The following is a 72,089-nucleotide window of genomic DNA, read 5'->3' on the forward strand; positions in this document are numbered from 1 at the left end:
GCCCAGGCACCCACCCTGATAGCATCAGACTCCCTGAACCAAAAAGTTACCATTCCCAGCAGCACTGACTCAGTTTTTAATCTTTCTGCAGCAGGAATTACTTTAAGGCTGTGTACTGTAGGTGCTGGCATCCTTTGGAGTGAAACATTAAAATGGGGAATCATGTCTGTTCCATCTGGGCATTTAAGAGCTGGTGGTGTTTTGGTTACAAGCTGGATTTCACCACAGTTTTCCTGCCTGGCTTCTCCCAGAGATATTGCTTCTCCCAGAGATATTACTTAAAATTCTGACAATATTTTCTAAGCGATATCGTTGCAGTTAAAGTTTTGCACATTTTTCTAAGATTCATGCACAGACAGAAGCACAGTGGTGCATGCACCACTGTAGAAAAGATAAGAATTTTACTAGAATAAGAATTAGAGAACATCAAATGAAGAAAAGGCTACACTGGTAAGGGGTATCCTGACAGCATGCTCAGCAGATATCTATCCCAGATAAACCTAGTCAATACTAGGATGAGTTAAGAGAATACTTAGAGAAAGCAATAGGTGTTTTCAAAATGGATGGGCCATTAGGAGCAGATAATTGAATCCCTGTGATTAAGAAGTGCCACTGAATTCAATTGGAGCTGCACATACATCTGAAGCCAACACATGCTTTTGAGGGACACTGGATAAGGTGATGGGGGAGCAGCACAATTCTGAGCAACAAAAAAACTTTAGTTTAAAATAAAAATTGAAAATACAAATTGAGGCTCAGATATTTTTACCATGGCCAAACTTTTCCCAAAGTAATGAAAAGCTTGGGTGGAAGCATGTGATTCACTTCCTCTGGTGCTGTTTTATAAATATATAAAGTCTCTGTTCTCTCAGGTCTGGTCTGGGGAAAAATGAAGCGCTGGGCTGTTTCACTAGAGGTCTGACCTGGAGGAGTGGTAGTTATATGGGTCTGCAATAAATTTTCCATTGCTGTCTACCACTGATGTTGAGGAATATACATACACATACTTGTAAAGAGTTTGGGTTCAAATTCAGTGTCCTTTGGGTCACTTAACTTCGCTCTCATACAAGGAGCAAGAAAACTGCTCCTACATCAAGATATTCGTGCTTGTTCAAGAGTTTTGACATCCTCCAGACTAATAAGTGAGGTGTGTCAAGGGTTTTATTCAGCTTAATAACCTCCCATAGGGAAATGAGAGAATTCACATCACAACCTAACTAAAGTGGCAGTTGGAAGACACACACCTCAGGCACACACTGGCAGATAGATGGAGAATATTACATTCCAGCTGTATTCGAATCCAGCCAGTGTTATAGGTCTTTTTTTATGCCTTGAGAGCATCTTATTGCATGTAAGCAACCTCCAGATAATGTCTTGATGGTATCTAAAGACAGTAATTATCCATCTAGCTGTAATGAACCAGTACAGTGATGTGTCACAGTCAGCATAGAGCTTATACCAGCTTCTCATGGATTTATAGGAAAACATTCAATCCGGTGGGTGCATGTTTGTGCCTGTAAGATCATAGCAGTAGATAAAGTCAAAAACAAGACTTCATGGTCTTCCTTCGTGTTGTGAGCCTTGACTTCCCTAACACAGAAGTCCCAGAGCTGACCTAAACTCTTTGACTACTTCTCTTCAACCTTACCCCATCTGGTACCTCTGTGTTACATTGTTAAATGCACGTTTGCATCTTTTTATCCTAGTTTTTTTTATTTTGGCTTCAGCTGCCATATATTTGATTATCTCCCTACTTAACTAAAAACGGCACTCCAAATATTTCTGTTGCCTCTGCTTTCATTTTGGAATTAATTATGCCCTGTTTTCATCTTTAATTTGGATTATGGCTGTACATTTGCAAAAATGCTTTGCTGGGAATGCATGCAGCATATATTGCCAGCAACTGTTCTCAAAATATGCCTACTGAAGAAGCCCTTCTGCCAGAAAAATATTGCAAAGTTCAAAAGAGCTTCACAGAGCTTACAAGACTTTCTCCTAATTAAAAGTTTATTATTTGTATTAAGCATTTGAAATATGAGGTGAATTTATGCAGCCTCAGAATGTTATTTTCCTGTAAATTTTGTCAGTCTGCAAAGGTATTTCTTTGCTATTTCCCAATATTTCTCCAGTATTTCTACATATCTTTTTAGGCCTCTGTTGATTATAGTTGTAAAATACAAACTGGCTCACAATTTTTTTTTAAGACAGTGTTAGGACTAAATCTATAATGCTCTTCCCCATACACTTGAAAAAGACAGAAGTGAGGATTTCAGAGACATCATTCATACCAATGTCTGTGCTATGCGATACTTCACAGACATTTTTGACATTTTTCCTAAAATAAAAATGATTAATCTAGTCAAACCTTGGATTTTGAATCTGTAATCACTGATAGGCGGATGTTCCTCGATATAAAATGACATTGTTCCACTGACATTGATGTAGAAAAAACAAAAGGCTTTCTATCTCTTATCTTTGGTTATGCTTGAACAATTTTCTTTTAAATAACTGCTTTCAAGAGCTAAAATAATCATAGGTTGAAGCTGATTTTCAGTACATTTTTTGGATGAATCAGAAACCTGACATTTTTTGCCAATTCTACTGGTTAAGCATATGGGCCAGAAGAAGGGGAGTCTCCATTTTACAAACCATCCCAGTAATCTTACAACTAAATATTTTGAGGTAATGCCACAATGATGTGTTGGTCTCCTAAAGGTGACTTACGGCCATACTTTTGTTTACAGATCATTCCTCTATAATCTCTAGATATTGTTTTATTACTGGTATTGTTGTCTAAAATTGAAGATGTTATATTTTATCACTTGAGAGATGTTGAATATAAAATTGCAACCTGCATAATTCTGCTCTGTGAGCAGTCTACCAGCACCAAACACTCTCTTTACCCTGATAAATATCTGTGGAAGGCTCCATTTGTATCAGGATTTAAATAGACAACGAGGAACGTGACCACTTGAAAATAATTTGTGTCTCCCCCCCAGCTTCCACTTAGTCCTAGTCTTTCTTTAAGAAATACTTAGCTATTGTGAAAAATGCTCGCAGAAATTCTGCACATTTTAAAAGAAAAATCACAGATTTTTATCCTTGCAGCTGACAAAGAAGAAATTACTGGGAGCCATTATGTTTTGGAGAATTGGGAATACCTTGTGCAAGGGTAATGGTGCCAGTGATGCTGCTGATCCTTTTGGGAGCGGTGACCTTTACGAAGAGCAGCAGCCTACAGCACCTTCCTTCCCTGCCCAAAAGAGCTAATCTGCAAAGACAGGGGAGAGGTGCACAGCGTCCATAAGCACCTGGGACTAGTTGCTAAGAAGATAGCCCATGAATATGAAAATCCAGCGCACAGAGCGCCGGGCAGCTCTCTGGCAGGCAATGTCGCCAAGAGCTATGCCCTTCCAGTATAGAGCATATATATATATTTATTTTTTTTCAGTCCATCAGAATTTGTGCTTGTGCTCTGGGAATTCATCAGCCAGCTATAAAGGCATAACAATAGCTGGTCAAGGACAGAGCATACAATGCCTTTTCACAAGGGGCAAAGGCAATCAAGAGATTTCACACATATTTGTGCTGCCTGAGAAACATCCTTAATGTGTGGGGACACAGACAAGGGTAAGAGCAAGAAAGATAAATTATCTTGCTCCTAGCTACAGTCAGCCTGTGGAGAGAAGCAGATTGACACAGTTGAGTACAAGCACCATGAGCCAGAGACTGTAAATACCTGTTAGAGTGCAAGCTGGGCTGAGCAGGGAAAAATGCCTCTCTCCCTCTTCCTAACCCTTCTGCTCATCTTTATCTGTCTCTCCTGGTAATTTTATCATCCTTCTCAGAGAGCAGAGAGGGGATGGAAAGGGTAAGTGGCATTTCTAACCCTGACCCTGGATATTAAGGGTGAGGTATTTAAATCTGTAAGATAGATTTAAGAGTCATCAACCACCGGAGACGAGCTCTTAGATTAGCAGCTCTAAAAACTCTTCGGGGATTACAGCTAAAGCAACTCATGCAAAGCCTCCCAGTAATCCCATTTTTGCACATTTGCAAAAATGGATTGAGGAGGCTGGGAAATATTCAGTCCATCTGAAACCTAGTACCTTAAGTGGCTAATGCTGCAGACCTGCTAATTACACTAGCGGGTGTAGATCCTACAGAAAGATTTAGACCTGAGAAGAAATATATAAGAAAACGTTGGAAATTTCTTTGAAATATTCCCACCTGTCTTCTTCCTAAATCCTTCTGTATTCTGCATATATTGTAAAACTGCTTCTGCTTTGTGATGGCTGAGACTTTTATAGAGAATACTGGGACAACATCTCATTTGCTGGATTCAGATCTAGCACTGCACCCATCATTCCTGAGAAGATTAAGATACCAAAAACTGGCCAGATACAGCCAAGAAGATGAAGGCCAACCTTTAGGTTTTGTTGTATCCTGAGCATGCTAGTGTAGCATAAGCCTGTATTTTGGATCTGACCTAGGATGTAGCCCACCATGCTGCTTTCAGAGGATGGTCCCCGCAGATGTCACCCCTTTATAGAGCACAGATAGCTTTAGCATTGCCTTGTGGGAACCCAGAACTAACAAAAGGTCACTACCAATCTGATAGTGCCCCTTGTGCCCTGGCATACCTGAGGCTCTGGCTTTCCTTATCATTTAAGCTACGGAGCGGGACGCCCTTTTACTCCCTTCCAAACTGTGTGTGCAGGTTTCCCTTCATGGAAACTAGGTCAGGGGAAGGGAAGTTGCTAAGTTTCTGAACCTTCTCATACCATTTTCAGGACACAACTAGGGCATGGAAACCTGGAAGAATTTCCAATAATTTATGTGTAACTAGAAGTAGGTACATCTATAGCTATACCTAAACTAATTAGGGACTGTGCCTGGGAACATCCCAGAGAATCGCTCAGGAGACAGCTTCAGCTCCACAAAAAGACGTGGTCCAGAGCTTACTATACATGTGTGTAATGGACGGGAAAAGTGAGAGTCTTGCTGTAAAAGCTGCCAGTCACTTTGTATTCTTACATTCCTGCACTGGAAAAGACATGGGAAAGCTCTTTGTACTGGGAAACTGGTATCCTGAAATCCTGTGTCCAAGAACAGGACAGTGATCATCTGGACACATGACCATATGGCAGGTCATATGTGGCAGGTGAAGGTCTCCGGAGAGGAGTTCCCATCTTCAGATTATTACTGCTAATCACTTTCCTCCAGATTGCGACAGGCAGAATGCACAGGACCCCATCAGACCCCGTAGACCTCATACAGAGGTCTATAAAAGAACTAACAAGTTCTGCACATAGCAAATTGAAATAGGACTAAAAATAGAGTATGTTGGAATAACATTATCAATGTATTTTGAAATATAGCAGTAATACTATTTGATGGTCTCTAATTGAATATTCTTGTTTTGTTCCACTTCAACTTTTGCATTTTTTTTTTTTCCACTGTGATTTGGAAGTTATTTCACGTACAAAGAATTTACCACAAAACAGAAAAAAAAATGTTGCTCATCAGTCAAAAGCAAACTCTCTGCATTTAACATGGAAACACAACTCCTTAGAACAGCATGAATCCCTGATCAAAAGAGAAACTTCATTGTTTTTCAAAGCCAAATACTAGTGAGTACTGTAAGGATCACTGTAAATACCATATACACAAGTGCTGGAGGAGCCCATTGAACTCAGGATCTATTCACAAAAGTAGCTATGCTAATAACTGTAAATTAGGCTAGAGTTTACTGAATGTTAAGATTGCTGAATGTTAAACAAGAAACTTATAAATTCCAACACAGCTGATCATCCTCTAGATGAGCCAGTGAATAAAATCATCCCTGAAGTGTTCAAATTCATGTACTGTTGAATCACATTTTTCATCTCTGATTGGAAAGCAGAATGACTCCGTGTTATCTTAGTTTTATCTCCATGGAGAGCTAAAGACAGCCACTGGCATCTTGTAGGCCAGGTCTGTTGCACTGGGGACATCTTGTATTGGGAACCTAAGAGTATGGCAATTATGAAGTACAGTCGTCTCAAAAGCAAGATACAAGCTCTGAAACGTTCTTACCAAAAGAGGAAATAAGAAAATCATTCCTTAAGATGCAAGTCAGATGGAAAGACACACTTCTTTGCCGTTTCACTTCCAGAGAGAAGAAAAGCGAAAATCATAATCAAATGCAACAGTTCATGACTAAAAACACAATTAAACTAAAACATCACAAATAATGTCTGTTTGCTGCATTTAAAACTTATAGCCCAGAACTGACTGCCTTCTAGGCAGTTCTCATTGTCTGCTGGAATCCATATGCTTGCTTAGATACCGTGTTGATAACTACTTAAGAAATGCTGATAGTTGTATACAGTTGAAATATTATTGGCCAACTGTAAAATAGCAACAAAAACATTTTACTTATGAAAACAGATAAGTTAATGACAATCCTTTTTTAAAATAAATATATATGTATACAGTTTTCATTATTACAATGAAGTGTGACCTGGAGTCAAGGCCCATAAATGAGATAAAAGAGAAATTGTGTGGTGTCTGAAAATGGACCACACCACTCTCCCTCTTCTATTGTTCTTTTCTGTAAAGAGAAGAGCCCCATCAATCACATTAAGGCTTTGAGTGAACATTCGCATCAACTTGGGTGTAATTCCCCAATAACCGGATCTTTCAGGAGTTTCCCTGGCCTCCAGGGACAGAGTTCAGTGCAGCTGGAGAAGGTCTGTAAGGTGGCTTTTGTTTGCGTGATGCCCCAAAATACCTGCGCACTACCGAGCTAGCAGCCTAGCACAGAGCAGGCTGGGGGGGACTGACTGAGCCTGTGAGCAGAAGATTTGACCAGCGAGGTCTTCATTTTTATGCTGGAGAAATTATGACAAAACAATGCCTTTGCTATTAAAAATTAATTGTCCTAAGCAGTATATGACATTAAAATGTAAATTTAAAGCTCAACCTTTTGAGGTGCTGAACTGTATGGCTTTAATCCACAGAGGCATTAGTGCATGTACTTAAACTTTGTACGTGTGTAGTCTTATTGATGTAAGCACTTCGCTAAAAGGGGCCAGATTACAAAGCCTCTTTGAGGATCTAGCCCTCAACAGTGAAAAGAAGTAGTGTAGGCCAAAGACATCAGAGTGGGCTAGAGCCCCCATGTGTTATTTGCATTTTGAATGAAAGCATTTTAATAATTTAATCACTTTTGAAAACCATTGTACAGAGACGATCCCTAGTCATTTTGAGGAACTAAGTCCTCTTAAATTCTAATTCTTACCCTTGCGCTTATTCAAAAAAATAGCTTTAAGAAATATCTTGCCATGTCTGAGCTTTTCCATCTCTACAATACTTACCTCAAAGGGCTATTGTGCCTGCCATTAAATAATGCTGGTAAAGCACTCTGAAGATCTGCACTGGTATATATATATTCTAAGAGAAATCCTTATTGTAGCGTTAGTACCATATGAAGTTTGATACAAATCCATGAACTATCCCATTGGTTACAATTCTTTAAACACAATCTCCAGCATAAAGACATTAAGTGTAAGAAATAGTTGACTACTTTAGAACATAGTTCTGTAAAACCTTTATTCTCATAGCTATATTATATTCAAATGTCAGAATAGATCCAAACCCCTATTTTTATTTTAAGCTTGGCTGATTTATTGATGGCTGTGCTTAATTTTTAAAACATTTTCTCCTTTAGAAATTAGTCTTCTGTCAACCTACCTAATGTACACAGTCTGGAGTCACAGCGTTCATCTTAAGCAGCTTAGCATTAATGTTTAATTCTGCAGTCTTTACCCTGGCTGTGCAGAACAGTTTGATAGTTTATGTGCTTTTGCAATCGGTAGCTAACATATATTCCCCTATTCTCAACAGCACTGATAGTAAGTTGCCATTCTCTCCCACTCTATTTTTCCTGGGTTTTTTCCCCTGTAATTTCTACCTGGTTTAATACCCATATAATTTTTCAATTATAGGGAATTTTGAAAGCCAGCAATGGAAATGCTGAAGGACACAGGCTCTCTGGCCCCTCTTTGGATGCTGGAGTTCACAAGATGCTTTTGAATCAGATTGTCCAAGCACCTGTGGCCATGGTCTGCTTATTTCTTTCTGCGGGTTGTCCCTTTGCCACCAAGGGCTTTAGACACAACAGTTCTTAGTGTTACGAGTAGGTCCTTTCCCACAGAGCAGACCTTCACACAAGTATTATTCTTGCTGTAACAAGCAGAAACAATATCTTAACCCTCTCTCACACTTCATATAGGACAAAATAAAACATGGGGTGCCTTATGCACTGACACATGCTCCACAGGGGAGTTTAAGTTAGCTTAAATGCACTGCTTTTCTTCATTTTTCATACCCTCTATCCACATTTATACATTATACACATGCATTTCTTATACACCCCAGGTTTTCCTATCTACTAAGGTCCACACAACAGCAGAACCTCTTTTACTCTAGAAGAGTTTCAAGCCTGCTACTCTGAAGTATATGGAGATTGAGTAGGTCCTGATTCAACAAAGTATATGCTTAACATTAGCCCGTGCTTATCTTCTATTAAAGCTAATAGGACTAGGCACTTGTTTAATGTTAATTATACACTTACGTGTTTTATGGATTGGAGCCTGGATTACTTATTTGATTACAATTAGGCCCGTGATTGCATGTTCACTGAGCTGAGACTACTCAGCAATGAGCCTGACTGCTTGCCTACTCCCCACCTACCCTCATTTTGAGTAACAGAAGTTGTTACATCTGCAGTGCTGAGGGGTTTCTGTTAGTCCTGCGGTAATGATGGATTCTGTTCTCTTCACACATTCAACGACAAAAATAAAACCACCGTTACTCCTTTTCTCAGTGCCTTGTGACCATGTACAGAGACAAAGCTTTCTCAGTGAGAGAATTAGCAAACTATCCCCAAAACACAAACCTTTTACATGTTCAGTACATGAATGTATACATACATCACTTTTATCCAGAGATGCTGTAAACAAGATGAACTCTTCTAACCTCACTCAAAACTGCCAAACTAAAACCAAGAGAACAAATGCTCTAGGGAAAAAGAAGAGGTAGAGCAACCTTTAGCAGAGCAACAAGAAGATCTTACCATTTCCACTGTAAAAGCAGAAACTTCAGGGGAGAAACTCCTGCCCTGTGAAACACTAACAGGCTTAGAGCTTAGTGTGACTGCAGCAATTTAACAGTTGACCTTGCGGAGTCAAAAACGACTGTCAGCTGGAAACAATATTAATTATAGTGGTACAAGAATGATGCATTTAAAAATCATTTTCTAGAGGGTAATGATTATAAAGTTTTTTAAATAGTTCATTTCTTTACACAAAGTGCCTTCTCTAGACAAACACATTAAGAAAAGCTGATATCCTCCTCAGAATGGTCTTGCGGCTAAGGTAACAGATTGGGAGTCATTTCCGAGGTCTATGTCCTTTTTGTGTCTTATCTTTGAGAGACAGATTGTGAACCAGTTATTCTCATTGGTGAGCACTATTCGCACCGGTTGTCCCGTAGAAAATAATGTTACACCTCATGCAGGCAGTCATCCGTCACTGTAAAAAAGACATTCTCAATGTAACCTTTAGATTGCATGAGATGTTCAGGGAAGTTACTATCTCCTCCTGCATTTAGCACAAAGGTCTCCCTGCAGCTGCTGTGTGAAAGTATCTGCAACATTCGTAAAGACAGCATCAACTGCAGCCAAACAATATCTTTTGAGAATATTTCAGTAAAGGTTATTACAAGCAAAATATTAAATTCTCAATGTTTTCCACTGTAAAATCATTGCAGTCCACATCCCTACATCTATGAGGCCTCAAGAACAAATTTGAGACTGAAGCTATAAAAGAAAAGGAATAGTTAAATACTGATCATATATAAAAGCTTGGTTTGTTTTTTTCATAAATGACAATCGTTCAAACTATCAATCATCTGGAGAGAAAGAATCAGCAGGCAATCTAATTCAAGGAATTAGATTGTAATGCCTGATGTAGATCTACCAGTTAATTTAAATAATGAGTCACCTGGTAGGCAATCAAATCTAGGGCAGGACATTTAGCAGGCTGAAAATAATGAGTCTAACAGCAACAGAGCTAACAAAACAATCCGGAAAATAATGACAGCACAGAATGACAGTCCTAACGTAATCAGACAGCGTGCACAAACTGTAAATAGACAGAGTAAAGAGAATGAACTTGCGTAGGGAGACAAAACATACTCTCCAATGAAACTATTATAGAAGAATTATGTTTGGTTAAAAGGAAGCATAGTGACAATCACAGTGAGGACATACAATATTTATGTGCTCTTACTGCATCTACAATATATGTGAAAGCATTCTTTTCCAACTTTTTTTATTTATTTTGTAGGTAAAGCAAATATAGCAAAATTTGATTGTTGTTGCTTTTAGGAAGTGAGACGGAAAAGCAAAACTTTTCCTAGTGTCTTTTCCTGACTTTTGCTTGCATTGATTGATGATCTTGATTTTAGAAATTGCTTCTTGGTTCAAGAAAATAAGACTAGTGGGGGAAAAGAAAATACATGCCCAAATGCAGCTCCCCCTGCAGTCCTCTTTGCCTCGGTGTGCAAATGGACAGGTATATTAGAAACACAGCTAATTTGGACAGGCACCAGAGGTGGGGAATTTCAAGCCTGCATCCTCTGCAACCCCCTCACTAAATTGATGTCATGGAGCCTCGCACCCTGTGCTCTCTGAGCAACCCAGGGGCTGTAACCCAGCACAGACACTTCTGCTCCTTAAGAGGACAAGCAGATGATTTCCTTAAGTAGAAAACACTAGATGTCAGCAGTTCTCCTCGCTCTCCAAGTGTCCTCCCCACTCAAGAACACAGCACTCAGGTTTAACCTCATCCAGCTGTTCCTGGCCAGGAGCACAGTTACCATTTTATGGTGGTTTTTTTTATCTCCACATGTCCTACCTGTGTTCAGCTGCCACAAGGTGTTTTCTTCTAGTGTTTGATTTCAGTCTTGTTCATTTACACAAGCAGAGCGCAACTCCTTCGCTTGGTGTATCGGGATGCTGGGGTCTGAAAATGCTCTTACATATACTCCACTGGGTAAAGCACCTCACCTATACTGAAGGGAGGCCAGCAATACCTTCCTTCCTTCCTTCCCCAGTGGTCTGGTCCAGCATTTTTAAATGCTTTTTTTTTTTTGTATTAAGAACAGCTTTGTCTTACCAACAGCATTACTAAGTTATTCGGATAAAATGTGGAATGGCAACAGATTTACCTATTGAGATGCATTTTATAATCCATTACCCATATGATGCTCCAGGCAACTGGCGCTCTGTTGGCTTGTTACTAATGCTGGTCTGTTGAGTTTATTCAGCTTAAACTAATAGGGAAGCATATAGGAGATGACTACCAAATAAATATTCTTCAACTTTGGCATCTCATTATGTCTTAGAATGACTGATGGTACTTCTTTTCGTAACTCCAGGTAGCTAGCTGATGTTGAAAGCCCATTTTTTTCCTCTGTGAGCTGTTTTTTTAGTTTGTAATTACAATTTCAGTTTTAAAAGCATTGTTGAGTTACAGATTTAAGAAAGGATAGGGCTTTGTAGCTCAGCTTCGTGTTTCCAAATGTGTCACCGACTTCTTTGCTCCTTCAAGGGAATCTGTGGGAGCTCCGGTGATTCCTTACATCATGCTTTTTTTCTTTGAAAAGTCAAAAGGCAATGATCAGACTTTATTCTTATTTACATCAGTGTGACTTATATTTGCCTATGGCCTGGATCTACTGTGATGATAAAGCAATACCTGGTACTTCATCAGGTTTCAGTAATGCAAAATGGGTGACACAGAGCCTAAACTGGATTTTCTAGATGTAAAAATTTCATCTTCTAAGACAATCTTAATCATTGGCTTAAGAGATAGCCATAATATTTCAGTTTTGTTTGCCTTTTCACTTCATTTTCACACACAAAAAAACAGTGAAAGCTGTTTCTAAAGCATTCAGTATCAAAAGAGCAATAGCTCTGCATTCCTGCAGCAGCACGAGTTGAATCACGTCTGGATCATAATATCCATGACCAAGGGGGCCTGACACAGTGGTCAGGGCAAAGGATGCTGAATGAAAAGATCGCAGCTATTCCTTCAGTTCTGCTAATGATTTCTATCTTTCCTTGCTGAAATCATTTTATATTTTTGTGCTAATTCCTCTGTCACCCTCTGCTTATATTGCAGATTTCTTTTAGGACTTCTGAGCTCTACTGCAATACAAGCGCTAACAGGAACAAGAGGTTGCAGAGACATATTACTCCATCTTCCCCACTCTGCACTAAAGACGGCTATTCACAACGTTACAAACTCAGATGTCGTTGTTGCTGTTGTTATTTAATTCTACTTTATGTTAATCAGTTTTATGTGTTCTCAAAGTTAACAAGAACTTCCTAATAGATCAGAGAAGTAGAATTCATTGTGCAAAGTGGGTTGTGGAGTGTTTTGAGGTCCACTTAAATGAAGGGAGCCTTGTAAATGGGAAATGGCAACGAAAGAGCAGGCTGAACATTTAAGAATACACAAGAAAGCACCAGCCTATAGGGGTAAGATGGAAATCACAGCCTTATACCTGGTCCCTGTATTTTATTTTTATGATTCTTGTTTCACAAATATTGGAGCCTGTCACAGCTAGAATGTTTTTCACAACTTGGGAGTAGCACATTGAAGTTGTAAGTAGTAAAACCATTTGGCTAGCTGGCCTGCTAAAATGATAATCCTTGAAATAGTAATTTTCCTCTTTTTACTTGTATTTTACAGTTTATAGATGCCTGAAATAGTCATGCCATATGTAATTCTCTTTCTAGCCAAGCTTACTTAAGATGCTCGTTCAAAAGTAATAAGCACAATATTTTTTCTAATCAGGTCCCTTTGGAATGAAATAATGGAAAAAATGTTCCTGCCAGTTCATGCTGATTACCTGTGTGTCTCATTATTCTAAACCCTATCTGACAGCCGCACAGTCATAACTGCCTTTCAACAAGAACTACCACCGAGTCTTTTAAAAATAATTTTATTTCAATTTCTAGCTAGTTCTAGCTTAAACAGCACATATAATTGCCTAATAAGCAGTTCATGAGAAGAACATAATTTCAAAGTAAAATGTTGGACCTATCCAGTCTTTGACAGTAACTGAAATTAGAGATGCCTTTTAAGTTCTCCAGTGGAAGTTGTTCTGCAACAGAGGAATCAGCAACCTGGAAACTCATTAGAATACAAATTAAACTTTCAAAGTAGGCACAGAATTTAAAAAAAATAAAAAAATTATTGTTAATATTAAGCAACTACTGAACTTAAAATCTATTAACTGTTTCAGAAGTAGTAGTAGGGTTTATAATAATAAAAATACCAACAGGTTTGGTATGTGGACAGGGAAACCTTTCCACACCACTGGAAATTGCTGTTATTTTGTTACCACATACAGTATCTGTACAAATGTATAATGTACCATATGCAGGGTCTAATTTTGTCTGATATCCTGTGTAACAAAGGCCACAGCACTTAACCCAGGTATTTTGCCTTGTAGCTCAATTATGTGTGCCTGATGAACTCACAGTTTCAAAAAGCCACATTATCTTGAGGAGTTCCGGGAGATGATGGACTGGACGAAGTCACGTTAGGTCCTTGAGGTTCTTTGGGAAATTTCCTTAGGACTTACTGCAGGTTGACTTCAGTCACCAGTGTCAGAATATCTCATCTCCATTGCTTGGTCCACATGTGTCTGAGTGTGTGCGTATGTAATGGATCCCCCCGGTCACCTGTGAGCCCAGGTCTGGCCGAGGAATGCCAGGCTGGAAGGGAAAACAGGCAGGGAGGAGGACAGGAGACCCAGAGCCCTTCAACGTGGAGCTGGGATGTAGCTGTAAAATATTTTGGAGTTAACCATATCCAAACAAGGCACAGTCACAGTTCTAAAAGCCTAATTCACCATGTTACGGATGACAGAATAAGTCCCTCACCCACCTTCCCGACTTCTGTCATGTCTTGATTCCTCAAATAATTAAATGTTAAAGTCCAAAGCCTGAAACAGAGAAATGGCTAAGGAAGCTACGCCCTACTTTTCCTTTTTGAATGGCAGAGGTGCTGAGTAGTCTAGATAATGTGCTTCTTGCCAGTGTGAATCACTCTAGGATGAGTAAAACTTTTTGACAAGTACCAAGAGAATCAAAAGTGGCTGGCAGATCAGGTAAACTACCGACCTGGGCATTTATTTTACATCCAGGAGCATTTTCTCTATCTGGAAGACAGTAAAGCCAGTTAATACAGGAGATATGCCATAGGAAGGCAGTAGCATCAGTAGAGATTTTTAATGGAATGCTTTTCTGTTGAAAAAATACTCAGTTCTGGAAATTGATACATTTTGTAAGAAAGAAAAGAATTAAAACCCAATGATTTTCATAAGGTCAAATGTACTGGAATGTCTCCATCCATTATTTTAAATTACTTTTTCTTTTTTTAGGATACCATTACAAATTGAATGACCATGTTGTAAAAAATTCTAGGATTTCTACATTCTGCTTTTACCTGAATCAAATGGGAGACTCTTGGCCTCATTTTAAAAGAAAATATTGTGTTATTAAAATGATGCAAATGTTTCATGAGATTACTTTTAGTAAAAAAAAAATCAAGAAACTGTAGCTGTATAGAACAAATATCATTCAAAGTGAAATAAACTGCATAATCAAAAAATATAAGATATTGGTTAATACAGGAAATACTTCTGAAGAAATTTCCTTCTCCCATCAGCTCAAGATAAAATTTCCTGTGTTTTTACTCCCAGAAAAAGAGAAAATAGTTTTGTCTATGAGCATGAAGATGTAATAAAACCTAATAAATTAAAATTGTAAACTATAAAGTCATGAAACAAATGTAAGAAAAAATTTCAGAAGTGATCAAATAATATCCATTTTCTGCTTTAGATCCATCTGTAGCTATGCCTGTGAAATACCCCTTTAACCTGCTTTTTCCCATGATTTTGGGGAAGTGTGGTATATTCAGATCCTCAACAAAAAAATCTTATTAGTTAAAACATTAATCATTGGTTAATTGTAATTACTTAGCCTGCGGAAAATTTGGGAATGGAATTAGACTGTGACTACAAGTCAAATAAAGTTTGCTTTTACTATTGATTTAAATGTTTTTGAGACAGATGTTCAATATGGTTTGCTTAGCATTTTTTTTTTTTTTTTTGGGTAATGCTTGGTCAATGTGCTGAATAATTGAGCTCAGTCTTTACACAGATTTTTATATCACATATAAGTTACCTTGTAATCATCAATGTTCTTAATAATAGAGGACAAAAAATATATTGCTTTTCCAATATACATGCACAAAATTACAAACCAAGATATTTTTGAGCTTCTATATATTTTGTTGTTCAATTGCATGTAACTGACAACATTAAAAATGATTTAAAGCCTGCAGTATACACTTTGATGCCTTCTTTAAACACTTTAAACTTTTTCAGTGTCACAGTCCAATGCCCTTTTCTTAGTCTCACAAAATTTGCTCAGAAGGCTCTATCCTCAACAGGCTTTCAGTGTTGCAAAGCACCAACTGAGGATGGGGATCTGTCTACATCTGACATTGGATTTTCTTCAGTCATTCAGGCCAAGACTCTGAAAGTTAAAATCAAGGGCTTAATTCTTCCACTATTGAAGACAGTGTCTTTTTTTTTCTTCTTCTTTTTTTCCTCATCAACTTTAGTATTGATGACTTCAGCTACATGAAAAAAATATTCAATTTTTCACTGAATTTGTTGGAAACTGGATGAGGTTACTTTCAAAACAAGTCAAACCCCTTACCCTCTATCCTTCCATCTATGCCACAGAGTCCTTCTACAACTTGAGGCTCCCAAAGCTTCCTCTACCTCCGGTAGATCATCTGTAATGCAAGAAGTTCATGAGCACCCAATTTTTGCTTTTGTTCTTTCTTTTTTCTCTTTTTTTCTTTTTTTAAAATAGATGTATAAAAGTGAAGGGAGAGAAATAAAACTGGGGAAATGAGACATTGAAAAAGGAGAATTAAATCACTGTTAAAAAGACTTTGGCCATAACAGTAAAATATTGCCAAGAAAATAATTTTTTTGCAGAACTTTAAAGTGTTGGCAAAGAAAACCTTTCCTGTAATATCATAATGTAATGACATAACAATATTTATTTTTACAGCAAATAAGTATTTAAAGTTACTACGGAAATTTTTCATGGGTTTCTGAACCAACCACACATTACCACTTCTAGTGGTAGATTATTTCACTTTCCTAAATACTATTTTTCTAAACTTAAGTCTGAATAACAACAGTGTTGCTTTCTCTTTTCCATTCAGATTTCAAATATAAAGTTAATGACATTTTATTATGACATATTAGTTATTCATGCAGTTTGAATCTCTTGTAAAATACTTTCTTTTAAAAGAATATCTGAAAATATTCCCAAATGATGGGAAAAACATATTTATTTAGAAAAATTGGAGTTGTTTTATTTTAAATTCAATACTGAATTGATGCTGCTTCTTCAGTTCCCATCATGGCTGACCGTAACATGACTCATCTAAGATAGCTATGTCTATTATTATGTGGCAAAAAGGTAGGAGGTATTATTGTTCTCAAACACTTTTAGCTAACTCTTTCCTCATTTCCAGTGAAGGCTAAGGTAGTAATTTATTGCTTAGCAGACAATTACACCACTTCCACAGTGACTCATCTATGTTGGTTGGGCTGTATGTGAAAGGAGACATATAGCTCATCTTTTTCCCACTCTTTTTAATTTGTTTTATTCTTAGGTGTAAGATTTGGATAACATATTTTTGAATAACAAGATGGGTAACAAAATGAAAAGATTCTGACACCTTAAAATTTTTAACCTCTTCAGCTCTAAGTTGCTACAGCAAGAGCAGGCAGACAAACCAGGCTGACTTCCTGGCTTCACCCTCGACCCCAGCTTCTCCAGAAACCTGTGCTGGCCATCAAGCTCAAGTGATATTTGTATTCCTTACACCAAAGAACCAGCATTTACAGCAACACCACAAGACTGCATGCTTTTCATTCTCTTTCATCTTTTTTAACTGAGGCAATACAATAAAACCCATTAACGAGGATGCAAAGTCCTTCTGATACCCACAGAATTCCCCATATTACCCCAATCCAGAAGAACGGGCTTGGATGCAAGTTGTCGGCCAAATTTCATCAAGCCATGTGGGTCCTTATAAGGGAAGAAGCACTTTTGTCATGAATAAAACATCAATAAATAAAAAATGTATTGCCTTTCTCAGAACTCTTTCCTATAAAGGAGCACAGTAATGATGAGTCTGTTCTTACTCACAGACATTTTTACACACACAAAGACAGCGATTTAAAGTAAAAACTTGAAGAGAGAATGAATACAGAGCAGCAGAAGTCAAGAGTTACAGTATAAGCATAAAGGACAATATCAGCAAAACATTTCATTGGCTTCTCTGCATTTGGTCATGATATAATTAATCCAGTCCAAATCCTTTTGTAAAAGAAATAACTAGTAAGATAATTTTAATGAGTTTCAAATTGCATGTTATACTTCACTTTCTCTCTAAATTTAAATATTGGCAATAATTCCTCAACCGAAATATTTTCTTCTATTATAATTTCAATAACTACAGTGTATGTAAGCCAAGATACGCCTTAGTGGAAGAAAAGAAACTTTGGATAATATATCATTAACCTCAGGCCATATTTTAATCTTCATTTCTAAAGGTTTCCCTTTCCATACAGTTTATTCGTTACACATTGCCCGCTTACAACAAGCAAATTCAGCAAACATTATTTATCAGAGTTCCTTTGTAGGCTAACGGCTGCCTGGGTTGTCTGTTGTGTTGTGGAGGACAAACCAAGGAGGCAGATTCAACCAAAAATAAATGGTCAATGCCCAGGTTTGCACTCTATTTCTTTAAACATAGTGGAAATGTCCTTAAAAACTGCAAGGACACATAGTAAAGTGTCCCAAGAGGAGACTAATTCATGCTCTGACCTTTTATACCAGTTTGGTTATAGCACGTATTCAATTACCCAATTGAAAAAAAAGGAGAGAGATGAAGAAAACAAGTATAATCCATAGCAATATCATCTTGATGCCTCTGATTCTTGAACTGAGTCATACCTTACCTATAGGCTACAAATGAGGTCCTCAAAAACTAATAATTCAAGGACAATAATATTTTTTTAGAAAATATTCTAAACTGAACTCAACTTTTTTGATAAAGAGCTCTTTTTATGGAACTGTCAAATTTTTCTGTTATGTAATATCTGAATTTTCTGCCCACTCCTTACTTTCCTGGCTTCATAAACCTGGAAATAAAAAATACATCCTCATTTGAAAGAAGGAGGCAATTCTTTACATCAAAGGGTAAACAGTGCATTTCTATCTCGGTAAATGAGGTCATTTTGTTATTACTCCACTCTGCCTTTTTCTTTCTTTCCCTGGATACTGAAGTCTGAAACTAAATTATCTACACTTCCTTTTCTGAGGAATTGAAAAAGCAACTTTTGTGTACATCATAATGTTTTTAATAACCACAAGGGTTTAAATTTTGTAGTTTGTAGATAAACGTAGTACTTTCTTTTATTTAAAAGAATATATTGGTTTTTTTCTCGTATTTCACTGTGTTATTTAATTGCAATGTACATTCCATTTCTTAGCTGTGTGAAAGTTGCAAAGCCACATAAATCATAACAAAATTTAATGAGTTTTTCATATGATACCCAAGAGAATATTTTCATAAACTTTGGCTACATACTAAGAACAATCTTTTCAAAAATATGTACTTATTTTGGTTTATCTGGTCATTACGTGATTACTATAGATGCTGGATCTGTGGAGGACATCCACTGGTCTTATTGAAAATTGTAGCTGTTCATCAGTTTTCAGAACCAAACTCCTATAACAGGCTTTTTTCTTGGTGTCGCTGATGTCAACCTGAGTTCTATTGATGAATCAACAGTACCACGCTCAAGTCTGTAAATTCATGTGACATTGGGAAAGTTTCATCAATACCATCAATCATCAATACCATATAATAACAGAAAGAGTCTTCAAGGAGTTCTTCTCCAACAAGATTTTGTTGCAAAAGAAATACAAAATCATCTCCATTGCATCCAAGACTGATGCTAATCCACATTCAATGAGATACCTTACTTGAGTAAGAATTACTCATACGGCTAAAAAATTTTGAAGGAGAGGCAGTAATGTTTGTTACAATTGTACAATTACTTTCATAAGTGAGAAATCATTGATCTGTTTTATTTTTAAAAGATATTATCATATTTTTTCCAAAATTCCATTGGTAATCTTTTTAAAGAATGGCTGAAGACTGAATAGAATCACAATATTCTTCTGTCAGGAACAGAAAGATTAGATTACACTTCATATTTTATGTGATGAAAATTGTGGCTATTTTGGCCATAAATATAGCCTGTAAGGAAAAAAAAAATACTGAATTTGGATTGCCAGTGCAATGCTTTTATGCCAGAGTAATATAATATCCACAAGGATATGATAGGTGCTTTCAAAAAAATACAGATATGTAACACACTGTAGATGAAATGTTCTCTCTTAATACATATCCTGCAAAACAGTTTCAGTATAATAAACGGTGGGTGGATTTCTTATTATTGATTTTACCGTCTCAGACTGTTGGAGGTCAGCATACATTTATACAGGACAAACTACAAATCCCAGTAGTCATAAGTACACTGCCTCGGCTTTTTTTTTTTTTATATAGTTGGTACAACAGTAAATGTAGAGAATAATAATCCTTAGTGCTTAGCAATTTCTTTTATTGTCCTTTATATTATATACAACCGTTCGGTGTGAAAGCCCTTAAGAGAAACAAAATCAATAGGACACTATGAAACTGTAATAGGAGTCTACAGAAACCACGCTAAGAACCATCAGATATAATAGAAAGTGATAATATCTCCATAGGGCTTTTCTTTCTAGGCCAAAAAATCTAATAATTATAAAGAAGGTAAAAAGCTTATTTGCTTTTTCGAGTAGATTGCCTTATATTCTACAAGGGCTGACAGAGAAGAGGTGTCACTGTAGCTCTGAACATATCCTTGAAGTGTAAATGGAGAGGAAAAGCTCAGCCCTCAGTGGAGGAGTTCCTTCCTGAAGGACTGTCCTGGTTTTGGCTGGGATGGAGTTAATTTTCTTTGTAGTAGCTAGTACGGGGCTATGTTTTAGATTTGTGCTGGAAACAGTGCTCACAGAATCACTAAGATTGGAAAAGACCTGCAAGATCATCAAGTCCAACCACCAACCCAACCCCACCATGCCCACTAAACCATGTCCCACAATGCCTCATCAACACGTTCCTTGAACACCTCCAGGGATGGTGATTCCACCACTTCCCTGGGCAGCTTATTCCAGTGTCTCACCACTCTCTCAGTAAAGACATTTTTCCTAATATCCAGTCTAAACCTCCCCTGGCGCAACTTGAGGCCGTTTCCTCTTGTCCTGTCACTAGTCACTTGGGAGAAGAGACCAACACCCATCTCCCCACAACCCCCTTTCAGGTAATTGTAGAGAGCGATAAGGTCTCCCCTCAGCCTCCTCTTCTCCAGACTGAACACCCCCAGCTCCCTCAGCCGCTCCTCATCAGACTTGTGCTCCAGACCCCTCACCAGCTTATTCACCTGTTGATAAGACAGGGATGTTTTATGAGCAGTGCTTACACAAAGTCGAGGCCTTTTCTGCCTCTCACCCCACCCCACCAGCGAGCAGGCTGGGGGGCACAAGAAGTTGGGAGGGGACATGGTTGGGAGAGCTGACCCCAACTGACCAAAGGGATGTCCCGTACCACATGATGTCATGCTCAGCAATATAAAGCTGGGGGAAGAAGAAGGAAGGGGGGGACGTCCACAATGATGGCGTTTGTCTTCCCAAGTAACGGTTACGCGTGACGGAGCCCTGCTTTCCTGGAGATGGCCAAACACCCTCCTGCCAATGGGAAGAGGTGAATGCATTCCTTGTTTTGCTTAGCTTGCGTGCGTGGTTTTTGCTTTACCCATTAATCTGTCTTTATCTCAACCCACGAGTTTTCTCACTTTTACTCTGCTGATTTTCTCCCCCATCCCACCGGGGGTGGAGTGAGCAAGCGGCTGTGTGGGGCTTAGCTGCCATCTGGGGTTAACCCACAACAAGGACTCACAGAAGACGACTGCCTCAGAGCATCCACCAAGGTTGAAAAGGGTAAATGATGTAAAAAAGATGGGAAAGACTGGAATGTTGGGGGGTTTATTTCTCCAGGTAGTTTGAGATCACTGAGTACTAAACTTCCAAAGCAATTTCCGAGATACGATGCTGCATCAAGCCCTTTTAGAGAATAAACAGATGACACAGCTCCTTCATAGAGCCACCAGTGCTTCTCTATTTATCCCTTGGAAAGAAATCCCAAAGGAAAACAGCTTCGTTTTTGGCACCACTTTTTTTGTGGGTTTTTGATATCAGACTGCCCAATTCTATCACAATTTGAGAGCTTCAGCTGTGGAAGGTTCCTTCCCATAATGACACATCCTGATGAGCTGATGACTCACAAAATATGTAATACGAACAACACTAAGAGCACCACAAAGTTATTCTTATTTAATTTCTGTGTTTAGTGACACTCTCAAAACCTTTCAAGAAGTTTGAGTGATGACAGCAATATAGGCCTTGATCCAAACTTACCTACAGTCAGTAAGAACCTACACTTTGATTTATTTAATCCTGATTTAGCTAGATAATAAAGCCAGCACTGAATTTTAAGTATACAAATAGTTCTATTAAATCTGACGAGCTTAAAATTATGTATACAAATCCGTTTCCAGATTGCGGTGTATGTTAATATATAAAACACGGCTATAACTTCTCCAATAAGCTTCCTTTTCACAACTAATAAATTCACAATGGGAAGACTCAGAATGACTACTTCAAAATTCTATTCAAAGATAAGTAAAAGCTTCAATCATCTGCTGGGTTAGAGACTGGAATATTCCCTGTCAAGTATCATACTTCTGAAACCTGTAACCACGGGCTCTTCATATGCTTTAACTTCTGGTATCTCATAGGCTCATCTTCATGCAGTTTAACTTCTGGTATGTCATGGAGGTATTTTGAATCACTGTCTGCAGATACCTGTCTTTCCTATATAGCCTACTCAGGCTCCTAGCTTTGGACAGCCAAAATATCTAAGTTAAATGCCTAGAATATCTGAAATATCTGGTGAACACATCCTCAGTCAACGACAAAAGATCATGTCAAACCCTACGCTCTTCCAAGTTCACATAAATTCATTGAACTGAGTGGAGTTAAGAACCATTTGCAGTATGCATGTACTTGGTTCTGTATTAATCCTCAAATCATTTGTGTAGCTATACAGTAACAGTGGAATTTTTTTTTTTTTTGCTAAATACCTAAAACAATGCAGACTAAGGGCTGAACTGATTCATAGCAATGGTAATACTGAGCACATTAATGTTCTATTTTCCCTCAATATCCCGGCCCCAGAAACACCGCTCAGCCCATACATTCATCACAGTGTTTTAGTGTACATTTTAAATTTTCATCACTCTTTTTGCTCCGTTAATAGAACTATTTGCATGAAAGAACGAACAAATTGTCTTCTAACTGGGCTATTACAAGGTACATTAATGAATATAGGGGAACTTTATTAGTACTTTTATGGTGTACCTGTTCACTTCAGATTGTCATTGGTATTATTGTTATAACAGGTTGCTTCACAGATGTCTTAAAGTGCTGCTAGGTACAAAAAACAATTTATTAAAAAACAACTTTTATACTTGCACTGTTCTTTTTCCTTGTAAAATAAGCATTTTCTGAGCAACATTTACCACCAGTCATTTGACAGCATCTTAAACGTATTTGCCAAGCTAGGCGCTTCGAGTTCCATATGACTTCGTCCCTGCAAAGTGACTTTTTTTTAAAAAAAACCAAACAATTGTAAAATAAATTTTGAAGAGCAGAGTATTAAGTTAATGTTTTATCACATTAACTAAACAATGTCCTGTAAAAAAACTTTACTATAAAATACTGCATTAAACTTAACGCAAGATTAAATATTACACATAGGCATATTCACTGCAACTTAGATCCTCACTAGGAGTAAGCTTCCATGGACACCTTTGAGAACTTGGCTTCATTAAACATGGGAAAATTAAACCTTACATCAAGGAGGAAAATTACCTTCCAGCACATGGGTCCTACATAACATTTTTTCATTTTTTTTAAGGCTGGATGTCACCATTGAATACTGAAAATAAAAAGGCAAATTAAAACACCTTCTTACTTGTTACCGCTGTTATCCACAGAGCAGCAAAGGCTATGGGTCACCATGGGATGGGCTGGATGTAAATATCATATACATGATATAAAATGTGTTAATTCCATAGCAATTCCTCACACTGTCCCAAAGCATCATCATCATGGTTTGTTTTGTTAGAAATATTTTTAGACATTCCCTGTTAGGGAGAGTAAACTATTTATGCTTCAGAAATTAAATAGGAAAATACTATAAAAACACAATATTTACTTTGCAAATATAAAGAGAAAACTATTGTTGCTCATGTGACTGTTCTGTATATTTCAATGCTATAAATAACATATATATATAAAAATAATACATATATGCATATGCTACATACTGGATAAGATTGCAGTCCTTTCATAAACAGTTCATAATAATGAGAACTGAAGTCAAAACCTTAAAATAAACAGATACTAAAGAGGAATAGTTTAAGGAGACTTCTATACAGATATATATAAAACAATGTATTATTCACATTTCACATATGTGAAATTCCTATCATTGAAAATGGCACAGTATCATTTTTCAATGACTTGAGTTACATTTTTCTTTGCCAAAGCAAGCTGAATATTTTTTTCCCATAAATCACCATCTAAAACTCTAAATACTTTGTCCTTTTCTTCATTTCTGGAAGAAATACAGAAAAACTCCCCTATTGAAAAGTAAGGTAAAAAGCCTTTTGCAAGATTACGTCTTGCTCTTTATCTGGCTTAAGACAAAGGATTGCAAGGGGAGGCAGGAAGATCTGGAGTCACCCTGTTCAGTGGGACCTAACAGTGACAGTGATGGGATTGTGATAAATATTTACAAATGTGCATGGTACAGATAGCTTTGACATGACCTAATTTCACTCCATATTCATAATCTGTTCATTCATAATCATTTATCAACTGGGGTTTTTTTATGAAGTTCTGTTTGTCAAAATGGTTTGAAGAAAACTTAATCTGGTAAAAGGTTTTAAACATCTCAGAAATACAATGAGGTTGAAGTTAACATTAATGTTTGTATTTATGAAAAGCATTATTATCTGAGTATTTTTATACTGCTTTTTTTTTCCAAGTTGATAACATAGGCTGACGTACCATGATGCATTTTTTTATTAAGTGTTCGATTATTCAGTTTGATTTCCTGAAGGCTTCAGTGTCTGATTTACTGAGGAGGGAGGGGATCAGCTTACGCTTTGTGCAGAAAAATAATGATGACACATTTTATGCAGACCTGTTATGGTGTGGCATGATTATATGAGGCCAATCTTCGTGAGGCTATAGAAATAATCTCAGTTCATGATAAGCTCCAGTGTGGCAGAGCATATTAAATATTTAAAAAGGAATACAAACTTTATGTAAAATCCTCAAAATTTAAGAAGTACAAAAGAAGATATACTACCACCACCATTTAACTTCCATTATGGTGTTGATTTTGCAACATCTACACTGCAAAGACTAAAATGTCGCACAGCTGTAATTATGTAATTTTTCATTCCAGAGTTCAGCCCTATTCTACTGTCATTTTCCAATCTAGGCAGAGGACTATTAACCAGTCCCATTTTACAATAGGTTAAAATGACTCCAACTAACTGTTCTCTGATGCTAAGTTTAAAATTAAAAAAAAAAAACAACCAAAGTATTTCCCACCTTCTTAAGGTTTATAAAGAGATAATCTAGTTTGAGTGCTGTGTCTAATATTTTGCACTCTATTGCAATATATGGGATGGTAGGTTGAATATAATTTACATATTGCTTAAAACCTTATTAAAATTTATATGCAAAAAATATTAGGATGGAGTACATAAGTGCCATTGAAAGATTCCTCCAGAAGTTAAGAGAAAGGTTGTATGCAAGAAAACAGCAGTATCAAACCTTTGGGTTCTTTGACTAAATCTTGACTAATGTTCAGAAATGAGTATATTCACTATCAGAAAAGCAGAGATATCTTCCGCTCAATTTATTTTATATCATTCACAGCCTGAGTAAAATCCAGATTATCCAATTTTGTGTTTGAGGCTGATAGTACACATACGGGAGGAGATGCAGCTAACCACAGAGTCATTTCTCATATAATTTTTTTTTTTTAATATCATGTATACTTGTTTTGATAGATGTACTTCTGTTGTTGTTAGAGGTGCTTAGAGTATCAAAGTGAAATGTACATTTCAAGAAGTATATGTCTAAGAAAAAAATAATGTGATACAAAAGAAAACATATATGTATTCCAATAGAAAATCTTAATGGGGTTTTGAGTTAGACAAACTTATGTGGAAAGTAGCCAGAAATGGAGGTAAATGACATCAACATAGATTTATTCCTCTATTTAGTTCAATGTTTCATGATACTGATACAAATACTTGCACAGGTTATTTTAAAACACAAAGCACAGCAAACACTAAGAGCAAGATAGAAAGACTCAACGAACTTTTTTCAGTTATTAAGCCTCTGACATTCATAAATCACCAGGAAGGCTGACCAGATATTCTGAAGTCCATCCAATTTATCATTGCACTGATAGGTTACACTTTCTAAACTTGCTTGTTCATTCTGATCATTATACTAATTTGAAATGGCAAGATAAATGCTTATATTGATTTCATTAAGACAGTATTTTTTGCCATTAGAAGCAGTGTTTAATTTTTTTCCTCCTCAGGTTTAGGCACCAGCTCAGGAAAGCATCTGTGCATAGAGTTAGGCATGTACTTACTTTACTCTGACTTTAAGCATCTACTGAAAGCATGACAGCATTTAAATAATGCACTTAAATGCCTTCTGCATAGAAACCTCAATATCAGCATTTTTTTATAGAAGGTTATTGATTGCATCTGGCCTTGCTGTCACCCACAGCTCCTGGCTCCCCGGCGCTGGCGGAGCAGCCTGCTCCCTGCTCCCAGCCACCGTCCACCCTCCCCGGCATCATGTTCCCCCTTGCCTCGTGAAAACACGCATAACTGATCAAAAATATATTTCATTAGCGTCAACGTCTTTCATTATGTTGCGGGCTGAGTCTAAGACGCACTTGTAAAACCGAAGCTGTATTTTGCAAAACAGAGAAATAATTGGAAAAATCCTAAACGTTATGTCAATTAAATGAAGAGAATTGGTTGCTTCTGTGAAATCCACTGGATTGTTGCATTTCACAAAAACAGCAGAGGCCCTCCCCCAGGTTTAATGGATGGCTTATACCTGAAACTATACATTAGAATAAATGATGCTCCAAATGTTCTTAGTCCTAATTATACAGCTGTTTAAAGAATATATGGCATTTATAGAGATGCGACTTGTCAAAAGTTAGAAAAGATGCCTCTTGGCAGGCCAGCACACTCAGATGACATGTCAACCTACAGCGTACGCCCATCTAAACATTGCCATAAATAGCAGAAGGAAAGGAGAAAACTTTTCTATTTACCAAGGGATAAAGTTAATTTAAACAATATTCTTGATTCTCACTGCTGCCTGTTCTCCTTTGCTTTTTTTTTTTCCAGCTGTTCCTCTGGAATTCACAGAGCTAACTACTCCTAATAAAATTCCTCAGAGAATTTTCTCATATAAAATGACTAAGGAAAGGACAGCTCCAACAGCTCGTCATTGAATTGGTGATGGTCCTCATTTTGATGCACAGCTTTCTCTGCTTTTCTCTGACTGAGCCCTTGAGTCAACAAAGTCATCACCATATCTTTGCATTAAAGTCTCTTCTCAGTTTTTTTTGTAGTTGACTATCACTCCTGTCATTAAAACATTAAGGATGAATGCTCAGTATGCATCCAGTAGTGTTTCTAAGAGCCCTATTGCTTTCCATTAGTAATGAGCAGATTGGAGCAAGTCTGACTCTAAGCCTTTGAAGAAGGAACTATAGGAAATCATGTCATAATAGAGTTTAAAATTGGTTATTTATAACACAGTGGCACCCAGGACTATCAGCCAAAAATCTGATTTCCGTTGTGCTAGGTATTATACTGACACAAAATTAAAGGATAATTTTCCTATACAGAACTTTTAAGGTGGTTGAAATAAATGATTGGAATGTCTTTAAACAGTATTTAAGCTTAAGCATTTTTCTGCCTGCTTACAGCTTGTTAGTCATTCTGCTTTCCTAGGAAACTTCTTAACCAAAAACTTAATTTTAATATATTTGACTTGATTGGACTTAAGCTTGTACTTAATTACTTGAATCAGGTCCTATTAAATAGCTTTACAAATATTGATAAACTGTGTAATCTTCCTATGCAAGAAGCATGATGATGGAAAACACACCAACAAATGAGAGTCAACATTACAGTGAAACAAATACATTGGCTGTCCAGGTATCGGTTGCTCTGTAAACAGTGGTCCATCTAAAAGAGTCAGTATTTGAAAGACAGTGTCACTTACTAAGTAAAGAGACAGTCCAAATACGTTAATCTCAAAGGATTACAACCAGTACAAATGAAAACAAACTTCCTAACTCTTTTCTAAATTAAACAATTAACTCTAATATTCATATCCTCAGAGACATTTCAGTCAAGCTAGCATGTCTAATTTCTAATCAATGATTAACAGAAGATGCAACTAATTTGTCTTTGTTATTTGATTTTGCCACAGTCAAATTTGCTCAGTAAAATGGATTGAGACAATGTTCTAAAGACTGGTAAGCATTGAATTAGAAATCTGCTATATGGCTTCTTTGTAGACTAGCATTAAATAGACGTAATATAGGACAATATCTCTTGCATTAAGTAGTTTTAACAAATTAATTTTGACCCATGAGCTTAATAAAGTCTGTTAAGTAGGCCCAACATCTCTGTTAAGTTAAATGGAGACTGAATATTTAATTATTTTAATTGTCTGATAAATTTGAAATTGAGAAAGTAACAGCCCTGCAAATCTTAAAATATATTTTCAGCCCTGTGTGTCATAAAGCATTACTCTAGTGATTTTACTGCATTCAAGAGGTTACAAAGTCAAGCCCAACCAACCCTGATTGAATGAGAATTGCACATTAGTTCAAGAAAAATAGTTTTCCAGAGGTTAAAGTACCAGTCCAGGGAAGCCAAGACACATTTGCGGGAATATTTAGAATGGTGATAAGGCAGTAGAAGAACTAACAAAGATGGGCAGCCTTAATAATGATAAAATACATTGCGCTGAAGTCAGTTGCAGTCATTCTTATAGTAAAGGACGTGAAATTTTCGTAGTTTATGTATGAAGAACTATCACTTTCATAGTCATCTTCTATGCCAAGCATAGAGACGTAAACACTCAAAGACAAGGTAGCCACAGCATGGCTGTGTGTACCCTCTCAGCTCTCCCAGTTCCCACTGATACACAGTCTCTGCAGCCAAGCAGCAGTCTGTTGCCTGTTCTTTTTTGGGTTTGAGCGCTTTTTTTTATTTTTTAAACCAAGCTTACTCTGACGCACATCAGTAAGTCACACTTTGACAGAAACCTCTCATGCCTGCAACATCATAGCTTTGCACTCAGTTTAAGCTGGTGTGCCATTGCAAGACTATGTCCTGCATCCCCCAGCCTTTGGCACCTGACTTGTGACACCCATACCCAAGGGGTCTGCTGAACCGGGTCAGCAAATTCCTGTATTGTCACAAAGCAAGAAGGTGGAGGGAATGGAGAAATATCGGGAGTAGAGGTAAAGGTGCACCTAAACCTTTGGATAGCAGTATCTGATTATTCAACTACAGTTCAAGTATAAAGTTTTTGAACAACTAAATTTCTGAGCAGCATCAGTGAAGTCAGTAATAATCAAGACTGTGATATTTCCTAGAAAGAGCTTTGGAAAAAAAGAAAAAAAGAAGTCTTAACAAGGCTCATGAATGAACAGAAAAGTGACTTTGCTCTTGAGAGGAAGAAAAGTATTCCCTTAATGGGAAATAGCCTGTGCAACAATGTAGTTGTAGAGGGACAGATTAACAGGACACCAAAGAGAAGCAGCATTGTGTACTGTACATTGGCATATTTACATGTGGCAAGAAGTCAAGGATGGCAATGTTGCGAATACAGGATTTAATTCACTGCACAGAAATAAAAAATAAATGTCCCATAGAATAACTCAAATATTCTTACTTTGGAGCACGCTAATCACAAAGAATTATTTATTAATTTCATTGGCTCCAGGTATTAGTACCACCTTCAGACCAGTTGGTACACTGTTTTTCTCGTGCAGCTTTCTCACTTTTGTGGAGTACCTATGCCACAACCCGATATTTTCCTGCAGGATTTTTTTCAAATGGTTTGAACTGAAATCATCTATAGTTATGGGCATGCAGTGCAACAGGCCTCTTAGCAAAAATCAGTGTACATATATCCTTTAATTTTCCATAATAATCCAATAAGAACATAAGAGGACTCAACTGCAGTTATTATGTCTATCTCTTCAAGTAATTATTTTACTAAGGAAAAAATATTTCTGAAAGTGCTCTCTCCAGGGGATGGTTCTGTGCTGGACATAGAAGGACAGATACTAATCAGCGGCAGTAAAATAAAAAGGACAAAAAGCAACTACAGTCACTATGCTGAGAAGTCATCCACGTTAAAATCAATACTGTGATTAATGCCAAAACACAGGAGATCAGAATCCATCATGCAATATTTTTCCTGTCTGTACCGTTATTTTTATTGCTTTAACTTTGCTATGCTGATCTGTTTTACTTCTGAATAATTGCTGGAAACCAGCTCCAACCCTTCCATGAGAAACAAAGGGAGGCTGAGGTTCACGCTTAGCTGAAAGAAAGAGTACGAGAAGGAGAAGGAAAAACAAAGTGAAAGCAAATACATGCTATTTTTTATTTCTCAGATGAACTTTGCAGCATAAACTAAACCATACGTCCCGGCAGATAATTCCTGCTGAAATTGCTACAAAATCTCTCAGGGTTTTCTGAGAGAAAGTTAGTCACTCTCTGCCGCAGACATCATCGCTCCAGTGACCCTGGACCTCCCTGGCGAAGGACTGGTGGTCGCAGTCTTTCTGCCCCTTCCCTTGCACTGTTCTTTGCTAAATTAATTTTCCACTGCAATAAGAATCGTCTCCTTAATTTCTATCCTCTGAAGAGCAAACACTGCAAAGTAACCGTGATGCATTAATATACAATTTTAAAAGACAGGATCAGGTTCATATAATGAAAAAGTATCTGTTGAGAATATTTCAGTCTTACAATTTTTTTTTATTTAAAGTCTTTGATTGCTGCAATAACGAATGACCTTGATACATAATAAACATGTTGGTTGTCTGGTGGTTTAACAGAGAAGTTGCAGTATAGGGTAGGCTGCTTTACAGAAAGGGCTAAAAGTAAATTTGGTTGGGTTCTTGAAATAAAATAACTAGCCACGCATCTGCAAAATTTGGCTGGTGACGTACCAATATTTACTGTGTGGAAACATATGACTGATCACTTTGTGAATAACACAAGCAACCTTTTCTACCCATAAAGCTACACTTTAGAAAGTAGTCATTAATTCCTGCTATTCCCCATCCCCATCTTCCGACAGTGCCTTTAGCATGCCAAGGTATACCTTAACAGAACTGCACTGGGGAGCAGACTGGTGAGTACCAGCAACTTCATAAAGAAAGAAAACTAGCATTGGAACACCTTAGTTACAGAGAATTAAATTCAGAAATCCTGCACCATACAGATAAATGTGTTAAAGAGACTAATAAGGAGTAACATCCATTATCTATGAAAAAAATTACCATAACAGGGTTCTCTTCTACTCAAAAACTACACACAAGCAATTCCACTAAAGTCTACAGAATTACACTGTTATTAGGTGAATAAATGAGATAGCATATCATATTTTAGGAAAAAGAAAAAAAGAAAAACTAAGTTATTCCCCTATTTTCTGCTTCATTGGGCTCTCTAGAGACAGATCTCTTATAAAGAAATAAAAGCAGACCCCAGAGACGTGGCAGTCTAATGCATTGTGTTCTTAACGTTGTCCCTCTTCCAGAACAATAGCCCATAACATTATTGGTTTCTAAACAATTAAAGTAATTTGCATTTGCCTTACAACTGACATGGGCTGAACATGTTTTTAAAACCCTTACTGGACTTTTGGTCTCGTAACACTAATATATAAAAACCGCAGAAGTGTTGTAAGTATATATTTCACAATTTTGCTAAAGATCATTATTTAAACATTGCTAATTATAACAATAAATGATTTATCATTAATTATAAAGTGATATTGTACAGAAGATATATACGTATATTTTATACACCTAGCAGATTATTAGACAGCTATATTGGGCTTTGCTTTTCATCTTCTTGAGAAGGTTTTTACATCAAAGATTTTAGTATGATACTTGCTTTTTTCCCCGTTCCGTTTTATAATATTATTGATGTATAATTTAATGATGGAAGATTTTGAATGCATGTGTTGATAAATAGACGGGAAGCTTTGTTCTCCGTAAGATATTTCTTTTTATCTTTTCTTCATTGAATTGTCAAGACTGCATACTTAATCACAGCTACATGTTGGGCCTCGTCTTGAACGCCAAAAAGTCAACGAGAGTTTTGCAACTGATTTTTATTGGAATGGGACTGAGCACGTTATCAGTAATGTGAAACTTATAAATGCCATTTGCACACATATCAATTTTATTAACTCCCTTAGTATGGAATTTTCAGAATGTAGTAGTTTGGCAGGCATTACTTGAAATTTATAGTGCTCCAAGATGACACTATTAAGCCACATTCACACCTCTGAAAATTGCTATAGCAACAGACTAGGACCAGTTCTTCCTCCACACTGGTGGGTGAGAATCATCCCGATTGAAGCTTCTGCTGCCACATTTCTCATGGCGTAACTTAAGAAAAAGGTGGCTATGTGAGATATATTCACCAACATATACGCACACAAATAAATAGAGACACAAATAGTACGAGCAGATGGTCACAAACTCCAAGGTAAACCAGAAGTAATATGGGAAGGCATGGGACATGTGGGATGTGATTTCTAACTGAAGTACTATGGTGGAGTTCCCCTCTTTGGGAAGATGCCTATTGAATCTTTTGTCTCAGGTTTCCAGGTCTGTAGAAGACAAAAACTGGAAAGATGGCTTGAGCATTTCTTAAAATATCAGTAATTCCTACAAAAAAGCAAAGGTGACTGACCAGTCTGGCTCTCAGTGCTGTCTCCAAAACTCTGTACAAACCACAGTTGACCTTGCCAGAGCCCCCTTTCTGACACTGCAGGGGAAATATCCACCCGCTTCAGCCCTGTGAGGTTCCTGAGAGCAAAAGCAGTGAAAACATCAGGTTTCTGGGCACCCTCCAAGTCACTGCCCATTGCACAGGGCACACAGAAGGGCTAACAGACAAGGAAAGATGAAGTCAAGCTTCACTGAGGACACTGCTGGAGAGAAACCTTGTGCCTGAAACCCCCACTCACCTACATGGAAGAAGGGGGGAAAATCCAGGTAGAGACAGAGCCAAGTCACCAGACTGATTTCTCTGGGAGAAGAAATGGAGATTCTCCCTTCATCTGAGAGAACAGTTAATGAAAGAAAATCAGGAGGAAATGCAATCTCCTGTTGCTATTTCCTCCACTTCGAGGTTAGCCTTTATCCTGGTTGTGAAACTAGTGTCTTGATGTGAAATATTAAAGGGACAACTATTTGTTTATAAGGATACATTGAATTATATCTTCATACTTTTAACTAAATCTTCACATTTCTACTTGCCTGTGGAACAAAATGCAGCTCTGACTCCAATTACATGTTGGGTTATTGTACTTTTAAATAGTATTTCAGAATTAGTGTATGGGTCCACCTGCTCTGTAACTGTAATGCATGGTAGAGCCTGACTCACTTTTTTTGGCAATGGTGACACTCCTGACTAATGCTGAATCATACTGGCAATGCTATTTAATAATTTTCTAGCAAAAGGGCTAGAAGCAGTACTTTCACAAAACTGGGAACTAAGATTAATTTTCTGCCAAAAAAATTAAATTCATTATATAGTTGTGAGTTTGAGATGTTCTCTAAAGAGTTACCTAATTCTGAATTAATGCCTTCTAAAGCATTTCTGAACAACTACTTTTCGGTAAGATTATAGAGATATAAGTGGTTAGCAGATAATCTTTTGAAATAAAGAGATTTAAAAGCCAGAGGAGTAATCTTCTCAGTGCCTGGAGATGGAGTATAACCATTGCAAAAATCTCTTCAGTTTTTGTTCTTTGAAAGACGATAAAAGGAACAAAACTGAGGATCAAATTGATGCAACGCAGAGATGCTGGCAGAAAGGAGGCTGTGGCTACTTTGCAGGTCCAGCACTGGTGGGGAGCAAAGCAGTAGGAGCTTCCCTCTTCCACAATAGCTGGTTGGAGGGCAAACACCTGATTGCTTCAAACCAGATGCTTGAACATGGGTGGTCTGCATTCCCTCAGTTTTCTAACCACTGGGCAACAGATTCTCTCTCTTTCGGCAGTAATGTTAATTAGATAATTCTCCAGCAGAAGACTTGTCCTCCAAGACATACTGAGGCAAAAGCTGACGGGGGCATAAATCATATCATCTTAAATCATCTATGCTGAATCTGGCCCAGAGCTCTTATGATTCATTGTGCTTAAAGGTTTTTACTAAAGTGTCAAACCATTGTCGTGGCCACTGCCATCGGCTACGTCACCGTTCCGGCTCCAGTGTATTCTCTGGCTGGTCACTGTGTCATGAGCACAGGATGTTACCAGCAGACACTTCTTGAAGAGGACTTGAGAGGAAGAAGAAAGAAGTAAAAAACTGTTTCACAATTAGCAGGTGAAATAGTATTGTCCTTGCAAAATACCTACTGCTTCAAACCTGAGATGCAGCTGTTTTATCCCTACTTCACCACATGTCTGCTTATGCCTATGCATAATTTGAGTTCTCCTCTATGCTCTCATCTGCTGATATGTGGCTAGGTATGAATTTTGAAAAGGTGGCTTAGGTCACCAGCTGTGGAACTTATTCTTTCCTTTGTTTGTTAAACTGAGCACTTCCTTATAGAGAATACAGTCACTATGCAACTTGTATATACTTATATCTTTCTGAGAAATACATTACATACTTATGATATGATATAATTAATTCTTACCTGTTGACAGGTCACTAGTCATCCTGGAGAAGTAAAAGGCCCCACATTAGAAAAAAGAAAAAAGTAGTGAAGCTTAAAGACAGGTAAACTACTTCTGAGGAGTCTTTAAAAAAGAACTGAGAGAATCAATAGGCAAAAATAGAAAAAGTGTTGGTAGACACCTATGAACATAATTTTCAAATGCTTGCCATTTGGGGCAATACTCTCCATGCCAGTGATAAGTAATACACACTCTTTCCTACGACCTTCAGCTCCTGCCAGATCAGTTCTACCTACCCATCTTCAACTTGCTTTGAGTTTCCTATGGCTCAAGGTCTGGAGTATTATATGCCAGCTGCATAAACTACAGACTATAATCTGAGAAAATTCTGTCAGTACTTTTTCTCATTTACCATTTTCTTTTCTTCTCAGATAGGTTGTTCAGATATGCTTTCCCCAAATTTCCCCACTATTTTAGCTAGTCTCTTAAATCTTCTTTCTGTTTCCTCTAGACTGATCTCTGACAAAGCTCTTTCCTCTGACAAAGCCATTCCAAGGATTACTAAACTGCAAATCACTATTCAAAAGAAACTAAGGTATTTCACGCATAAAACTCAAAGTGAGCCAAACATGATTTATCTTTAAAAAGCTGCAAAACAACAGTCTTAAGATAGACACAGAAAACGTTCAGCAAAAAGTGCAATCATTCATTTAGAGCAAAGGTAAATCACGATGCAGGTTACAAAGACCGGATATTTGCACTTGTGTTTTCCCAGGCAGTATTGTTAGTGCTGTTCATTTCATGTCTCAACTTGTCCCAACTCTTTAATGTATAGACAGACTCGTAAAAATCGGTGTTGTGAAATGCTACTGTCTTCATAAAAAGACCTCTACAGAAACATAAACCAATGTAAGCGCAACATTTGTTTATATTTTTTGGTTTTCTTCTAGTGTATATCAGCTGATTATCTCTCTCAACAAACAGATTGCTTATTCAAAGGAAGGCTGAATCTACGCTATATTATTTCACTCTAAAGAACCAGCTTCCTGATTTCTTTTAATCTATCTGTAAACTGTGAAGTCTGCCATCAAGTAGCGACGTATTATTTGTGGGTGTTATAACCTGTCAATCATGGAAGATTATTTAAATTTGTAGGTTTCTTAGACAGTGATTTTCTCCCAGATATCAAATTTTTTCCTATTTAAAAAGGATACAATAACTTCAGACACCTATATGAAAAAGCAGCATGAAGTTCATGGAACTTGTAGATTTATCCCCACGTATAATTTTGAGACATTCTTAAATTCCACAAAGTCTTCTTTATATGAGTGATTTTCATCTTTGGCGATTAAAACTTCAGGACTACAGTTACAGATTTTCTAGTAGAGAGAAAAAAATACATAAAACACTGTAATCAATTCTCTTCAACATGTGGAGTATAATCCTCTGTTAAGGGCATAAGAAATTCCCTGCTGGGCAAGACCCTTAGTCTATCTAGTCCAGCTGGGAGAGCCTGCATGACTTGCCATGATCCGCAGTCTTCTTCAACATCCACATTTCTTGGATTAGGGATATAGTGTAGACGTCTCTGCCTGATCCCTTCCTTCAGTATGTTTTCATGGACTTGTTATCCATGGATTTGTCTAATTCCTTTTTGAACAAGCTGATGTGGTCTGTCTCCACAACCTCCTGAGACAGTCAGTTCCAGAACTTCACTTCCACAGTGGGGAAAAAAAAGTACTTTTTTTATGTTTAGAACAGATTTTCTTCTAATTCCAATGAGTTTCAGAACCAAGAAGAGTTTGATATTAAAATGCTCCTTTGGACTATCCAAAGCTCAGACCTCAGGGAGCACAGGATGGTACACTTCTCCTTTCCCGCAGTTTTCCAGCACACGACCGTGCCTGCAAAATTCACCATCCTGTATTAGCGAGCATATGGGCTCTTCCAGTCTTTTCAGCCCTACCACATCACAGCTTACTGAATCCACAGATCTTCCCTTGCAGTTAGTCACTCCATTTACCTTCAGCCACAGGGCAAAAAGTCTCCCTGTTACATCGTCTACCCTTACTCCTTGCACAGATAACAATTGCAGCAGTGAGCCTGAACTCGTGGCAGAGACCCGTGAAGCCATGCGTGGTGCGGATCAGAGGTTGGCACTTTACCCTTGCTCAGGTGCCAGCTAGGAGAATGGGAGCCCTTAGCAGGGAAGCACCACAAATGCAAAGGAAAACACAATTTCTGCAAGTACAGTTCCCAGGAAACGCTGATGCCATGACATGCCATGACAATAAGCTTAATTTAACCATTAAAATTAATCTAAGAATGACCATTGCAAATGTAGGAAGCAAAGACATTTCTCCAAGAACACTGATTTAGATTAAACACCCTTCTCTTGTGGTTTCTTAACACATCGCAAGTCCCATTAACTAGTACACATAAACGTCTATAATATGGTGAAGAATGAAATGGGCTAAGAAAAGAAATGGTAGGATTTGTTTAGCTTGTTTTTGCAAACTAGTTGCTTAAGCCTGTTTCAACTTTTTCTTTGAAGTGGAATTTAGATAGGTACCACTTGGAGGCACTCTTATACTATTCTCACTTGGAGTTTCTTATAAGTATTTCATGCAAGAAAACAGTATTTTTTTTAATTTCTTTTTTCTCCTAATAATCATCTAGAAATGGGTAATTAACAATGGTTTGGGTAGTTAAACTTTGACATTACTTGTATTTATTACCTTGTAATTTTGTCCGAGGTAAACAGTCCCCTATACTTTCAATAAAGTTGACTTAATTCCCTTGTGTAACGGATGATAAAACATTGTCTGTGATGCAATACTGATTCAAAGAAGCTGTTAGAAAAGATTGCAAACTGCAAACTTAAACTAATTATTCACTTTAAACTGTGTGGGGTTTTATCACTTCAGATTTGAAATTAAACACCCAGCCTATAATTGTATTCTATATATGTTAAATTATATATAATTATCTTTGAGAAACAGAAAAGTATTTCTGTTTTATAGGCACATATAATCTCTCCATTTTGATTCCGTGTTAGATACGGAACTTTGGAATACATTTCATTGTATTTGGAGCAGTGTATTTCTTACACAGATGCAAAACTCAAATAATTATTCTCAGCCTAAGCAGAGATGACATTTTGCAAAGCATTTGTGCACCATAACAGTACTTTTAAATTTTAAACATGATGTGTTCATTCGTTTTCCATAGTTCACCAAAGAAGAAATTAATCAGGTTAAAAGAAGGCTTGCCCATTGCTTGCAAGGCAATGCATTGCACGTCTGTGAAAGCCTGTAAAGGGAAAAAAACCAGGACCTGGGCCACAGTGTTGTCCTTAATAAAGGGTACATAAAAGGAGCTGTTTTACTAACAGGGAGAAAAAAAAAAATCATGATTCAGGAAATCACAGACTGGGTTTGGTGGGTTTTTTCCCCACTCTAACCCAGGGCTGTACTACCCATGTTCCCATACCACCTCACACCTCTGCACTGGGTCAACTGACCAAGATTTGTAAGGGAACGAGGCAGGATCCCCTTTCCTGCTCATCCTGCTGAGGATGTGCCATCAACAGCAGCACAGGACCTGTACTGAGGTGCTGTTGGTAAACCCCTTCCCAAACTGCACAGAGAGGGGAGCTCACCCTCCTGCACCAGCAGAGCCTTACGGCATCTCAGCATCAAGCAAACAGCGATATTACAAGCAAGCTCCTAGCAAGGTCTTCTAGGTTCGAATGACTGTTTCACAGCTAAATTGTGCAGTTCAAAATACTTTTGAACAATGCGTGTAATTCAGAGATATGTACCTCACGTTCATCTTTCCAAAGAAAACCTTGCATATGTCTAGATATATATTAGGAATTCCTCAGAGTGAAGGAGATTAGCACAAACTATACTTGAGCACAGCATAAGTCTAAATAGCAAGTGGTGAGAGATAATACCTGCCTAGGGAGCCATAAGGACAAAAGTGTACTTAAGGAGAGTGATGGGTTTCAGCAATGTCATAAAGGCAGCCGCAAATGGAAGCCACCTCACCAGGAGGAAGGGAAGGAGCTGAAAGCCAGGGAAGTCGAGTGCCATGAGAAGAGCAAAGGAAAGACTGAAATTAACCCTTTGGAAATCTTCTGGGTCTGCTTGCACCCTTTTTAGGGTCTATAAACTTTCCTTCACAGCACGCATGGATCATGCTTTTCTGCCAGCATTATTTTCTTCCCTCATGTAGGAGCAGCCCCACAGGGCCAGAGCAGCAGTGCCAGACCCCATGTCCCATCTCCAACAGCCAGCAAAAGCCAAAGCCTGTCCCTGCCCATCCCACCGCCAGCAGCTCAGCACCCACCAGGTGTGCTTTCCAAATAGCAAGTTACCCACAGGGGATTTCTCTTCAGTGAATGTGTCTAGCCTCTACCTGATCATAAAGTCTCTTTACTATGCCTTTTTATTTTCCCCTCTCTGCTAAACACGTACAGCATATGGAAGTAATACTGACAGCAAAAAAGCAATGGAGACAGTACAAATTTTCCCAACATCCTGTGGCAGGAGTTTCAGTGCTTACCCCCACACTTTATAGCTTGTTTGTTTTGAACCTGTCACCTCCTACTCATCCCTCTCTTTATCTTCAACCACTTGAAATACTTGATTTTTTTGCCCTTTTCCCCTTCCCTTGTTATTTATTTACCACTTCTTTTTCACTTCATCCCTACTCTTTCCTTCTTGTTCTTCTCCCCTGCCTTTATTTTTCCCTCCAGTTTCTACAGCTCTCTCACATGTCAGGCGTGTATTATTGGCATAAAAATATTCTCTGCTAAATCAAACAAGAATTGGAAAGCCACATCCTCTAAGAGGCAGGATTTCTTATAGGTCTTATTCTGTTCAGAAAAGTCTTCTGGCACTATTCATCATGCAGAATTGCATTGAGTAAATAACTAAATACTTTTTTTCAGTGAACTGAAGTAGTTGCTTTGCCACATCTTCCCCCACCCCCCTCTCTGCTAAAGACTTTCTACACAAAAAAAGACCTCAACAGAATGTCACCCAATCCAAGCATTTATTACAGGGAAGTGAAATTTCCTGAGAGCAAAGTAATGGAGGCAGCACAAAGGATCTGATGTTTGTTAGACTTTATGAACTATATATACTTGATTATAAGATGTGATTCCACCACTCATGTCAGTTTAGTTAAACATGGCTTTCTGAATAGCCCTCCGTTAAGGATGGTCTGGAGTCAACAATCTCAGCAGTAGCTGGATTGCAGAGGCATCAGACCCTGGCCTTAAGGACTTACAAATACCCTTCTTAGACCTGCCATTATTTCTTGGTAGAGCAGTAGGCCCCTCCATGACTTCAGCATAGGACACACAGCCCGTACAAAAGAGGTCAGCTCCAACCGGTCAACCTTTCTGCTTGACGATGTTACCAGAGCACAGAAAAGGCTTTTCTTCAAGTTAAAAGTTTCCTTTTAGCTAATACTTCATCCACCCTCAGGTCACCAAATGATTTATGCTTGTGATTTTACACCCAAACTGGTCCCTGATGCTAATTTGACAAACCAACTGGTGAATCCTTAAAACATTTTCCTGTTAAAGTGACTAGACAGAGTTGAAACTGTGCATTAGGGCGTCAATCACAGAAACCATCTGTTCTAACAGGGTTTTTTGTGCTTTCCAAATTCAAGCTTTCTGAATGAGATGCTGACTGTTTTTTATAAAATACTGTCAAGAATCAGTATACAAGAAATTACCTATTCAGCATCTCTTCAAGAGGATAATTGACAGTAGTCAGTTAACAAGTAAAGATGTTTTGAATGATTAACATTAGGGAGGATGAGTTATAGAGTCTCTTCATTAATTCTGTATTAAATTAACCTTCCTAACACTTACAGTTTGAGAACTGCTTTGCAAAACACTGCATATGAGCCTTAAGTGCAAGGCATTGTTTTCCATGGCTAGTCACAACTGCCATAAAATAAATCTGTGATGATGATGAGCTTTGTTGTCTTTCTTCAAGACAATATCTTAAGGTAATTTTATTTTTGGGTCATAACTCACTCTCTCACCATCATCTTTACATTTATCACACTAATCTTTCAAAACTAAAGAGCAGCAATTCAGAGTGGATACAAGGAAAACCTTTTCCCCCATGAGGGCAGTCAAGCAGGGGAGCAGCCAGCCCAGATACGTCACACCATCTCCAACTGCAGAGGTTTGCAGGACCCGAGCAGATCAAGACCTGAGCAAGTGGGTCAGACCCCAGAGCTGACCCTGCTGGGGCACGAGGTCTGATCGGAGAACTCCTGGGGCCCCTTCCCACCTAAATTACCCTTGGATCCCAAAATAGTCCACTTAGACCCAATATTCCACTGGTAAATTTTATAGACATTAGGCTGGCCCTGCCTTGTCTCAGACACCCCAAGGCTCCCTGATCCTCAAGAAGTTTAAGGCAGAGTCACAGTGTTGTTTCAATTCTCACCAAACTAACTGCAGCCCTTACCTCTGCTTTGTCCCCTTCAGCACCTCTGCCTGTGACCTACCACACCAGGCTTTTCTGCAGAGATGAAATACTGCTTTCCTAGAATGTCTTCCTTCCAAACACTCTATTTTGATTGATAGCAGAGTGTCACATGTGGAAATACAATTATTTTAGATACAATTATTTCCAAACTTTATGCCCTTCAGCAGCTACATGGCACTGCCATCCCAAGCCTCTTACAGCAAACTAACCAGTCTCTTTTTGGATATCTGCAGGTGGTTGGGGAGATACTTTCCTATTCTGAGGACACAATTTATAGAGAAAGAGGTAATCCTGAGAATTCAAAAAGGAAAGAACATTGTAACAACAGGCTTCTGTTAATCCATATAAAATTAGGCTTCAGGTCATTTTGAAAGTAGAAGGCATCAACTTCCTATAGAACTTTATCAAGACTTTTAATACAAATATATCCTCTCCAATAGATTCCTTTTATCCTTCATGATCCCAGAACACTCTAGAAACAATACAGTGTTCACCTGTTGGTATGAAGCTACAAAAGGCATAATTCCTTGAAAATACAAAATACATGAGGGCCAAAGCGATTCTATGAGAAAGAAATATATAAACTTTAGAGAAGAAATGTCCACACAGAGTGGGAAGAACCTCTCCGTAAGGTCTTCCTTTTATGTGTTGATATACAAAACAAGAAAATGGGAGAGTGAACATGACACTACGGTTTATTTTTCTACACTAAAAAAATTCCAATACATATTACATTACAGCACAGGATTCCTTTCTAGCAGCAGCCTGTGAAGCTCACGATGCCCTAGGTGTTCTCGGTAGGGCTGCTGAACAGACTGCGGTGACAGAACAGGCCTTTGCTCCATGAAATCCTGCTGACAGCTAGGAGCTGCACACTGCAGTTTCTCATACCCTTAAGATAACACAATTGCTTGGATGCAGCAACATCTTACACAGTTTACGAGGTAGCGATCAATCTCCGATTGACAATTCTAATTAGCAGCTCTCTTATGTGCAACATTATGGCATTTTACAGCAACTTTCTGTTGCCTATTAAATCTCCGCAGCCATTTTATATGAAATAGAGTACTTTATAGATCATTTGATACCCAACGCTGTCAATTATGTTTGTTTATACTGAAAGACTTTATTGGTATTGCAACATTCTGGTTTTGATATAAAAATTCTTATCTATAATACCTAGTGATACCTTCCAAGACCCTCAGCATTTCTTCTCTAAAGAGCTACTGGCATTTGAGGCTGACAGGAGGACTACTATGTCTTATTATTACTGTTTCCAGAACACAGTGTATTTCAGGTATAAGGTTTTGTACATTTAGAGATGATTTTTTCCCCCTCCAACGGAGGTGATTCATAATGGAACACAGTAATCACAAGAAAAATGACATCTGTTTAAAAATATGGTTCTCTGTTACAGTCACGATGACATATCACATTTTGCTTGGTTGAAAACACGCTAGAAAATGGTGTTCATTTGAGATGTGTTATGAAATGTCTAAACAGATTTTTCATGGAATAACGTCTTTCCCCAAAACCCACCACAAACTAGACAATAAGTAGACAGCAGGGTCATACTTCAGCATTCCCATTAGAATTGGTAACTACTAGACTAAGGTCCATCAGAAATACAGGAAATAATCTTGTTTTTTGGTCATCATGTTTCTCACCTGTATTGAATATGAGTTTGTTTTAGAGATTTTTTTCTCCCCAGTATTTCTTTTGGAAAACTGGGCTTTCCATCACACAGAAGGTGATAAATTACTGAGAAAAAACAGTATCTTTTCTTGTCATGTGTGTGGATTGTACCAGAGATCTGTTGTCCCTGGTGTTCTTGGAGAAAAAGACAGAATATAAAACAAAGTTTTCCTCCCCCCTCCCCAGGAATCCCAGAACAGCAATTTGAGCTTAAACGTTGCCTTAAATATACTTTAAATTAACCACTGAACATTTCCAAAACTAAATTTAAAGATGAGTGATCAGCAAAAATTTTGTAACACCACCAAAAAAGAAAAAAGGTTGTAAAGTACAGATAAGGAGGTCGATGATATATGCACTTGAAATACTAGATACCAGCAGACAGAATGCAAAGCACAGCAGGGCAGTTACAACTCAGTGTGATTCATCTTTTAAATGATAAGGCTTTTCTAATTTTATGAAGTATTTGTCATATCAAATGCTTCCTAGTTCCATGAAAAATTTCTTTGATTTCCATCCCTTAGGATTTTGATGTACAGTATGGTGTTGCCTTCATATAAGGATTAATGTTGGAAGTATAAATAAACTGCTCAATATTTAGGACTATTGATGGTGGGAAGTGGCACCTTGAAAGTTGAATCTCCTCACTTCACAGTAACTCTACAGTATCACACAAGACTAGAAGCTGTACAGGGAGGACGCCCTCTATTTTATTCAGAAGGGAGAGGGCCTGAAGATGCATTGATCTTAAACTTTTTTTCGCAAGTTACATTTTAAAAAATATTATAAACCTTCCCTGTAACTTGAGAAAATATTTTTTACTTGAGAAAATATATTTTTTTTCCTTGGGAAGTTAGTCAGGAGGCAATATATATGCATGTATCTAATACACAGGCACATATGAAAATATTATTGGAGAAAGATTATATTGCATTGCATTAATAAAAGCAAAGGTAAAAATTCAAATAGGAGCTTCAGCATAACCAGTCTTTCCTACTCATATTGACTGTGCAGGAGTTAAACCATCTAAGATACCCTTTGGCTTTCCCTGCCAGGTCACCCTCCTCCCATGCCCCAGGCACCTCCCGCTTTCTGGCTGAGGGATTTTTCCCTCAGCTGCCAGCCCCAATTGCTATTTACACTGCCAGGTGCTCTGCATCTCTCTGCTAATGAGACATTTCTTCTGCCCTGCTGAAAAACTTTGTCTTTTGCTATTTTGGCAGGCTTCATGCCCTCCCAGCTCTTCCTTTTCACCCTCATCCCCCTCCTCCCCTGCCAAAACACACCTTCCTTGAACCACTTTCTCCAATTCACTTCCATAACACTGTGGGGTCATATAGGGCAATTCACATGGGAGCTGTCTAAATAACCCTGGTCCCCAAACATCAGAGAGGACCTTTCTGCTACACACTCAGGGATGGCATGTTTTAGCTTTAAATTGAATCTTTCCATGACATGAAACCATTTGTGTCAAATGGTTTCATGCAACCTATTAAAGAATGAGAGACCTTGTTCAAATTTAAACAGGACCCTCTCTCTTATGCATTAAAAAAACTAGCCAAATTTGCTTAGTGTGTTAAATAGCAATAATCAGAAATGGCAAAGAAAGCTAATACCAAATACCATTTGTACTTGGAGAGAGGGAGGAATCGGCATCACCCATCCCGAAATCATTGTTAATTTTGGCATTACTAACAGTGCCATAGGCAAGGATGAATCTTCCGTCTCATCCGCATTCAAGCACAGTTTGGATCTCTGCTGTATGTTCTGTGCTTCTGCTATTCTCTACTGATTTTTGGTAGAGAGATGCATAAAATATGCAACACAGACCTGTGGTGCAAACTGGAGGATGTAAGTTTATTCCTGCTTTGATGAAGAGAAAATACACTTCTCTCATCTATTCCCCTTGGACCACATAGGCAGGAAAACGGAGTTCCATGGTACGCCTTCGGAAAGGAGAGTGTTAGCCCAAATAACTCAATCCAGTAATAAAGTAAAACCATAAAAAAAGAAAAAATCACAGTCCTAACAGTTGACTAGAACTGTGTGACATTCCTTATGTAGCAGAAATGCCTCTACAATTTTTAAGGTGTTGAATTCATGGAGTTAGAGTTTACATTTTAACTGTATAATATAGCTCAGATATCACCTAAGAATCAAATTTAATAGAAAATTTATTGGAAAGCCTTAAGGGTATTTTAAACATCCATTGTTTTTTATCCAGTATCTTGAGATCTATATCCAAAAATGGAACTTAAATAATGTAGCATGCAAGCAACAGTCATGCTGAAAATCTTTTATACTTTGTTATATCTATCTTTTTTGTACACCATGAATCAACTTTTGTGGTATATCTCAATATTTTTCAACTTCTGGTCTTCACTCGCTTTCTGTTTTGTTTGGGTGGCTGCCCAAAATAAACGCATCTACATATAATGAACAGTTAAATATAAAATAATAATTTTGTATTTTAACATTAATTTTATTTCAGATACTTTATGCCACTTTTTATAAAGTTAAAGCTATTAAGTTTTAATTTAAAAGCTTAATCGATATTAAATTTTAGAGCTAGTCTTATTTAAAATAGACTTTCTGTACAGTAGACCATCATTTAAAATGACCTATAAAATGTATAGACAAAGCACCTTCTGACATGCATGTCCCCTGTACCAGCTCGATCTCCCAATATGCCCTTAAAAATTGGCTTACAGGGAAATTTCGAAATGTTCTTTTATTCTTTATCATTGTATAGATAGGAAATAAGTTAACAAAAAATTAATTTACCCAAGATTATGTAGACAGTTATCTAGGAACTCAGAAGTAAAGATGGGGATTGAATATACATCTTCCAGCTCTTCTAACACTGAAGCCTTCCCAACAGACCATGTCATCTCCTATACCATACCACTTAAAAAAATACCCAGAAGATAAATAGTAGACAGGTCAGATTGCAGCCCTGCCAGCTACTTTCCCTAGTTAAAAATGCAAACAAGAATTGACCTGTACCACTTGTCCTGATATCAAACCAGTTAGAGTCATCTCCTCCACAAGCCAGGCCAAGGGAACTCGAGTCAATGACCATGGATAAAAGCTTTTCCGATAAACTCTCAATTCATTAAATCAAATGGAGACTTTAAGTTGAAGATTATAATAAATTATTTCTTAATCCTTCTGTATCAATCTATCATACATGGTACTACAACGCAACGAGCAGTAACACTAAAAGCTTTATGAAAGTCATCTCCTCATCGTTCAGAGCTCAGCGGTGGCTGGGGGCAGGAGAGGAGTTACAGTGGAGGATGTAGAGGAGCAATGGGTCACAACTTCTGCACAAGTGGGAAGGAGAACCTCACATTGGCATTGCACTGTGAAAAGTGACACTCACAAACCGACATCAGCATTTGTAGTGGCTTGCACCCCTTTAGCATTTGCCACAAGCTTCTCCCATACTCTTCCCCACTCCCGAGCCAGGTTCCCAAGCCCTGTGCTGTAAAGGGCAGCCCAATGGCAATATCTAAATATGCAATAGGTAGCCCAGCTAGTCCAGTCAGGCCAGGAATACAAAGCCAAGTGAAGAATATCAGATTCACGGTATCATACAAAGGTTGACAGTGCCATAGATGGGACCAATCCCTTCTGGTTGCTTTGAGGAGCATAAGAAACAGGATGTTTCCTCAAATTTAGGGAATATTTACAGTTGTTAGCTATCCCTATACTATTATTATTATTAACAAGATTGTGAAGCACAGAGTCCCATTAGTCTGCTGCTGACATGCTAGTTATTTTGAACTCTGCTAGCTTACAATTATCATTAATTTAGGAAATTGCAATACCATTAGTTAACTCTTTTTTGAGCATGCTAACAGATATTTTTTAAGCAATGAAAAACCAAAGTAGCAGCTGTTCTCAAAGCTCTTGGTATTAGTAAAAGGAGGAAGCAGTAACTTTAAAGAACTTTTATTTAAACAAAAAACAGCCTGATAAAAGAAATACACCTCGAATACATTCAGATATGGACTGTATTCACTGACTAGCTCAGAACCTGGCTATTTTATTTCTGCCTGATGTATTTCTCACTGGTACTTCTGGATTCAGGACTTTACCTCAACATTGACTGGTAAAATGCAGTGTCAATTTTCATCCATTAGACTGGATCCTCATTATCTGAGACTGTTTGTGTACTTCACTACCACAAAGGGAAGAGCGATAATGCCTCCAAGGAAGTGCCTGAATGGGATGGCATGAGGGGCTATGTGGATGGCCCTGTACAAGTATCTCAGGCTGTGCAACCTTCCCCTCGCCTCCTTTGGCTGGTAAAACTAATGTGCTCATCAGCATGGTGGTTGCTCAGGGCCCTTACACTTTATTGCCTTTCAGTAACTCATGGGAACTTCCCAATGATTCATATTTGTTTAAGCACATGTGGTTTTACATTAGGACAATGACATCATTACAAACTCCCCTTCCATCCACGCTGAATATTAGGTGCTTAAAAAGACCAAATGAGTTTTCCTACAATCCTGCAATTCCTGGGGAGTTTGGTCCAATGAGTACTCATAAGATCTTATTTTATAGTCTATGCTTCACAGGTCAGCTGAGCTCTCTATCCACCCTACATATCTGCTCTGAGCTGCAACATCCGCGAGATCTAAAAACAAAAACAAACCAAGGAGTGTTTGACTGAGTTGCATTTCACTGCAGACATTTTCTATGCGCCACAGCACACTCACAAAAAGCAAATCTGATGGGAATACCGCATGAAAGGACGTTGTCGTAAGTTTGAGTCCAGTATTGAAACTCAAGACTTCAGATAAATACAAAGTTTTTAAGTTCTCCTTGTCATAGTGTTTTATACTTACACAGCCATACAAGCAACTCAAAACATTTTATATTCCTTATAGAAATAAATCTTGCAACATCCCTGTGAGATAGAAATGTAGTACAGTCATTTTACAGATGAGGAAACTTAAGCACAGAACAAAGTACATGACTATCAAATTGACATTTACTTTCAATATCTAAAATGGACTCTTAGGCATCTAAATGTTGGCTTAAGTATTCACATTCAGAAATGAGCATTTTGCTCCAATTCAAAAAATAGGAATTGTCAAATGTAAAACACAAAATACTAAAAATAACGTGGCCAACGTCTTAGGTTAATTAAAAGACTTATAGACATCTACCTGGTAAATTTTCAAACAGCAACCCTAGGGAGAAAGCAGAAGTCTAAATATTAATAGCAGTTCTTTTACCACCGGACCTACTATTACTGTAAAGAGAAGGAATTATTTTTGGCTTAAGAGTGTGTGGTTGGGATGTTTATTTATCACCTTGGTAAATGAAAAAAATTCAGTTCACAAACAGGAGCACAGTAGGACAGTTAGCAATTACTATTGCCAAAAGTTGGTCGACCTCAATAGAAGAAAAAGTATGTCTCTCCTAGCTAAACACAGGTTTTGTGATTTTCTGTAGCGGAACATTCTTCAAGAATTTTTTCTGTGTGAGGCAGCTTTATGTTTTTCCCAAACTGTGAACCTAGGGCATACATTTTATTTTGATTTTTGTGCCTTTAGAGTTTGGTCATGCCACCTTCACCCACCTGCCATTTCCCAAACCTCTTTTCTTCTCCATGTGCACAGGAGATGGCCCAGACAATACAGAAATCATTCAAATCACTTTACATCTCCAGCACCTGCTTTTCTGCACACATGTTGGATCTGCTATGGTTTGCACTGCTTCTATCCCCTGCAATAAATTTTAATCAGATACTTTGTACTCAGTTGTACTCTTCTCTGAAACCATCCAAAGTGCTGTTGTTGCTAAGGAAACCACTTCCCCATTATCCTCGCACTCGGCTCTGCTGCCTCCTTCCCTCCATCTCCCCTCCCTTTCCCTCTCCCCATTTTCCCTTAGCTCCAAGGGGCAACTCTGGCACCACATTGTAAGTGCTGAGCCATTTACCCCCCCCCCCCCCCTCAGAGTGCAAGCTCACCTGGAACACATAAGAAGTCACTGCAACCAGAATTTGTGGTATTTAAAGTATGACTGTCCTTGCAGAAGCCCATTATGTTTAATTAGTCCCTATGCAGCAAGAGACAAGCCAATCCCAATGGGCTGCAAGAGTGAGGAGGAGCTCTAACCCACTGTGAAAAAAGGCAAAAACTCAGCTCTAAGCTCTTCTTGCAGGAGCTGAAAGAAGAAATATGGAAGAGAACAGAGATGGGCTGGATATGCAAGTGCTTGAGTATTTTTTTTCCTAAGCGTTGAAGTTCCAGACCACTTCTCTCTCCTCTGCAGACCATTCCACTCCATGCCAGCCCCACTGCAGGAAGAATTGTTTACCTCTTTCAGAGAAATGAAGTCCCCTGACCCATTTGACTACAGAATTGATTCTGACCCTTTGCTTCCTTCCAGTCTCCTAATGCTTAAATTATGCAGTCGACAAGCAGACCACAAGAGCAGCTCGCATTTAGGGTTATGTTCTCAAAGCTGGGAGCAATGCTTGCAGAACACAGCTGCATCACCGCAAGCACATGGAGAAAAGTATGAGGAATTCAGCTTTTGCCATGTCCCTCCTGTATGTCCAGACCCAGAAGGCAAAAATGTGAACCAAGCTGTTAACTGAAAAAAGCATGGGGGAAGGACAGTAAGAAAAGAAAGTCAACGAAGTTAAAGTGCTTTCTTCTATAGGGGTCGATAAAACAGCATTTGAATAAAATCTCAAGTTTTACTTTGCAGATTTTTTTTTTTTAGGGAAAAGGGGATACATTCAACATACACAACGCCCTAATGCGGGGGCCCCTTTAGCTATCCATTGTGCTTGTCAGTAATGGTAATTTTGACACATTTCAGCTTTTTCTACACTCACTACTCTTTCCCTCTTTTGCTTTTTATCACAGTCACCTTTGTACAGTGGGATGCAGAAGAGACAAAAGGCAGAATTCAGAACTAAAAAGCAAGTAACCTCTAATATTATAGAGGCTTCTCTGTGCTTTTGCTTTTCCAAACTAAGCCTCATTGCCATTACTATTGAGTGTAAGGATCCTGCTGGGTCTGTTGCGGTTGTCCTATTGACTTTCTCTGGATGAATAAGTTCCTGTCAAGAGCACCACTAAATATCCACTTTAGAAAAGCACTTTTAGCCATAAAGAGCACATTTTCCCTTCCTTCCTAGAGTCAGAGCCAGCACAGCAAAGCAAAATGAAAATGCAGTCTTTGGAGACAGATATAATTATAAGTAAATACTTCATAGGCATTAATTAGCAACATTTTTTCACCTGTGTTTTGTGTAGGGAGTCAAACATCCCTCAATAGAATTTGCTGGTGCTCCTATACTTGCTACTACCACTTTACAAGTAATAATTACACCAAACACTTGTACTGCACCAGGCTTCAGACAGTTGAATAATATGAATCTAGATTCTTTAGTTGTAGATTTTTTCTAGTCAAAGAAGATACTGATTCAGAAACAACTGCATGTCATCTTCGTAGTGTTTCTTTGTGGTCAGGAACTGAAGCAGGGATAGACACATCACACAACATCCACAAAATTCCAGAATGTTTGAGACTTCAGTTAATGATCTGAAAACAATCATTGAGAGGAACAAAGCAATGGCTCATCTGCATTCAGCGTCAGTGCCATAAGATGAAGGTTAAAGAAAAAACCCTACAGAAATAAGACGGCAGAAGAGATGAAAAAATAAAGGTCACCATTGGTCTTCACACTTCTAGAAACAGCAGAGCAAATGCTCACTGAGAATATAAGCCACTAGGTCTGCATTTGCCAGCAAAGAGAACAGCCAATTTCTTTGGGCTGTTTGCATCCAAGGCTATGCATGTTTTAATCAAAGGCTACCGCTCTCGCTGACATAGACAATGCATTACTGGTATTGTACAATAAAGAGCCTTAAAGAATTTCTTAAATTTTTCTTATAATAAACTTAAGAATTCTTGACTCACTTGTCTGAGTTCAGCCCTTTTCTTTAGACACAAGCCATGAAAGATGTCTGTTTACTTGCTTTGCTGGGATGATGTTCAGAGTTAGGGCTCCTACACCAATGCAGAACACCACAAATCCCACAGAGATGCTCATGCATATATTGCTAAATATTTACAAAAAAGTTTTATTTTGGCAAGTGTTATCATCAATAAACCTATGTGTTATAGAAGCTTCAGAGGCAGGTGGCAAAGAAACAATGTATTCATCTGAAAAATAAAATAAGTGCTAGAAAGATGAATTACTTTGCAGAAGTCTTGAAGTGCATGCCACCAGTGTGTGCCTATAGCAGTTATAGGAAGTGCTGGCTGTGAAGGCAGATTAGTGGAAAAACAACACAGCCACTTATGGCTGTGACTCAGGATCGTGACTGTCTTCTGACACATAGTCTACTGCTATCCTGTACTCAAAGGGGTCCTTAACATCAAGTGGCAGAACCTGTATTTTCATTCCTAAATGCCTTCGGGTTTGCTTAACCTGGGGCTTGTGAATGCCTGGTTCACCTCATCCCTTAGCTGGGCAGAGGGGAACATCCTTATAGCTGTCTTCAGATTTTCATCTGAGATGTAGAGTTCACTGTTGGAACATATTCATATGCAGTTAGGAGTCAGAAGCTGTCAGAAAATCATACAGCTATTCACTGGAACAAACAAGAGAGGAGAGATGTCTTAATATCAGAGCTGTCTTGACATTTCCCAGCATAACCGGATCTGGCTGTGGTCTGCAAGAAACCAATTCACAGAGAAGCCACAAATATCAGCTAATGCCCTGATTCATAAACTTTTATCCATGCTGGTATGAAAGTCCTATTAAAGTAAATAGGACTATCGTCTCATATACTCCGGTTGCAGGACCAGAGCGGGTAAGCAGTCAAGCAGCCTGTTGGAAAGCTCCCTGGGGTGAGGGCAGGAGTGTTGTTTGGAAACCAGCCCTAAACTTTTTCCTTCACACAGATTCATGTTGTCCTCATTTTACCTACCCTGGACAGTCTGAAGTGATGAGATTGCTTAGTGCCTTCGTTTTGGTAAGGAGTACATAAATATTGATCGCTACTGGAAAGATTCCAAAAACCTTTTAAAGTGACACTTGTTTCACACTAATTATTATTCACATATTTTGGAAAGAAGGGTTCTTGGTTCCACTTACTTGACAAATGCTTTTGTTGAGTACTGTGAATAAGAAGCTTTTACAGGACTAGGTATATCTTTGGAAGATTGTTTTAAGGACTACAGTTCACTTCTTTAGATCTGTTATTTTTGACAAGAGGGAAGAAAGGTTAGAGTAGCATACAGCATAAATAATTTTCAACTAATGACCTAAAGCTTCAGGGTCAAGTCTTTTATGGGTTTATTATTAATCTCTTGACTGCAGCTGACTTATGGTTTCATTTTGGGGAATTGTTTAACAAAAATGAGCTTTTTTCTTTTTTGAAAAATATTGTTAGTTTTAGCTATTTTCTCAGGTTTTCATTGATGGGCGTCTTGATTATGATTTTCCTGAATGCATAGTGTGCTTCTGATGAAGAGGGGGACTTGAGGCTATTTAGTTGGTGGCAGGATGGTAACACTAATTGGGGCTACACTGGGAATTATTCTTACAGGCATTATTACAATGGAAATAGAAGTAGCCAAGACAACAGATACTTATTTAGTGGACAGATACATTAAATGTAACTGTTCTTGCAATAATTAATATTTCAGAAACCTGTGAAAGCAAATTGGCAGTGAAGAGCCAGAATTGCAGCCTGGGTTTCCAAGTCTCTGCTCCAAAACTAAGCAAGGTCAGGGATGGGATTAATTTCTTCCATGCAGGTTACAGTCTCAATGGTTGTTTAAAAATTATATGAGCATAAAAAAATATGACTGGTGCATGAGAAGAAAGTGGAAGAACATTGTTTATCCCCCTAACTGATAAAAATCAAGACCCATTGGAACTTTCTCCAAGGTTATTGGATGAGGTACAGGGTACTGTATTTCCAGGTACAAACCATTAAGTGATAGCCCTGTGACCCAGCAATTGGGCACATAAGTACATAGATTTCCCATTACACAAACATCATTGCTCAATTAAAAGCACAGCATTGAGTTCTCCAAGTCCTGACCCAAGATGGGGGTAATATCAAATCTAGGGGAGGTTCCCTCAGGAAAACATCATCTTTGGTATCTAATTCCTTCTCCAAAGCACTGCATAGCACAGTTCAACTTCAGCTCTAAGCTTTTTTTATTTTCCAGACAGTTGTTTATTAGCAGTTGTATGAGCATGGACTGCAGAACCTTACAGCATTGTGTTAACATGTAACATCTAATCATGAAGATAGTATTTCTATATACTAATCAAAGATACTACAATTTAAGAGATAAAATCTATTGAAAATATACTTTGTCAGGAAGAGGTCTGATTTTCTATCAGATGCCCTTTACTTGTAGCCCTTTCTAGTAAAGGGCAGCAGTGGCCGAGAACAACAGCAAAGCTCCGGTTTACCGACAGAGCTGAATCCCACAGCCCTTGCAAGAGCAGGAGCCCGTCCAAAAGGAAGGGACTGACCATGCTAAAGCAAAAACTGCTGCTCTGCAAGGAGCAACTCAGCAGGGAAAAAGGCAAAGCCTCCTTTCTGCTAGGAAGCACGGCCTGAGAAGCTGTGCACACAGAGCTCCAGCTCTTCTAATGTCTCTTCTTATGCTACCAGACTCATGAATGTATAAAAGTTATTCCCATTTAGGTGAAAAGCATTAATAACTGCTTTACATACATAGTGGAAGAATTTTTATTTTTAATATGCAGAGAAGTTAAGCCATCCATACCCTGAAATGATCCTTTCCAAGTTTTGGGAAACACACACTTGCAACTGCTGAAGCAACCACACGGGTGGCTGAACTGGCCTGGATGTCTCCACACCACATTTTTCTTGCAGTGTGGAAGGAACGGGCTGAATAAAAACCCCTACACCCTGTAGGCGGACTTTGCAGCTGATTAATCAGCCACATGCTTAAGTCTATTAATATATAGTTCTATTGCCATGGCAGCAGGTTAAAGTTAGAAGTAACTAGATTTCAAAAATTTAAATATGCTAAAAATACCAACTTCTAGGCTTAAGTGGTTCTATTTGTCACTACACTGTCATCCATAATGACAATTGCCACCTATGTTAGAAAGTCTCCTTAGTAGACTCATTCATTGCATATGCACAGTTTTCCTGTCTACATATTCATACTTCAAAAATCTATGTCATATAGTTCCAATTGCAGACACCAAACCCAATAGTTTTTTTTCCTCAAATATAACACATACATGATTTAGGAGAGGAATCAAACTGCAATAACCAGATATTGGAAGAAAGTTGAATAGACTTAGTTTGAGTCAGTATGGCCCAGCCAAGTCAGTCTCCAGACAAACCTGAGTACAAGTTTCTCTTTTCCTACATGCTTACAACTACACAAAAAGCACACAAGAAAATTAGATTTTAAAAAGTGATTTTGAAGTACAAACTTATAATGAAAACCTACAAAAGATGCAGAGAATACCAAACTATATTGTCCTATCATCTCAAAATAGTGACCATGCTTAAAAAACACTACAAAAATGAACACTGGGTTTCAGAAAGGTGGCAGAAAAATGTAGTTCTCCTACATCAGTTTGCCAAAGAGCAAACCCAATGTAAGTTAAAATTTTTCCTGTTCCTAAGAACTCCTGACTGAGTGCTCCAGACCCTCCAAATTAATCCAGTGCCAAACCCAATCAATATAAACCACTCACCTAAGTAAAATCATTCAGGTGCATTAGTGTTTCCAGGACTGCATGTTTGACCGCAATGGGAAAGAGACACAGCTCACACTTAAAAAATTCCAAAAGAAATTTTATCTGTATCTGCATTTAGCACAGACACAGTATTTAAGATCTTCTTGGCTTGTCGTATTCATTTCTTAATTAAAAAACTAAGAGGGAACATTAAACATCTCCCCATTTCAGCTTTCGATATGCAAATCATAGATACAAGCCTACTAGAAGGAGCCTACTAAAAGATGTGGCTGCATGCCATGCAGGTGCAGGAAAAAAGATAATTTTAACACGAAGTGATTACAACTACAAATTTACCTATCAGTAACCCAGTTGGGAAGCTGGTCTAACGGACACTGGATTGAAGATTTTGAAAAAGAAGTAAAGAGAAAGCGATTTATTGCATAACACAGGAAAATACATGGTTAGCTCTATAATGTACTTTGGGAATGGACAATCTTTTTCACCTTCTAGGGGATGAAAAATGCTTTTTTCCTTATATCTGTGCCAAATCTATAGAGACTAAAACATTTTCATCTGCAATTTACAAGCGATTCCCTGTCCCGATCCATCTGGTCCAACTCTTCCCTGCTGGTCAGACCATAAAGCTATGGTTAGATGTAACTGCACTTATTTCCATTCTAAGAACAAATTCAACTGTTGCACGGTGATTTTCTCCCTGTAAACCAGTAGAATTGACTACATGCTACTTGGACCACGTTGTCTCAGTCCAGGCATGTGAAGGTGGCCTTGCACAAGATGGGGAAGAGATTTTGTGCACAAAAACGTGGGGAAACTGCTTTCATCTGCAGCACCTTCTCTTCAATGAGACTCCAAAGGTGGTGATAGCTCAATATAAGTGAGGGCAAGGTGTGACCCAGTCCCCACTTCTGGCTCCATGACCACTCTTAAGACAGACAACAGCCATGTAGCCTGTGACACGCTGCCTCAAAGGAGGCTCTCCTCCTTCCTACATCTTCTGCAGCTCAATGCAAGCGGGGAAGCAAATGTTTTGTTGATTTTGTTTCTCTGGAGGGAGAGAAAGAAATGAGGCAGCATTATGGCTTTGATGGAGCAGAGCTGCTGGGAGACGCCTTCAGCCAAGGGCCAGTATGGATGCAGATGTCTCTACACATCTCTCCCAGATCCCAGGGGCAGAGCAATCCTGTTTTGTTGGGGTGACAGAAAGGACCGAATGGCCATGATGAAGTGGCCTCTACCTGGCTGCCCATGGTGCAATTGTGGGTAGGAGGTAACCAAACGACGGTCCTGGCAGGCCAAAGACACTCCTTGGGCGTGACAAAAGCAGGGCAGCTCATTCCCAGACACGGAATAAGAAGTACTGAATTTTCCTAAAATGATGTCGCTGTGCACAACAGGAACAGGAGGCTAAATGGAAAACAGGGCTGTAGCAAGGAGCTTCTGGTGGGGGGGCATGTTTCGAAGAGAAGAGCCAGCTAAGCTTACAGAACAAGCCGATACTGATAGCTCTGTGAAATGCAGATACAGGGAGCCAGAAATGTTTTAAATTTCAGCTGTTGTTGCGACCGTGGATTTCCAGCACTGCTTCATTTGCTGCCCCCACTAGATTGCCACTCTAAATTTCCATTAGATTATGCTGTGCTGGGAGATCCTTCTCCTGGGATCATTAGGCATCTCTCAATTTAGTTTTCCAATAAAAATCTGAAAGTTACAATTTAGTGGCACAGCTGCAGTTATTGAAATAGCTCTGGCTCTGCTGGCTGAGGGCTCCGAGGTGGGGAAGGAAGGGGAGAGGAACAGCTGCAGCACAGAGAAGGTGGCTAGGGACGGACATAGGAAAGGCGTAGGAAGGACAAGGAGGCTCACGTCAGCAGAAGTGGCCAGGAGAAGAGAAGGTGATGCATGTCAGCAGAGACTTTATTTCATTGTGTTCTCATTTCATACTTTAATGAATTAAGAAATCTTGTTCAGACTAGGGCCAAGACAGACAGTTCACCTCCCTGTTCCACCTCACTGTTTGACCCGTTCAGTCCTCCCAGCATGTGCTGGGTATTACCTGCATATAACCAACAGCTTGAGTTCCTTCTGAAAAAACAAAACCAAGATATCTACTCACTGCATGGAGAAATTGTATAGCATAGCACCACACTGAACAGGCTGTCATGCCTGCCGAACTCACAGGACAGCTTTTCATACGTTCTATATGTGACCCATGTTAAGTACCTCTGTCAATTATGTTTCTTATGCAGCCAGTTTAAAGATCCAAAGTGATACTTTATATCAGTGAATAGGTATGACCAAACTGCAGATGGACTTGCCCATCAGTCTTGAACAACACTGTTAATACTATCAGTTTCTACACTTCAAATTGGCACCTCGAGGTCTTTTGGCTTTATCTATTCGCAGAAGCAATAAAATGAACGAATAAGAATAAGAATTGTTAGCTGGAAGTCTGAAGGCAGATGTAAACACTCAAAACAATTATGTTCATAATTCCAAAGGAACAGAAGAAGAAAACGTACATTAAAAAGTAAATGTCAGCAAATTTGGAGGAATAGGCAAGATATTCCCTGGGGTTAAAAAACCAAAAACACTCTGAAAGTACAGGACAGCTGGTAGCTTAAGGATAGTCTATTAAGGGCACAACATCAAATAATCCTGATGCAAGGAAAATGGAAGAAATAAAGAGACTCAAGACCTCTAAGAATCCAGATAATCAAAAGGGAATTGTATTTAAAGTGGAATTGTGCTGAAAGTGGAAATATAATTAAGGACAAGTGTAAAAGGATAGCACAAATATGTAGGCATAGAATTGAAAAAGCAGAGGCACAAAGCAAGTTATAACCAGGTATTTATGTAAATGAAAATAAGAAAAAAGTGCTATAAATGTGTCATCCGTAACAGAAGATAAAGAACTATCAAGTTCACTTATATAGTCAAACAAATAATGGCAAATGCAGAAAAGCTCAAGTACCCAAAGCCAGCCTTTCTTCAGTTTTTGCTAAGGTTAATTACAGCCAGATACTTGAACAATTAATTTTAACTGGGAGATGAAAGTGTAGGACAGGAATATGAAAAGGACAGGTTGAAGAATGTTTAAGTTAGACACAGTCAAATTTTAGGGACAAATGAAATGCACTCTGAAGTACTCAAGGAATTAACTTAAGCCATCTAAGAACCATTAGCAATTATCTTTGAGAACTCAGAGGACAGGGAAATCCTGGGGGACCAGGGAAGGGCAAACAGAGCACAGACTCTTAGAAAAGAGGACAGAAGGAAGGTCCAAAGATTTAAAGATCAGTCAACCTTGCTGTTATACTTGAAGCATATTAGAACAGTGCTTAAAATGATGAGACAAAAATGTGAACACAGACTATATGAATTTGAGAACAAATTAACCTAGTCACCAAAAAGAGCTATTCCTGACACCGATGAGCATATGGGAAGTTGCAGGTATGCTCCAGTAAGGCTTTTGATACCTAGATTACCTCTCTAAGTTTCATAAGTAAAGTCAGGAAATACGGCCTAAATAAAATTATTATGAAGCGTATAGGCATTTGCTTTAAAACTAGCACTTAAAACCTTTGGTCATCCAATAAAATGGGAAGACGCTTTCAGGGGCCTTCCATGGGAGACCTTTCCTGGACTTTGTTGTTTTGTATTTTCATTTGGGGTGGTGGAACTGACTGCACTTCTTCACAGGTCTGAGAGATAGTGCCTTCTTTAGCAAGAGATGCATATTTTCACAAATACAGCTGTTTGTGTGGTCCCAGAGTAATACAAATAATAGAACAGCATTTTGCTAGAGGACTGGGAACAGGTATTTTACATTGGAGACATTTCTGTAAAGGTTGTCTTGCATGAAATGCTGTATGTAGTTACTGTGCTCAGCAAGTCTAAGGTTACCTCCTGCTTCTGAAAGAAATGCAGTAGCAGAGTCAAGCATTCAAGTGACAGCGCTGAAGACAGATATAAGGAGATGAGGATTTATCAGCTGAGATAAGGGGTTTTGGCTTCCTCATTAGTTACAGTCACTGTGGTTGAGCAACTGCATAGCCTCCTCATCCAGACTGGGGGGGGACAAAGCTAGTTACAGATTGCTGGGAATGCTGCATTTATCAGCTCCAATTCACTTCCAATCTGAGTTGTATTTATACCTCAATTCAGGGGAAAAATTAATAGTCATAATAAAGAAACAGCCATTCTGCAGCAGTTTGATCCAAACCCTATTTCAGACTTTGGGAATGAAAGAAGCTTATAGTCCTCACCAGAGCTGAGCAAGCAGTGCAACACTACCCATACAGGAATATCTTTTCTTGAGTATCAGCCAGCCATAAGGACAAGTTACCCAGCTGAGAGGCAGGCCATGTTATCTAGGTGGTGTGCTCATCTATACAGCATTATTGCTCCCGGTACTCAAAGCACACCTTGCTCAAGACTACAAAAATCAAGTATTTTATCCTTTTTGTTAGATTTCCTTTACCATCTCCTGCACAAACAGATAAGGAACATGCTCTCCCTCATCAAATCAAGGTGCCTCTAAAATCTTAAACAAGTTAGAAAGCAAGTCACAACAAGTAATGGAAGACCAACCAGCCACAGTAACTGAAAAAAGTACAGCAGACAAGCTCTACAACCGTCTTTCCTTGGGAAAAAACTTCATGGTATTTGTCTTTTTGTAAAAAGAAATAAAAACCAGTGATGAACCTTGAATGGCTCAGCATTAAGTATGATATACACAAATTTTTTCCTGCACCTCTGTAGTATTAAAAACAGACTGTACACCTCTTCCTTGTTCCAAGGGGCTCACAGATATTTTTAGGCATAATATGGCTTGACCCAGAAGAATTCATGGAATACATGCCTTGACAGCAGAACTGAAGATAAAACTAAGCATGATACAGTAAATTTAAATTGTTGATATGGTAGTTGCATATTAATCAAAAGTTGCTGAGGTCTTGCGTATTGATCTAAGTTAGATTCACATAGGCGGACATGAAAAAACAGAGTTAAAGGAGTTCCTCCTCACTTGTGCTCTTCCACATGCTTTGACTCTAAGCCTGAGAACCAGGAGCAAAGCAACAGCACAACCAACCAAAATAAGAATGGATAAGATTAAGGCAGCTCTTACTTTTCCACCTGCAGGCTTCTCAACAAGCCAATGGGGGGTATGAGCACATGATATTTGCAAAGAACAGCAAGCGAGAAGTTGAGCTTGTGCATCTTTGCTTCTTTGAAAGTATTCTCTGCAAGCTCTTTTCTTTATGTGGAATTAAGGTTAGTCTTCCCAAGTTTGGTTGAATGATGAGGATGCTTAGCATGAATGTTGTCATCCTAAAGATTGGTGGGTTGAGAGGTTAAACTTTAACAAGCTGTATTTTCTAGAAACTCATTGGACTTCTGACTCCACTGAAAAACATTTATTTCCCCAAAATGCTCTATTTTTATGTCATCAGCATTACTCCTTGCACCAGTGATTTGGTCGCTACAGGATCTTTCAACCTTAATGAGAGCAGACTTCTAACATAAAACATTAGCAGAGCTCTCCCCCACTTCTTCACAAGTATTGCAACTCTGATACAAAGCAGCAAGACAGGTCACCATCCTTTTCTGTCCAAGTAATAAAGTGCTTCAAAGCCATGTCCCCCAGGCATTGCATACGCAGACACACATGCACAGATCCTGCTGTGCACTGAGACTTGAAACTACAATGCAGCATTAAAAGGTATTTTTTTCCCCACAAAGTCCATTTATAATTCCCACCGACGCTTATGGGAGCTGTGCAAACCCATTAAGGAAGAGATGAATATACTTCCCTCTCGAGCATAGCCTTGAATAACAAACCCAGAAGAGCTACAGAGGTCTAACACCTAAAAGAAAACCTTGAAAATCTATATTTCTAATGGAGATGCATCTACTTCTCTCACTCTAGCAATGCTACAGTACAGTGTGTTACGCTCACCTCCGCTGCTGTCATTATGCAGATATACTCTCTATGGTAAAAGTTAAGTGCTAATGATATTTAAAATCCATTTCCAAATCAGCCCTTTCTGCATCTCCCTCCCCATCTGTATCTGTTTACTTGACTGAAAATCTGTCTGCAGTACTCTGATATTTTTCTGTAGAAAAGTCATGTAGACATTTATTCAAGGACCAGAGATCTTCAGCAGGTTTCCAAGCTACTTTGGTATTTATCATTTCCAAAGTGTTTTCTTGCTTTCCATTATAAACAATAGTCATAATGAAACACATTTTGGCAAACAGGAAAATAGAAATCAGCTAACAGCTACTTACTCCCCCATCCACCTGCCCAGGAGGCAGACAGGAGCTCTCACTAGTAGGTTTTCATAGGCTCAAAGCTGTTCTTAAAAGCACTTTGTGGTGGCCTTTCTCACCTCCAAAACTACAGATGTCTCATCAAGGCCAGGTTTTGATCCTCCTCAAACAGACCTTTAAGTCCAGTGATGTCAAACACCTGCTGAAGCACAAGCATGGGCACTCAATGGGATTGGCAATTTGTCCTTCACAGGTAATATGGGAAGAACCACATGGAAGTTACTTTACACAGAAGCATACGATTACATCGAACTTCATATGTGTGAGAAATTAATTTATCAAAAACAGCCCCCCATTTGTCTTTAAGGGTGTAATGAACTAATTCCTACCACTGCCTCCTGCTGCACAATTTCATTGCATGGACTGGAACAAGCATAGAACGAAGCAAACTTAGAATTAATTGTAATTTGTCCTACTTAAGGAAAAATTATTTCCTGTACTAGCTCTAGAGAAATCCCAGTTCTTTTCTACCTGTGTTACTTACCCACTGACTGACCTGTTCTGTTGTTTGGTCTCTGTACCTTATTTCTTTACTTGTAAGAGAAGAGTAGTAATTTCCAACTTGAGTATTGCCAGATCAAGTTGCCTTAAACAGCTGTGTATACATAACTGCATAAGAATTTCCAAAATGCTAAAGATGACCTGGTACTAATCTCCTGTTGCCCATCAGTGAAGCTAACCACTGTACCACGGGAAATCTTCCCTTCCCCCCAGTCTGGACTAACAACTAACCCCTAAGAAATTCCTAGCGCCCAGTGACTCCTTTATTCTCAACACTTCACTGTCATTTACAGATTACTTCTGAAATTAACCCATTGCACAAAGCGTGTTCTCTTACAGGTAGAAGATCATTTAAAACACTCCAGGTGGTGATGGTTCTCATGCAGTAACCAGAGAGACTCGTGTCAGTCAAATGACCCCAGGGAGTTCTTGGTTGTACAGCTGCCGTAAGGGTGGCTGTTCCTGCCCTATTGAAATATAGATTCTTTAGGTTCATCTGAGATGTGCAGACAGGGGCTGCCCAGAAATCCTTTGCTTGTTCTCCACCATACACAAATCAACCCCTCAGGCCACGCTTGCTGCCAGTAAGGAGTGTCCAACCTACTGCTTGCCTGCTTTAAAATTGATTTTTACATCTTGGCAAATTTAAAAGCCCCAACAGTATAGGATTTATTACACATTTACACCACAGATGCATTGGACACACCGCACGTGACTCACCACACGTCTGAGCACATACTTCTGTTCAGAAACTCAGAGAAAGAAATGCAACAGCTTTACCTTGCTACAAATACATCCCAAGTACATCCCTGTCAGCAGCGCTGACCTGCCCAAATTTCTGCAGCCCCTGCTAGTCCGATGAATCTGCCTTGCTCTTGCCAATGGATGCAGCAGCTGCAGTGCTGGTTCATGATATTTTAGATTTCATCCTAAATTAGCCCACCATACTCAGCTACTAAAGGAAGAAGTGTTATCACAGGTGACTAGACACAGCAAGTTGAGTATAGACAGGTGTTCCTTTCCATTGAAAAAATCTTCCAGAAAAAGTCTTGCCTGGGGTTTCAAGTTTTCTCATCAGAATTCAACACACCACCAACACCCCTAGGTAGAAAAAGCACCGCACAGAAAAGCAAGCTCTGGTGAAGAAACAAGTGAAGCAAGGTGTTTTAAACACTGTACTTAATTCCCTCTTCCTTTTTCCTCAGATGTACTTGCCTTTCACCACTGTGCCCCACTCGCTCAAGAGGAGCTCCTGCCCTATGGCTCTTCCCGACCAGGTTAAGCCATGCCATGCCTGCGTACAGTGGTGCGTGTCGGAGCGTGCAAGTCTCATGTTGTATTTGCTGGCTCACAGCATCACAACAAATGGCTTTTTTAGGGGATGGTGGAAAAGGGTGAAGGGTGCTGGAGCCTCAGGGAATCATTCACAATTATTGCAAAGGAGAAACGAAGAGTTTACTGAAACAAATGCTAGTGGAAACAAGCCTCTTTGCAACTCTGCATGCATTGATGAGCCAGAAAAGTCTGTACATAAAATTAGGAGAGAGCAGGACTCAGTTTTTGAGCCAGCTCCCTTTTGCTATGTAAGAATTCGACCTTTTGATTATTCCTGGTGGTTTAAGGATGAACTTTGTTCTAAACTATTAATCCATGGCAATGGGCTAAGCAGGTGATCTTTCTAATGGAAAATTGATTACACAGCAAAGTTTGGTGCAGAACTGAAATAGTACGGATATTAAATGGCTCTTAAGCAAGGCAAAATGTTTAGTCATTGAAAGTTCTAACTAAGTTTGATTTGAAATAAAAGGTCAATGTTTTTTAAAAAATAATTTCAGCTTCATTGAAGTATTGTTTTGATAGATGTCTTTGAGGGTTTGGCATTTTTTTTTTTAGAAGTTTAAAAAACAAAGGGAAAATCAGAAGTCAAGTTTTTTCAAAAACATTTTAATCAAAGCACTGAAAATATAGATTTCCTACCTTTGGCTGTCAAATCTGCACTTTGCCAAAGATTCCACGGAGGAACTTCCACACTACTGTTTTGAGTCACTTTATTGCCTTTTACAGTATTGGAAGGGCTTTTTTTAAATTGAGCCCTACTTCCTAGCAGCATTCAAGGCCAGTGTTGAAGAATATGTGCCTGCACTGAGATAGATGGGCCACATTCCTGCTCTGACCTGTTATCTCAGTAATTCCGCTTTTCCAGGCTCACTCAGACACCTCCCCTCTCTGTTATGCCTCAAGTAGTTACCTTAACTAAACTTCGTATTGCTGCCTCTCAGACTCCCCTGACAACAGCCGTTAGCACAGTTCAGTGAAACACTGCGCTGAGTATATGGAGTTTCCCTCCTGATCAGAGGTGCACAAGAAAACTTAGTTTTGATCAGGTGCAAAACCCACTCCACTTAGTGGCTGAACAGAAGGACCTCAATTTTCATCCATCTGATGTCTCACCTGGCCACTTCCACCAGTGAAATGAAGAAAACCTGCCGTCTAAGAGGAGAAACAGGCTATACCTGCTGCAAACTTGCTCTGCCCACATGTCATCATCCAGCAGAGCCAGCATCAGACACTCAGTGTCACTTAGGTCATAAGGCTCTCCAGCAGAGCTCAAAGGCAAAGTAGACTAATAGAGGAGGTGGGAAGAAAGAGTAAGAACAAATGTTGCTGGATGTAATCTGGAAAAAGGAGAAGACTGAAAAAGGACTTCTCTCAGATACTCATTCAATAAACATAAATATAACAACTATCCCAACACACAAACAACACATGGGGCAGTAGCAAATATTTACATCTTAATGTTATTTAAGGGAGATTCATGTTGTCCAACGCAGAGGGAACAACAGTCAAACTCATGATGAAATGATTTCAGTGCTTTTTCTCAAAGAGACCCTAAAATAAGAAAACAGTATGTACAAGCACATGTCTGGAAGACAGGAGAAGACAAACAACATTGTAAGGCAACTTCCTGACCTAAGAGCCAGAAGTTTAACACGTTTCATTTACTACAGGTAGCAGAGACCAGCAATGTCATCCAAAATACAACCTCACTTCTGATAGCTGTTTGACACACTCCAAGTTTTTAATATTTGTCATTAAATTCATCACCTCAGTGGAAGCCAGCAAAGCAACTCTAACTTTTGAGAATTACACTTATGATTCTGTGGTATGCAGTATTTTTTATTAGGGAACACAAAGAAATGAAACTAAAATCCTGCAACCTGTCAGCAGCTAAAAAGAGAACAGCCTCCAAAACTCTCTTCATTAAGAGGGACAGAGGAAGAAAAAGAGCAAGAGTGGGATACACCCTCTGGTCATTGCAGGCAAGTCAGCAAAATAGGTTCATTTGTGTACAGGTGCTGAAGAATGAGCAACAGCATCCTTCAAAGGAGGCAAACAGAGCTCCCATTTTGTTTGAGAAGGTCTCATATGACCGACAACAGTAACAAGTTAAACAGCTGCATCTAAGGATACTTTTCACCTGAACAGATGTACTCTCAAAGAAGCATCAACATCTGACAGAGTACCAACAAGTTCAAGTGGTACTGAAATGCATCTCAAATGAATTGAGTGTAATAAACTTGGCTAATGGTTTGGTAAGGGTTTGAAATTGTGCTTATTGTTGTTATTGTTAAGCTGGGATGCAAGAAGAGCAATCAAACTTCTTTATCTGGGGAAATCTGGGGGCAAGTGGAACCAAGGCACTTAAATGCTGGTAAAACATCTTTCCCAAACAACTCTGAAAATCTACACGTATTCAAGAAGTTAATTTGAGGTTTTTGGCCTTGAAAAGCAAGTCTAGGCATTAAGGTGTCATGAGCTCTACTATTTGTATTAAAAACCCTGAAACAGGGTCCAGGTGAATGAGGAGAACATGTCTACCACGAGACAGCTTCCAGACTTGATGCTTAGGGCTTTGGAGAAGGAGAGACCACACACCTTTTTACAGACAAATAGGACTGCCGAGAAGATTACTTGTTTCTGCAGCTTCAGAGACATCCTGCCTAATAGCTGTCAGTGTAGGTGAAAATACCTTCTGGGGATGAGAAATCACTTCTGCAGAAGTGCTTTTCCTCCTATTTCTGCCACCCCCATGCAAGACACATATAGCCCCCTGAATGCTGGCTTTGGGAAACACAGCCTGAAGTGAACACTTTCCACATTCACTTTTTCACCTGAGCTCACTAAATTGTGACTAATGACTCCAATACAACACTGCAGATCTTAAGCCATGAACAAAATGAGAAAACCCTCACTTTACTTGCCTAGCCAATACATTTCAGACACCTGCATAATCAGTGCGGTACCTGGCTGTTGTCCAGGAGCCCTCTCAGAAAGGCTATACGTTTCTGAAGTCTCCTCTGCAACCACCAGTTAAAATGGAAAGTTTCAAACTGAGAAGTAATCAGTGTGGGGTTTATGAATTTTTTTTTAAAAGCATATTTACCTACTACCATTAAACAGATAATATCTTGGTAAAAATAGACTCAAATTATGGCCAATAGTGTTCTTACGCTTTCAGAAGCCTTGCAAAAGTCAAGGGGAAGAAACACTTAGTAAAAGGAGAAAAGTTAAGTCACTTTTACACTCTCCCTCACATACAGGGGAAAAATATGTAACTTAATCATTGGCGTGCACACCTATACACTTACATTTCTTATTTGCACATCTCAAAGCCATACTGGAGCAGGGATAGCCACTCACATTTTCTAAAAGACCACAGATTTTCCTATATATCTTGGAAGGAGAAATTTTCATATTACATTGTATGGTTAGTACCATATAGCAAACATTATCCACAGGTCTTTTATTGAGATAATACCTGCCAGATTTTGTTATTGACCTTCCATTGAAGCCTCAATACTAAGCTGTCAAAAACCTGTTTATTATCTGCACCACACAAGTTAAGGGTCATCATCCACCAAAAAACACTGTGACAAAATGTGCTTAAAGAAACAAAAGAAATATGGATTTTGCACTCTAAGATGAATATAATTTTTGCCTAGCGATAAATAAGAATCTTAAAGTTAGTCTAGTCTTGCTTATCATTTCCTGAAAGTAATTTGAGACAGATATATGCTGCAATTCAATCACATATGGAGCTTGGACACCTCACATTAGAAGTTCTTCAATGGCATTTCTTCAGGTCTTGGTTTGTGATGTATGACATTAACACAGCTCTCGATGTGAAAAAACTTCTCGCCTTTCATGCCATTTCACACATATGTAGATTGCTGTCTCGTGTTATACCTTGTGTATTCTCTCGTTTGGAGGTTATGAGACATAAACATTCCCTGTGGCTAAGTGCTTGTAATTAAATACAGTGCTGAAGAAGCTAATTAAAAAATGTTTTGATGATAGCTGCGTAATACTTAATAACCTTCATAGCGGAACAGCTGTGCAGAAAATACTAGATTTGTTAACATTTTTAGGAGCGTTACACTAATACCATGTTTACATGACAGCAGGCACTAAGGACCAGGGGACACAAGCATTAGCTTGGGTGGCTTTTGGGCTAATCACAGGGGCTAGGTGTTACCTCCCCTGGGTACAGGGGAACACTGCTCTGCACCACCGCCTTCTGTAAGTGCAGGTACCACTGCTCAGGCATCGTTTTAAATGCACATATACGCTTATGGTAAACTCAGGCTTGGACACCTGGGGTGCAAAGTTACAGAAAAGCAGATATCCAGGCAAAAATCTGCTTACCACCTCTTGGTAAGGAGCTTCCCTTTCTTGATAGGAGTGTTTTGGGGCTGCATGTGTACTCTCTCCCCTTTGCTCTACAGGGGACCCCAATGCAAAGTTTGGGATTTTTGTATTCCACTCTGGGGCCGGGAACTAAGAGGCAGAGGATACAGCCATATATAGCGCCCATTTTCTTACTCGAACTAGCTCACATACCCCAGATTTAGATATTTACTTTTCTACCAAACCATCCCCACCCCCAGGAGTTACTGGGACTCTGCAGCACACTGAAGTCAAACAGTCTCATAATAAAAATCGCTCTTTTCCATGCCTCAACAGCGCAATAAGTTTTCACAAACCACAGAAGTCACAGACAGATCACTGTAAGGGACAGATTGCAAACAAATATTTCAACTTCATATGCACATGGAAAAAAGGGGACAAAGCAAAATCAATAGCAATATGCTTGCTAATATGTGGCTTAGCCACAGGCTGCAGCATGGAATGCAATATACATAAGGTGAACATTTTCAATGCAACAGAGTTCAATAAAATGATAGATATTCTAAAAATAAAGTGTCCCCAAAGAAACAGAAAACATAATATCTGCCCTAAAAAAAGAAAATCCTTGTAGTCTCAGCAATCAGTGCACAATGATATATGCCTTCAAGGCTAACTTTGTTACAGAAAAGGCCTTTTTGAAAAAAAGTAAAGTTTCTCTTATGTTGCAGTCCTGCAGATAGGCCAGGCACCCCAGAGCCGCTCACTAGAAGGCGGTGATCAGTAATGCTTGCACGGAGATGTGCTTCTGGAGGGGGGCCGCATTCGGGGCTGTATCAGCCAGAAAGCTCACTAACCTCCCGTGGCCATAAGCCACAGGGAGGAGAGGGTAGATCTGAATAGAGTCCTACGGGCTCCAGCATTGTGGCAATGAGCTTTCGAAGTGGAATAACATCTTCCTCATAGCACAATATCTTCCAAGAGTAAACAATGTAAGTGTAAAGTAAAAATTAGCACTTTAAAACAATGGGATTTTCATTTCCAAGAACTCTGAAAGGTCCTTGTTCCTCCTGTACTTCTCACCTCTCATCACTGTGGGACTAATTTCATACAACATTGCCAAGGTTTCGTCTGATTGCTGTATGGAAAGAAAACACAAATCAGTCCTCACTGTCTGTTTGGCAATCATCTAATTTTTAAGGAAATCCCCTCATGCATGTGATTTGTAGGGGAGAATCTGAATTTGACAGCCATGTCTCACAATATTGTACATAAATTTAAAACATATCACAGACTTAAACAAAATCTTCAAAATGCTTAGCTGGACTTGTTGCATCAGAACAGACCAACTCCTTAACAAGTATCTTCCTATCGAAAACTGATCTTCATTTTTTCCAGCCAATTGGCAAGTCAGAAACTGGGAGGATGACAGAGGAAGCCCAGATTTTTTTTTTATTGTTTATACTGAGGAGCCTCAAAACATTGAATTGTAGTCCAGTTAAACACAGGTGCTAAGGATTTGTTCTAATTGCTCTTTTTTCTTCTTGCCAGGTTATTTGCTTTAATCCTATCACCACAGTGACTTCCACAACCTAATTATACCTTGCAGAACCAAGTGAAAAACTAAAAGAGAACATGGCCAAGGTTTCTTGAACACAGTCTGAAGTCATCAATAAAAATGAAAAATCATTTAGGAAAAGAACAGTTCTCCAACAAAAATAGAGAAAGCTGATTCTTCATATGACTATTTTGCAAGAATAAGTATTTTTGTGGCTGCAAGATTTTTGTTGCAAAAGAATATATTTTTGGATGGCAACAGTTTCCTGAACCTTGAATGACTGAGTACCATTTTTCATTATGTTAATTTAAGTGGTAAAAGGGTTTCCTGACTGACACTAACTGATAGTGCCTCCTGGGGCTTAATTGACATGAGTTTGTCTCTATAAACCTTCACTGTTAATCAGCTCCTTACTCACTTTGAAAAATGTTTGCAGCTGAAGTGTCAGTGGGGGTTACAGACAGACAACATTGATTCTAAGAGAGGGTACTTTTGAGCACTCTAGTTGTGGTATTTCATTAAACTGATATTTTCCTAATCTCACTCTAAAGTAGAAATATAGTGTCTTGGATTCATTTACTGCTGGAATTATTTTTTGTTGTTGTTTTGTAAGCGTTTCATTTAGATGGTGTTTCCTTTTATCTATTGCAAATCAGTAGGCTTAAGTAACTAGATGTTAAATAGTATTTGAAAACATATAGAATTAGCTAAGATGTCAAGCCATCCTATCCCTCAAGGAGAGAGTCATCCTTTGGATTGCTACGGCCACAGTATTCCTGTAGTGATACCATATTTAGGAAATAATAGGGAAAAGTTGCATTACATTATAGTGATTGGACAAATATCCTTTCTTCCCTTACAGAACCAGCACTGAATATTTCCTGAAGTTTCTCTCAATTATTAAACTACACCAGTATTGAATTACCCCTACAGCTCTGCCCCTTGGTCTAAGATCTTTTTATTTTGATTTAGAAAGTCCTTTTAAAAAACAATGCTTACTATCCAAATTGGGCTATAGCCATAGTCCTTTCTCCTATACCAGCTGCCAGTGCTATTTCTAACTTCTCATTTTTAGCACTTTTTACTTGCATCAGTTTTCTGATTTCTTAAGAAATCCTGTGTACTCACAATATAAGCCATCACCTATTCATAATAATGGTATAGTTATTATAAACATTCAAGATAGATAGGAATTCAGATTTATCACCTATCATGCATATAAAGAGATTACTTGATAGCATTCTCAGTAGAAAGTTACCATTCGTATTTGATTTCCTTTCCTGATTATAGTCTTTGTTTGCTAACAGTATCAGAAAACTGGTTAAAAACAGCTTTAAAGAGTAAAAGGGTGATTTATGAAGCATAACCAATTATTTTAGTGCCCGTTGCAGATGGCAGGGATGCTTGGCAGAAATAGGAACTGCTGAGCAATGGCACTGTAGGTGACTTACACAGAGGCAGAGCGCCCACTCTTCTCAGAGTTTAAGTCTCAAGAGGTGTTGGGGAAGATAAAGCAGAACAGCTATAAATAACCTTAAGTTTAAGTTATGCAGAACTAATCCACAAGATATTTTGGGGATGCAACTTTTCCTCTCGCCTTAAGTCGTTGGCCAGGCTCCCAGCTTTCGGGCCTCAGGTACAGCACGGCTCTCCCGCAGCCCCCAACAGAAGCAATCCTGCTCTACTGATCAGCATTCATAACGCTGATGTAAAGAGCATTTTACTAACCCATCATGCTGACTACACTGCTCCTCTCTATGCATCCCTCTACTCACTACCCTCCCTGAAAGCATCAAACAAGTTGCTATTTTGCTAAGGGCTGTGAAGATAGATAAACATCTGCTCTGACATCCCTCCTGCCCTGTCAAGAGCTCAGCCTTTCCCCATTCACTCCACAACATTGGCTTTCATCACTCAGGTTTTTTAAACAATCACCTTCATGCTATCTTTTACTCTTGAGAGGAACACTTTAGAAATACCCGTACTTCATTATTCCCTTTACTACTCTTCATAATTCATCTGCAGGTGAAGCACTTTGGAACAGTAACAGATTTTGGAGGGGGTTTTGCCCTGTGTTTGTACAACGCTTGCTATAAGGTCATAGAAGCTATAGATGCGTTGATAATAATGGGAATATTTGGTAGTTTCACAAAAATGCTGAACTACCTCCAATTTTGTAACAGCTACCTGAGTGGGAAACACACAGCAGTAAACATGGCTAAATCCATTTTTATAGGACGTGTACATAAATTATTGGGAAAAACTCATCAAAAGCACAGCAGGTTAACTTGGTATACAAGTGAAAAAACCTGATGGCATCCTAAAAACAGCAATACAAGCATGGCCTTTAAATTGTTAAATTATTTGGACAGGGAAAATTATGTACATGAAGATAAGCATAGGATGCAAACTGAATAATTTATTTCAGTTCAAGTTTTTGTTTCCTAAGAAGTCAAAGCTTGTGGGTTACTTTGAATTTATAGTCATAATGGGCTGACCCAATTTAAACAAGCACATTGCAAGTTTCCAGAACCATTTTTCACATCATTCATTTAACATCTTTTTTTGATGGCTTTATTGTTTAGCTGGTCATATGTCAAAGAGGTACCTTTTATGCCTCAGGATATTTTCTTAGTTACACCAAGGAAAAGAAAGATCAAAAAGTTTTTAAGATGGGTTCATGAAAACTTTCCATCATATACTGTTCCAGAATACATAAATCATACAGTTGTTCAGATTCCAGCTCTCAATGCATGATGTACATCTGTTAGGCAAGCAGCTATCAAAGCTATTTCATATTTCTTCAGTTCTGCTATATTTGCCTGCTTGTTCCTCTCCCCAGTGTTGATTCTCTCTCCACTTGCATGAAATGCAATATAAAATACATAGATATGGTTCATTGCTACATCAACTCAATTTTGTGAGTTTTGAACAAACCACTGAGAAATAATAATTATTAACTGCTTTTAAGTACAATGGTTATAAAGCAAATTCCAGCCTGGATCGTGAGAGTCGTGTGCTTACTCTAGCAAGTTTAGTCATATACTGAAAGCTGCCATTGTAACGTTCAAGCCCGTTATCTATCCTTCTAACTTACAATCCCCCAACACATTTTACTACTAACATAAACAAGAGGTTTTCCCTCCAAAGCATTCTCTGGCATACTGTGCTCCTACTGCTATCTCTGAGATGCTGACTACCAAGATAAAGCTAGCCAACACTCACTGTATTTTACAGTAATTAAATACATTGACAGGCTCCAGCATAAACATCTCTTGAGTAGCTCGGTAGATGACTGGTCCAGCCCTACAGAGTTGCACCCTGGCTGTGTTACCTGAGCTGAACAGACATGTAAAAATCATTTCTTCTAAAAATTTGGTAGCAAGCAGAAATGCCTGCAGCAGCTGAGAACATGTTATAGCTGAAAACAAAGCTCTACAGTCAACCCTGACAAATTCCTCAAAATGCTCTTTCTAAGCAGATTACGTAAATTATTTATGGCTCTAGAAGACTGTCTGTATGGCATATTTGCCAGCAACTAGCTCAGGAAATGAAGGTCGTTTTCTGAAGCCCCTTGGGAAGCTCAGAGCTCAAGCATTTTCCCTACTAGCCCAACACTGTTGGGTGTAA

The sequence above is a fragment of the Gavia stellata genome, chromosome 8, assembly GCF_030936135.1.
Source record: "Gavia stellata isolate bGavSte3 chromosome 8, bGavSte3.hap2, whole genome shotgun sequence".
Lineage (NCBI taxonomy): Eukaryota > Metazoa > Chordata > Aves > Gaviiformes > Gaviidae > Gavia > Gavia stellata.